The 70,108-nt window shown below is 38.1% G+C and overlaps 6 protein-coding genes and 2 long non-coding RNA genes across 9 annotated transcripts in view; 4 read left to right on the top strand and 4 right to left on the bottom strand.

Annotated features, from left to right (window-relative positions):
* Positions 1 to 3,270, top strand: part of LOC131302361 (pentatricopeptide repeat-containing protein At4g02750-like) — a 4,121-nt gene extending 851 nt beyond the window's left edge. Inside the window, exons 1-2 of the mRNA XM_058328929.1 lie at positions 1 to 234; positions 1,633 to 3,270. The exon at positions 1 to 234 is cut by the window's left edge and continues 851 nt beyond it. Coding sequence (XP_058184912.1) covers positions 1 to 234; positions 1,633 to 2,585 — 1,187 coding nt within the window. The 3' untranslated portion in view covers positions 2,586 to 3,270. The remainder of the gene's footprint in view (positions 235 to 1,632) is intronic.
* Positions 3,271 to 7,378: 4,108 nt separating this feature from the next.
* On the top strand, positions 7,379 to 11,220 carry LOC131302360 (putative WEB family protein At1g65010, chloroplastic). The gene is made up of 3 exons (XM_058328928.1): positions 7,379 to 7,626; positions 7,840 to 8,002; positions 9,210 to 11,220. The coding sequence occupies exons 1-3, from the start codon at positions 7,607 to 7,609 to the stop codon at positions 11,025 to 11,027; spliced, it is 2,001 nt and encodes a 666-aa protein (XP_058184911.1). The 5' UTR covers positions 7,379 to 7,606; the 3' UTR covers positions 11,028 to 11,220.
* A 7,284-nt stretch (positions 11,221 to 18,504) lies between these two features.
* On the top strand, positions 18,505 to 23,977 carry LOC131302359 (serine/threonine-protein kinase SAPK1-like). Of its 2 annotated transcripts, XM_058328926.1 has the most exons (9): positions 18,505 to 19,062; positions 19,413 to 19,487; positions 22,033 to 22,134; positions 22,459 to 22,512; positions 22,644 to 22,736; positions 22,834 to 22,926; positions 23,023 to 23,127; positions 23,233 to 23,331; positions 23,473 to 23,977. In XM_058328926.1, the coding sequence occupies exons 1-9, from the start codon at positions 18,943 to 18,945 to the stop codon at positions 23,770 to 23,772; spliced, it is 1,041 nt and encodes a 346-aa protein (XP_058184909.1). In that variant the 5' UTR covers positions 18,505 to 18,942; the 3' UTR covers positions 23,773 to 23,977. The 2 variants fall into 2 exon arrangements, with proteins under 2 accessions (XP_058184909.1, XP_058184910.1); XM_058328927.1 differs by lacking the exon at positions 19,413 to 19,487 and having other exon boundaries at positions 18,590 to 19,062.
* Positions 23,978 to 25,122: 1,145 nt separating this feature from the next.
* Positions 25,123 to 30,394, bottom strand: LOC131302358 (peroxidase 17). The gene is made up of 3 exons (XM_058328925.1): positions 29,829 to 30,394; positions 29,554 to 29,745; positions 25,123 to 25,819 (listed from the first exon to the last, which is right to left on the bottom strand). Exons 1-3 carry the CDS (start codon positions 30,027 to 30,029, stop codon positions 25,226 to 25,228), a joined length of 987 nt encoding a protein of 328 aa, XP_058184908.1. The 5' UTR covers positions 30,030 to 30,394; the 3' UTR covers positions 25,123 to 25,225.
* A 9,484-nt stretch (positions 30,395 to 39,878) lies between these two features.
* On the top strand, positions 39,879 to 52,906 carry LOC131302354 (uncharacterized). The gene is made up of 15 exons (XM_058328923.1): positions 39,879 to 40,177; positions 40,285 to 40,373; positions 41,289 to 41,355; positions 41,474 to 41,589; positions 44,341 to 44,407; positions 44,557 to 44,605; positions 44,864 to 44,949; positions 45,236 to 45,501; positions 45,574 to 45,629; positions 46,280 to 46,365; positions 46,967 to 47,059; positions 49,836 to 50,169; positions 51,132 to 51,685; positions 51,884 to 52,118; positions 52,413 to 52,906. The coding sequence occupies exons 1-15, from the start codon at positions 40,004 to 40,006 to the stop codon at positions 52,676 to 52,678; spliced, it is 2,538 nt and encodes an 845-aa protein (XP_058184906.1). The 5' UTR covers positions 39,879 to 40,003; the 3' UTR covers positions 52,679 to 52,906.
* LOC131302356 (uncharacterized) lies at positions 42,343 to 44,048 on the bottom strand. The gene is made up of 2 exons (XR_009191713.1): positions 43,962 to 44,048; positions 42,343 to 43,499 (listed from the first exon to the last, which is right to left on the bottom strand). It is a non-coding gene; the product is annotated as an uncharacterized LOC131302356 (long non-coding RNA).
* On the bottom strand, positions 48,692 to 49,829 carry LOC131302357 (uncharacterized). Its single transcript, XR_009191714.1, has 2 exons — positions 49,104 to 49,829; positions 48,692 to 48,964 (listed from the first exon to the last, which is right to left on the bottom strand). It is a non-coding gene; the product is annotated as an uncharacterized LOC131302357 (long non-coding RNA).
* Positions 52,907 to 54,633: 1,727 nt separating the features above from the next.
* LOC131302355 (ras-related protein Rab11D) lies at positions 54,634 to 59,066 on the bottom strand. The gene is made up of 2 exons (XM_058328924.1): positions 58,453 to 59,066; positions 54,634 to 55,310 (listed from the first exon to the last, which is right to left on the bottom strand). The coding sequence occupies exons 1-2, from the start codon at positions 58,680 to 58,682 to the stop codon at positions 54,863 to 54,865; spliced, it is 678 nt and encodes a 225-aa protein (XP_058184907.1). The 5' UTR covers positions 58,683 to 59,066; the 3' UTR covers positions 54,634 to 54,862.
* Positions 59,067 to 70,108: the final 11,042 nt, after the last annotated feature.

Below are 70,108 nucleotides of genomic sequence, written 5' to 3'. Positions count from 1 at the left end.
TGCCGATTAGAAACGATGTTACTTGGACCGTGATGATTAGTGGGTACGTAATGAATGGGAGGTTTGAAGAGGCTAGGGAGTTGTTTGACCGGATGCCTGATAAGGATGTAAATGTAATTGCCACGACAGTTATGATCACGGGTTACTGTAAGGAGAGGCAAATAGAAAATGCGAGGAGTTTGTTTGAAGCAATTCAGCTCAAGGATTGTGCCTCTTTCAATGCAATGATAACAGGTATATCAAGTCACCTCTGGCAATTTTAAAAACATCAGTAGTTGACTTAGTAAGCACTTGTCAATGGGCAAATATTAATGTGTTTTCAGTGGATTGCCTCATCAACAAGCTCTGACTTGGTGCCTGTTCATTGGTGAAACGATTATCAGAGTTTTTAAATTAGAACAGCTTCTTTGAGTGTGAGAAACTGTTTAGGCTGATTTCCGTTTTCAAAGAAACGTCTACTTGCTGAAGTGATAGTAACGGCAAAAATACCCTTCATTGATAGGTGGTATGAGAAACAAAGTGATTAGTAGGGTCTGAAAAAGGTTGTCAAGAAAACTAAACAAGCATGTGGAATTGTAGTAGGCATATACGGATCTACCATGTTTACGCAGGAAAGCTTTGCCTCTGCTTAGAACCACTTTATGTGAAGTGCCAAATGTAGTGCATTATGGACAGTTTACCTGAAGTTAGGCATACCAAAACCTAATCATGTTAAGTTTGTGCACTTTGTGTTGGCTATAAATTGTGTGTTATCTTTGTCTTCCCCTAGATTACTATTTAGTTTCTAGTATCTAATGGTCGTCTTGCCATTTTATGTCATGTTTGAGTATTTTTTATCCACCTTTTCCCATTGTACTGTCGACTGGGCTTGTTGCACTGTGGCTTAGGTTTCCAAACTATTTAGTAGATGCACCTTTGCAGGTTTAAATATTTTAAAATGATTTGAGATTCTATGTGAAATAATATTTGTCCAAAATTGCAGTACTTGTGTGCAAAAGTGATGTAATGGCACCATTTTCCAGTCCATCTGAGAGAATTAATACATTTCATTTGTTTAGTTAATAAATTGTGAGGGTAGGGATCTACCTATTTTGGTATACTCCAAGAGCCTTTTTGCCTAGCTTGGAGATTTATGCAACTGGTAGGGGCTTGTTTTCTAACCTAGAACACAGATCGTTTTGGTACGGGGGACGGGAACAACAATGTGGTATGTCACATGCCCTTAGTTGTTGTATGATAGGGGTAAACTTCTATGTTATATATTGGTGAAATGCACTTCTTTTCAAACATATGCATGCAGTAAAATATAGTTACAGATTCTTTTTCAAAATATTCATGTAAAACACCATGTAGGGTAATTTGACCAATTCTTTTACATTTTGTCCTGCAAAGGTCCGCTCTTTCTAGATTTTTTTTGCAAAGAGGGAAAAACTTTGGGATCGCTTAATCACTGCGTTGGAACGTAGGTGTACCATGTTTCAGAACATGCGTTCCAATACTTGCCATGTTTCTGATAACATGGGTTCAATAAGACTGGTTGTACCGCATTGTTTACAACATTTCCAAGTTGTCAATTTTTCCGAGCATGGATGTAGGTTTCAAATGAGGATAAAACATGAGGCATATTTACAGGTTATGCACAAAATGGAAATGGTGAGGAAGCACTGAAGCTACACACACAAATGCTCAGGGGGCTTATGAAACCAGACCACTCCACCCTTGTTTCAGTTCTCACTGCGTGTTCTACTTTACCATCACTAAAAGAAGGAAGACGAACACACGTAATCATTCTCAAAAGAGGGTTTGACTCGCATCTCTCAATATGCAATGCTTTAATCACCATGTACAGCAAATGTGGTGGCATTCTTGACTCTGAGTCCGCTTTTTCACATCTCAACAATCCAGACCTCGTTTCATGGAACACCATCATCGCCGCTTTTGCACAGCACGGCCTCTATGAAAAAGCTGTTTCCTTTTTCAGTAAGATGATAATGAGCGGATGCGAACCGGATGGTGTAACTTTCCTTGGTTTATTTTCCGCTTGTGGTCATTCCGGGATGGTGAATGAGAGTTGGCACTGGTTTGATTCAATGGTAAAAAACTACAAATTAATTCCTCGGCGTGAGCACTATTGTTGTTTAGTTGATATACTTGGGCGAGCTGGTCAATTGGAGAAGGCTTATGACATGATCAAAGAAATGCCATTTGAACCAGACACGGGTATTTGGGGTGCCCTTCTTTCGGGATGTTGCGCTTACTCAAATGCGGAACTAGGGCAACTAGCCGCGGAAAAGTACTTTGAACTGGATCCTCAGAATTCTGGGGCTTACATTGTGTTGTCCAATATATACGCTGCTGCTGGGATGTGGAAAGAAGTTAAAAGAGTGAGGGGGTTGATGAAAGAACAAGGAGTTAAAAAGAAACCTGCTTATAGTTGGACGGAGATTGGTGATAAGGTGCATTTTTTTGTGGGAGGAGACGTGTCTCATCCAAATATTGAAGAAATTCGTTCACAGCTGAAGAAGATGGGTTTACAAATGACACGGATGGAGGATGTTGAGGAGATTTGTTTGGCTGAAAGATAAATAGGCACTGGGGAAGGAAGCAAAGGCTAACTATGCAGGGTTTCATTTTGAAGGTTTTGTGGAGCAGAGTCTGTTTCCTTCAACAACAACAGGGGAGAGAGAGAGAGAGAGAGAGAGAGAGAGAGAGAGAGAGAGAGAGAGAGAGAGAGAGAGCAATGGCCGCAATGATTTTTGAGGTGAAGTAACATATAGACAACATTCCTTATGATTGATGTCGATGAAGGAAGATGTTCAAATGCTCCACCATGCACTGCTAAATTCAGGAGGACAGGAAGCGAGGTTTTTTCCCCAGATAACTCATGGTATCCGAGCCAGCTTATGCGCATCTCGATTAATTTATGAGAACAATTCCACCGTGTGCTTGCAGGGGTCCATTTAAAACCGGGGAAAAGAATTGTACTGATGACTCGAATGAGATCTAAGCTTCATCATGCTGATTCATGCATGGTGATTCTTCCCGTGAGTGTAAATCCAGGTAATGAATAGATACAATAAACTCTTCGGTGTCGTAAACCATCATTCCGTAAGTAAATTTTCTTTCAGGTTTTAGTACGAGAGTGACATTTTTTTTTTCTTTTTCCAATCACTTTAGACTCCAATAATCAATTTGCAATCGCTAATTTGAATTTCAGATGACTTTCAGGTAACTTTTTGTGGCGTAAATCAGAATCTATGTACTTTGAAAACAACCGTGTTCCTTCCCCCTTTGTTCTTTTCTCCATGTCTTTTCTCATTCTGTTTCACTCGTATGTCTGCTTGTTCAGGTAGAGAGTTTTTACACTTTGAAAAAGTGTTCACTTTACTTGGAAACAGTTACTTGTACAAACTTATAAGTTGTGACATATACCCAGGTGGGAATGCGAGATGCTGCCGAGATCTCCCCGTAGAGTGGTGCAGAGCGATCGATCTGGCCGTTCATTTTGGTAATCAACGGCTTGAATCTTACCAAACAATAGACAGTTCAGATTTGTATGAGCTTAGATTCAATCCGAGTCGTTCGTGCCGAGATGAACGGCTGGATCGATCGCTCTGCACCAGCTCTACAGGGAACTGCTCGGCAGCATCCTCGATCTAGGGTTTGGTATATTCTACCAAAGTTGGAGAAAGGTTTTTTTTTTTTTGACGATGGTGTTCGAAAGTGTAAAACATATCCATAACCTGGCAATAAATTTGTCCCCACATCCAAGTTGCTTTGAAAACTGTTACTACAAAAACTAGCAACTTTGCAAACTTTGAAGTAATTGTAAATCAAATAAAGAAAGACACGGTATATATGGAAATATATAGTTACTTCTTTCTTTTTTAATACGGTATACATCAGAGAGAGTTAGCGGGGTATATATGGAAATATATAGTTACTTCTTCTTCTTTTTTAATACGGTATACATCAGAGAGGGTTAGAGGGGTGTTAGTATGTTAGTCCACGGGGATCTCAGAGGCTATCCATAGCTTTGAACCCCAAATCTGCTTCCCGTACGACTCGAATTCAGGTCATCACTAGGGAGATAAATGAGACAACCAATTTGACAAACTTGGTTTCCTTTTGATCTTTTTTTTAATCAATTGATTTCTCATTAAGTTCATTATTTGTCTCTTTCTTTTCGAGTCTGGAATGAAGCTTAACAAAAAGCGGAAAATACATAGGCATTTTTACCATATCATTCGCAAAAGTTAACAGGTTCTGGCATTTTACCAAGTTATTGTTCTGGCATTTTACCAAGTTATTTCCGGTAACTACTAACTTGTCAACAAAAACTTTTTTTGTTAACCCTATTCACAAATTCATATACAATTTATTCACTACCGGGAACAACTTGATATTTTTTAACAACTTATTTAGTACCGAAAATACCCCTGCTGCATTTGTATTTATAGGCAGAATGTCGATGCTAGTAATATGATACAAACCTTCTTGTAATAACACCTAAACAAAATAGAAAAGGGTTTGGATTGTTTCCGGTCTTTATTTTGGATCGGACCAGACAAGTAAAATCTCGGCTCCTATCGACAAGCGACTAGCAATAAAACCAAACCATTTGGGCTACTAGTTCTGATCCAAATCCAAGATCGGACATCAGAGACGATCTGATTCTCCGATCTGATTCCAATTAAAAGAACAGGAGTACAAAATTATTCTATTTGAGGGGAATCTAGCCTCGTGTTCTTCAATGCGAGAAGAGATTTCACAGCATTCAATACTCACATTTCCATTCATTAAAAATGGTACTATACAATATACATATAGCAATTCCAACTCAGTAAACTCTCATTCTATAAAGTAAGAAACCGCTAAAAAAACACCATTTTCTCCCCACCACTTCTAATTATTAATAGAGAAACTTATTCACGGCTCCAATAACCTATTCACGGTTCTGCGCAATCTCACCCATCTGTTTCGGCAATCAATGGTTGAGATGCGTTTTTAAACTATTACTGGTAATAAATAATTCTTACCGTTAATAGTTTGTCTTTAATCTGAATCATCCAAAACGCTTTTGGACGACTGATATTGGTCTCTGCAAACTTTATATACGGGAGGCTGCGTTAAAAGTTTTTCTCATAGGATTATACATTGCTTTCCTATCCCACTCAAAAGTCAACACCCAACTCAAAAATTCAACCCCTCAGTGGTCATTCCTATGAAAATGCTTTTAGTGACGACATAAAACTACTCTGGTTTTGGTCAAAAGACAAAATTAAATACGATAATGAATCTATAATGGCTTAACATTGACAATTTGGAAGTTCAAGGATAAATAAACACACAATGAAACGGAAAACAATTGTTTTCTAAAGTGTAAAATATATTGTGTACAAAAACCAATATCGAACCAAGCAATACTAGGAACACAACTCCGAACAGAATTGCATCTAAAGGGATTTTATGAATGTGGTCTCTCATACATCGGACGACTATGATGCATGCCAATATTCTAGAAATACTATATGAATTTTATTTTATAGTTTCTAAATTAGTGTTTTATTAGGAATCCTTTTGTTTTAGCATAAATTAACTAGAATATTAAAATTTTTTTATTTAGGTTGATTCTATTTCCTGTTTATTTTAGTTCATTTTTAAGTAGTTTTGTAGGGTAGAATGCTACTCCCTCCGTCCTTAAATAAATGTTATGCGCGCAAAACTAGACCTTAAAAAAGAAGCATTTGTTTCATTAAAAAAATCAAAATTTTTCAAGAATCAATAGATAGCAATGAGTTCTATTAGATTGTGAAAAAAAATTTAAAAATTTAATAAAAAATATGCATGCTTTGTAAAGCCTAGTTTTGCACGTCGGACACTTATTTAGGGACGGAGGGAGTATCATTATAGATAGGGATGTAAGCCTTAGGTCAACATGATTGTTTTTTTATTAATGAAAAAGTGAGATTAATTCTCAAATTCGTTTGTTCAAACAAGAAGTACTTTCGTCTCAAACATTGTTCTTGTTTCTAGTTGCAATTAGTTTCGCAAAAGGAGACTGTGCTGCGTCAGACTCCAGTACAGTTGTGTCCGGGAGTTGTGTTTGGGCCCAAGCCCATATTCCAACTGGCCCAAGACCCAGAAAACGAACCGTTGACTAGATTGAACGATTTGCAAGGTTTTTGTTTTCTTTCTTTATGTGGTGCATTTAAGGTTCATGTCTCCCTGCTGATAAAAAAAAAAGGTTCATGTCTCCCTGTTCAAAGTCAACACAAAATCTGGGGTGGCACTTTTGTTAATAGATTTAAGTTTGGACCCTTATTTGGTAAAATCACAATACTTCCATCCAAATTCCAAAGTACCACCAAAGCGGACAAACTTCGTTGTCCAACGGAACCACTTTGTTTTGAACTTAAGGGACGAAATGAAAAAAAAAAAAATTGAAAAATTATAGAAAAAACAAAGGTCGTGATTTCTGCACTCTTTTTCTTTTCTTTTCTTTTTTAATAAAATGCACTCCATTTTTCTTTTTTAGTGAAAACTTTTATGTGTAATTTTTATACTAAAAGACAAAAAATAACGTGTATTTATTAGAAAGGAGTGTGAAAATCATTACTATATATATATATATATATATATATTTACATTTATTACGTTTGACTAATTAATGAAAAAGAAAGAAAAGTGAAGAAAAGTATGTTAACCTTAAGTGCAATCATCTCTTTTGTGGTCATTCTGGATTTCGTTACGAATTTAGGCTATTGGTGAAATGATGGAATTGGTCTTCTAAATTTTTTGTTCATATGTTGGTTTAGGTACCTCGAAATATCAAATGAAAGTTCTAAAGAGAAAAAATAAATAGAGAAAATAACAATTAATTGAGAATACAAAAAAAGAACAAGAACAAAACAACTCTTATTTTTTGGAAGACGCTGTCTGAGTGTTTAGATGTTTGAAAATGTATAAAAATGTGCGTAAATATATTGAAAAGTGCAGAAAGTGCACTGGAGTGTGTGTTTTTGTCTTTTTATTTGCTTATTGACATTCCATTGCGTGTTTTTGTCTTTCCCATATTTGCCATTGTTTAATTATTCTTTTCCTTATTTTCTTTTAAAATGTATCCACGGTAATTCGATGCAGATAGATCCACGTGAATGTAGAGAAAATCTGCATACGTAACACTACTCATATTTTACTTTCCATTCTTTAATAGTTCTTTTCCTTATTTTCTTTGAAAATGTATCCGTAGTTGTTCGATGTAGATAGATCCACGTGAATTTACAGAAAATCTGTACACGTAACAATACTCATATTCTACTCTTTTTCTCTCCCATCTCTCCTCTCTCTCCCCCCATTTTTGCCGTTACGACAGAGGTTGCCGTTTAGCGCATGTTCATTCCTAGTGGAAAACCCGCCAACCCCGGACTTGTTCATAGCCAGCAGTATTACGCAATCTCTCTCTCTCTCTCTCTCTCTCTCTCTCTCTTCTGAAAACTTCGCACACTCTGCTAATATAACAGTAACACACCATTCATTTCCTGATTTTCCAAAATATAGGGAAGGGAACATACACAACCAGAGGATTTTCCCCAACTCCATCACCATGTTTCACTCTAAATCAAGGTACCAAATTTCTCTCCCTTTCTCAACCATTGACTCTCTGGTCTCTCTAATCCATTGCTATTTTTAGATTCCTTCGTCTTATTAGATTCATTCATTTACTTAACGTAGACTTTTTTTTCCCTGGGTATCTAATAGCAACCATCATCAAATTCAATCAACTTTGTTTTCTTGAGTTTTCTGAATTGATTTTGCGTGATTTAACGTTGTTTGTAGATCTGGGTCTTCGGATTTTGTGAAAAAGAATCGATATTCGGTTATCTCCAGGACCTTCTCTGCTACGAAGTTATGCAGGGGTGACCCTCTGGTATCGCAGATTGATAAAAAAGCCCTCAAGCCAGTGGAAAGGCCCTCCTTCAGGTTCTCTGATTTGTCCGAGGTACGTATACGTATGTATAAACTAGATGCTCAGGCTTGTGCGAATCGTTTTACATAAAGAAGGAAAGTGAGAAATCGTCGATTGATCTCTGATGAAATTTTAGACACGAAAGTAGGAAAGAGAGGAGAAAGAAAATTTGGGTGGTAGTTTTTCTTCTTCTCCTTCTTGGCAGTTTCTTTAAATTTAGAAAACTGAAATGTGAGCCAGCCTCAAAACTGACGTTCACACTGAAAAGAGTGATCCTTTATAATAGTTATAGGTAGATAGTATAGTAGACTATCTATAGATATAGATATCTATTTAAGTTATAGTTTGTGTTTGTGGTGTATAAATTTTTGGATTGAATTGAATTTATGAGTTGGAATTGATGCTAGCTTTTGCGCAATTTGATGTTGTAGAAACAAGTTTTTGAACTTTTGGGCTAGGATAGATGATGGGTTTTGTGCAATTTGATATTGAATCATAATTTTTTGACTTTACCATTGTGGCTCATTTTATGAATTTATGTGGTTCGTGTTATGAGATTTTGTGGTCAAATTCTTATGAACTTTTGTGGTGCTTTTACGGCTTTTGCGCTCCAATGTATGAATTTTTGTGGTCTAATCTATTAATTTTGTGGTTCAAAAAGTCCGCAAGGTAAAAAAATAATGGCACAAAACTCATGAGTTTTTTTTTGAATTTTTATGGTGTTTTTTACAAATTCTTGTAGTCCAATATTCAAATATTTTGGTGTTCAAAAGCGTGATTTTGTAGTGGGATACAAATTTTCGTAACTCAAAATACAAAAGTACATACCGTACACCCTATTTTACTGGTGTGTATACCCTAACATTGTTCATTTTTTGAACATATGGCTTGGTTTTATTGATGGGATCGATGTTGCAAATTTGCAACTTGATGTAGGAACAAAATTTTGAACTAATCCGTTGGAATTGATTATGGGGTTTTTCAACTTATGGGTTGGTATTGCCGATGCGATATTGCAATCGATGCAGAAACAAAATTTTGAACTTCTGGGTTGGGATTGATGATGTGTTTTCTACAATGAGATATGCAAACACTTGTTGAACTTGTTTTTTTCGAAATCAACATTTTTTTTGAACTTATGGGTTGGTTTTGATGTTGGGATATCGCAATCAGATGCAGAAACAAAGTTTTGAACTTATGGGTTGAGACTGATGATTGGTTTTGTGCAAATTTGATGTAGAGAATTGGAATTGGTAGAAACTCGACGATGCAGCGACAAATGGGTGAGCAGCTTGAGGGGGAGCTGAAGTTGACGACGAATAAATTGGTGGTGGCGGAGGAAGAAAGAGAGAAAGCATTGAGAGAGCTAAGCGATATGAAACTTCTGGCTAGCGAGTCTAACAAGACGCTGAGTGAGGAGCTATCCAATTCGAGAAAGGAATTGAAAATGAGGGACAGGAACATAGACTTGTTGAAAGTAGAACTCGAAAAGGCCAAAGAATTTGAGGTGAAATTGACGGAGAGAGATGCGTCCTTTGGTAGGTTGAAGGAGGAATTGAGCAAAGCGAAAGCCTCTGAGGCCCAAGCGATGAGATTGTTGTCCGATAGCAAGAGGAGGATTGAGGAACTCGAGGATGATTTCGAGAGAGGGAAAGTATCGGAAACTAAGATGTACGCTAGATTGGTTTCGCAAACGAAAAAACTCGAGAAGACCAAGACTCAACTGGAGGAATCCAAGCTCGAAGTTGCTCCTCTTCGTGAGAGGATAGAGAAGATGGAAGCTGGAGCTTGCAATCAAGAAGAAGTAGATTCGTTGAGAGAATCGGTTGAAAGTCTAAGGTCCGAGCTTGAGTTAGCGAAAGAAAATTTGGCGCGAGCCCAAGGGGGGGAGAAAGCTGCCTTGTTAAAGGCTAAGAATTTGGTTGCAGAAATGAACGTGCTAAAAAATGAAACGAATTTTGCTTTGGCGGCGGAAGAGAAGAGCAGAAAAGCCATGGATGATCTAGCATTAGCTTTGACAGAAGTTGCGACGGAAGCCAACCAGGCGAAGGAGAAACTTAACCGAACCGAATTGGAGCTACAGCACGTAAAACAGGAGGCGGAAGAATTGAGGGGAGTTGAGAAGGGCATCGAGGATAGGTATAAGAAACTATTGGAGGAAGAGATTACAGAAAAAGAACGGTTCAAAAACACGGTTGAAAGGCTCAGATTAGAGGCGGAGGAATCGCTCTTGGCATGGAATGATAAGGAAATAGGGTTTGTTGAGTGCATCAAAAGAGCTGAAGAAGAGAGGGATCTTGCCCAGCAAGAGAATGCTAGATTGATTGAGTCCTTAAAATCGACTGGAAACACGACTAGGATTTCCCGGGAGGAAAATTGCAAGCTGAGAGACATTCTTAAGCAGGCCTTGAATGAAGCCAGCGTTGCGAAAGAAGCTGCAAGTATTGCCAGGGAGGAAAATTCCCAGCTCAAGGATTCCAATGCTGAAAAGGACGAGACTCTGGAATTTCTAACCCGGGAAAACGAACGACTTCGGATCAATGAAGCTGCGGCCAGCGAGAGCATCAAGGCACTGAAGCGGTTGCTTTCCGTAGCCTCGATAAAGGAGTTAAAATCCGACGGAAAGGGTCAGAACGGGAGAGTCAAGTCTGCAAAATCGAAGACCGAGGAAGGAGAAGATAGGAAAAAACACGGCAGAACCGGCAGAGCCTTCAGTTTCGACCTAAGTGAGCTGAATATCCCGAACGGGTACGAAGATGTGAATGAGGAGGTTTTAGATGAGGATCCGATAAAAGCCGAGGCACTCAAGGGATCGATATTCGATACGGTGGATTCGCCAAAGTCGGAGCCTCAAACGCCTCTTCACAGAAGGGTGCCTTCTTCGTTGACAGACGATGGGAAGTCGATAAATTCGGAGGATACGGACTATCTAGAATGTTCGTCTTCCTGCGAAGACGAGAGGAATCCGCAGAGGAAAAGTAGGCAGTTGTTGCGGAGATTCGGCGATCTTGTGAAGAGGAAGAGTTCACTAAGAAAGGAACCATCCATTGAGCAATGAAAAATAAGTACCCTTTTTGTTCTGTTACTTGCAACTTCTTTATTCATGTAGTTTTGTGACTTATGGAACCTGGTGCATCTGAATGAAAGCACCTTTTACTTAGATCGATTGAGTAGACATGTCATTTTTTAAGAAATACAGAATTTACTGAAAACACTGATGAATTATATTGAAGGCAAACAAATTTGGAAGATCTTGTTTTATCTAGTGTTTTTCTCAAGTGAACTTTGTTACTGAAATAAAGAAGTTTGAGTGGCAACAGAGATGAGCTGTTGGGACCAGGCAGCAAGAGAGAAATCTCTTGTTTAGTTCTGGCGTGGATGGCCTGTCTTTGACCGAATCGGGGGAGGGAAATAGTCAATGTGCGAGTAAGCTGGCCCGGACATCCTTTACCGTCGAAAAGAAGAGTTGTTAGTGCAGTTTTCAAATGGCTGCTTACATGTTTTTGCTGCAAATTCTGAAAACTGGTAAATTTAATTTGGTCACGAAAAAACAGAGTTGAGAAGTGATGGAATCCTATTTTTCCTATGATTTTTATTTTCTTTGTAAGTTTAATATGGTTTTCTGTCATTAGTATTGAGAATCCCCTTGGCTTAATGCAATCTCATTGTCGATACCAAGCGTCAAAGTTCTCGTAGGGCACATTCATTCGACCTGACATGAGTATAGAACTGGACTATGTATATCTTAGATGGTCAAATATTCGGTGTATGGTTAACATTTATACGGGCGTAATCACCCGTGTAATTATTTGGCGCTTCCGAAGCATTTTGATCCAACTTCCTTGTGAAGCATTGAACAGACCATTGTTCGTTTAGTCACATGTACGAAGAAACTATACAATTCGGGATTTCTACTGAATTTTCGCTTCGTCCTGATGCGCGATGAGAATTTTCAGTTTCAGAAACACAGACATTTTCAAGGTAAACAATGTTTATCCGGTTAATTATAGAGATTCTTAGTGGATGAAATATTTATGTTTGGGTTAGCATGGGCTCGTTTTGTAGAGCTTTTACGATGACCAGGCCAAACCTAGAACAAACTTCTATCCTCGATCCTCCTTGTTACTTACCAAAAAAAATCCTTCGATCCTCGACCTCGTTTTTGAAATTTTATTGATTTTTTTTCACGCCAGCTCAGAATTTATTAAAAAGATTTCAACAGAAGAACAGAACATTCATACACTATATGTTAATAAGTACACGAAATCAAGAAAAAATAAAAACAGAAAAACTAATTCATTTGATAGCGTTTTCAGTTTCTCAGTTTTTGAGTTTAATAAACTGATAATAGAATCATGTTTACTTATTATATTATAGAATTAAAACAAAAAACATGTTCAAAATAAAACAAGGAATTCTACGAACGTACATTAACGTTTATGCTAAACCATGTATTTTGCCAAACACGCGTTCTCAAATTGCTTTTAAAAATTTCAAGTACATAAACTAAAAATTGAATGAGTGGATGCAAGCCTGACCTTTCTGCCAGTCACAAGGAAAAGGGCACGAAGGAAAGCATCGATGTATTCAACCGGAATTTTGGAAAAGATTCAGATTGACGAATAATAATTCATCGGGGCCCCTACAATACTCCACCTTGGTAGTTTCCACGGCTTGTCCAAGATTGAGTCCTGGGATTTGACACGAACCGACGCTTTAATGGAAACTAAAAGAATGTTATTGTTACCAAACGCACCCAAGCTAACCCAAGCTACGGCTAGTTCACAATGGAAAAAGTGTCGAAGTTGTGGCCAGAAGGCTGAAACGCTGTGGGTCCCATTTCTCCTTTGGAAAGAACATAATTAGGTGGAAACAACGATAGATTTCGGGGTGTTTGGACAAATAAGTTAAAGTGCTTTATTTTTTTGTTTTTATTCAAATTTTTTCCGTATTACTTGGCTTATTGTCAATTTTTTAGGGATTATTATATCCTCACGACAAGAGGAATCTAAAAATTAAAATTTTTTGACCGAAATCCAATTTTTTTTGAATAAAGACGAAAAATCAATAAGCCTAACTTGGAGGGAAACATTTTCCATGCCCACTCAAATTATGTACTATCTGCCTAAAATTTGGTGGAATTGGTTCCCAACCATACCCTTTAAGCCTTTAATGGTGTTTGTGAATCGAAAAGGTTAGACCTGGGGTTTGGCGGTTGTATAGCGTTTTTTAGGATAGTGGGGTTTAGGGTTTGACTCCTATAGATAAAAGGTTAGCCTTCGTAGTAATCTAACAAGTACTAACATGAACATCCTATTGTCTGGCAAAAAAAAAAATCGAAGGGGTTGGCTTGGTGGCGACGCCCGAAGCTTAGGGGTTTGCTTCCTCTTGAGATATCAGGTTCGAAATCTCACATGTGCTATCAACTCTTTTGGGGCTAGTCCATACGGAGCAATTTGCTTTGGTTTTAATTGGGCTTCCCGCAAACGGGCGGTGGAATTGGACCCTCAGAATTAGTCCAAATGCGCGTAAGCTGATCCGAACACAGGAGCTATATAAAAACAATGGTGTTTGTGTCACTGATTTCTGTGGGAGGGCACCGGAGTTGAAGCACATTTATATCAGTACAGATGTACCCAAAATTGGTGAGGTCGAGACAGACTTGGACCAGAGCAGGGGTGGTCCAGGCCACTTCCGAGATTTCTTCACCCCTCATGTTTTGGGGTGGAGACCACTTCGTGGACCCCTAACCTGGTTTTTGACTCCATGGACCCATGATCCAACTTATTTGTCCCCAAACGAAAAGGGATCTCCATATACCACTTCCACACACTCTGTTAGATTTCTGCACCCGGGGATCAGTGGCGGAGCGAAAATTTTGGCCAGAGGGGGGCAACATAAAAAGAAGTGTATTTCCATGCAAAAATGTACTAATATATGGTGTAGCTTTGTGATGCATTAATATACCGGATATAATATCTTTTGCATTATTTTTTTTTGATCGGCATATCTTTTGTATTATTGTTGACAATTGCAACGCACATAGGTGATTATTTTCAACTATGAAAAAATTTGTACCTGACAATGTAAAATAACTTTAATTTTTGGCTAGATCAAATCAAAATTATTCATAATTTTAGAGATTGCTATACTAATTATATAAATAATAACCACATTACATGTAATATTAGTTAAATATTTAAAATGTCGGGAGGGGCTGGGATCGCCCCAGACCCCTATAAACCTCTGCCAGTGCAGGGGACGACACATGGCGGTTGGGACCACAGATGACCTATATTGATGTGAGGCTGAGCTCACGTATAAAAGGGTAACGAAGATTGCAGTGTAGGTAACTTATTTTAATTTCTTCCTTTGAGAAAATCCTAATTTCTTTTCGATTGGTACCGACTTAATCGTCGGAGGGTTTTTAAAGGCACCAACCTTGCATGGGCCTTGAACTTGGATTTGTTGGACCAAATTTAAACATTATCATGTAGTATATACAGTGTCCAGACTCCAGAGGATGTTTGGTAGTAGTATTCATCGATTACCATAAATTCGACTGAACTATGTATACTTGGTTAAATTATATATTCCTTCACTATTTAGTTCGTGAAACAAACGAACTCCAAGGGTAGATTCTATCAATAATTGTATGGGTTATAATGGGTGTGAACGTAAAATGTACCGATCCTTGTATGAGCTCTCACACAATGATTCGAGATGTTATTTGTGTAGAATTTGAAGTGAGCTGATTTCTCTCATAGAAGTTTAAACATTATTCTTTACGAAATGAACACCTCAAATAATTTATGTAGAACTTGAAGTGATCTCTACACACCCAATTGGTACAAAAAGTATCCCAAGTCCGTACCTAATGGGATTGATATTCTCTTCCTTTTTTACTAGGAGTATTTATGATAATTTTGCAAAAAATAAAAATATGGTCAATCCACCATATTCCAAAAGGTTTCATGATAATACGTGGTATAAATGAAAAAATAAATATGATTTTCGAATGAAAATCGGTGAAATTTGGTTATTACTAATCTTTTTAAGCTTTGAAATCATCTTTCATAATTATCTCCCGTAATTATTGAGATTGAATCCCACTAAATTAGGAAATGGATGAATCCTACTAAATTAAAAAATGGTTGAATCCCACTAAATTAGGATGTCAATTTAATAAAACATATATGAATATATTATTAAAAGGGTAAGATAGGTAATTCACCATATGAAAGGATGGAAATATAACTGTTCAAAATGACCGGGATGAATTCTTACGTGGGATGAAGTCTGAGGATGAATATTTAAGTCTCCCTTTTTACTACGTATTAAATTTGCATAGATAAAACAGAAATTAATGCAGAGTCCTGGGTCGCTTAACACCACGTACATTGTCTAAGAGAAACTGTTCAATATAGTTAGGAATAGACTGAAAATACAACAAGGCTATTATCATCTCATTACTACTAAGATTAACTTTAGCAACTACATCTGCAATTCAATTGGCCTCCCGAAACAAGTGAAAAACTTCTGCTTTAAGCCGGTCCAGCAACAACATACAATCAGTTAGAATATTACTTAACTCATGGGTACCCAACTCTTTCTCTTTGAGAAGGTGCACCAAAGTTATAGAATTCGTTTTCACAAAAAATGCCCTGCAAATTACGCTCCAAAGCAAGTTGCAATCCATCTTGGAGTGCCCAACATTCCACTGTAGTACTAGAAGAAGCTACAACGATTTTCCTTTGAAAATCCATGATCCAATCATCGTGACTGTCTCGTATGAGACCACCTGCTACACCAGATCTCAAACTCGCATTGAAGGATCCATCAGAATTGAGTTTAAAAGATCCAGCTAGGGGAGGATTCCATCCCACTAAAACGGTCCATTTGCCCCGGTTTCTAGAATCACAGTCTCAAGCAAGAGCCCATTCAAGGGCTAAATTAATAGCATTTCTGGTCGTAACCGAGATGTCGGGATTTGAGTTGTCCAATTTCTGGAAAGCCAAACAGAACGAAGGGCCATGGGAAAATTAACATGCCAAGGGACACCACAAGGATGCAAAATTTTTGAAACACAATTCACTTGGACCCAACACTCAAAAGGAGGAACCACTGCCTAGTGCAGTTGGTTGCCTACTCCTCTCTTCCTTTAGAAGGCGGATGTGACATCTCGCTTTTCGGTGGCCAGCGGTACTGCATGATGTCCGGACAGGAGGGAGCAAATCATGGTTTATAAGAAAAGATCCCTTCTACTTGTACAAAGCCTTTTAAAGCCGTGAGGGCGGGTCAAAGCGCATAGGAATTTCATGGTTAAGCGTGCTCATCTTGGGATAGTCTAGGGATGGGTGACCTACTAGGAAGTCTATGGGCTTTGGGCGTCCAAAGCGGACAATATTGTACAAAGATGGAGCTGGTCGTTATAGCGGAGGTTCGAGCCCCTCCGTGAACGGTTTGGGGTCAGGGCTATGGATAGTCTCCACACCCTCCTGTGCTAATCTAATACACCCCGTTAACTCCCACTAACTATACCATGTGGGGAGAAGGAAGGAACCCCTAACAGAGTAAGGGACCCCAATATCACACCACAATTGTTGCACAGAGTCACAATCACGCATGCAACACATGAGCAATCCATTCCTGAGCCGGACAGCTAGCTTGACAAAGATCGTTATTAGAAATACTATGGGAAAGATTTCTGTTGCTACTAGTCTATTTTGGATTTCGGGTTGGTGATGTGCAGTAAGGTGTACAGTATTGTGCTCCGTACCTCCGAGCCGTCAGATCTCAATTCCATCTTGAAGAGCAAGCCAGATAAAGAAAACGAAGCGCGGGTGGGCTTGAATCCTCCAAACCCAACTCCTTTCGGTAAGAGGAGTCGTACTGCAATGACTCTTAGGGCCCGTTTGATAGGGGTTGAGATTGGATTACCAATCCCAAGGGATTATTAATACTCTAAGGAATTATTAATACTGTGTTTGGTAATCCCAAATGGATTGGGATTATTAGTCCTTAGGACTAACAAGGTGGGTATTAGAGGGATTAAAAAGGGTCTCACCCACTTGGTATTAACAATATATCCAATCCCCTCTTTGCTAACACACAAATACGAAAATAGCCTTCACCAATCTCATCTCCCTACCAATCGTATCCTTTGTGGAGGGCAAAAACTGAAATGTATACTATTAGTCCAATCTTATTGCATGTGAAACAAACATGATATTAATAGGGAAATGATATTGGCACTCCAAAAATTGATGCAGGCACTCCAAAAACAAAAGAAAATGGCTTTGGAATTACACTGATTTTGGAGTGCCTGCATCAATTTTTGGAGTGCCAATATCATTTCCCTATTAATAATCTCATCATCTAATCTCGTCTCAAATAAACATACTCATCACCAATCCTATCTCTTTATTAATCCCTTTTCATTACCAATCCCAATTATAATTTCATTTTTTTACAAATCCCAACCATCTATCACTGTTTTCAAACGGGACCATAAGCAACGAGTAGGCTGACATGTTGGAGAAAAAACCCGAGTCTTACTGGACCAGGATTGATGTTCTCTATCTACACTCCGCTTGAAAAAAGAGGGCAAAATGACAGGATCGCATTAAATTCAGAAAGAGCCCACACCACCGCCACTCTGTCCTTGTTTTTTTTGACGTTAATAATCGTTTCGGTCACAACGAAACTTCGTACCTTCGTCGTTGTTCGATGCACAAGCGGGACACACCATCAGATAGCCCCGGCCCAGGATCCGCCCTCACCCTCAGCGGTCCACGCCAATTCCATGGATTTCCATCCTCATACCCTGAGTTTTGAATTTACGTGTACCGAAAATGTCTTTGTACTTTTGTTTTCGTACAATTATTACACTCGCGGAATTGCACAAAACTGTGCATGAAAACATAAATAAGACAAACGGGTACGGTGACCTGAGGCCTCATATAACGTGAAAAAGTCGCGGAATATATACTTTTGCACACAAAATTATGATTGTTTAGGAGCTAACATTATGTACAAAACACAATCTGTCAAAATGTATATTACACAATGAACTATGAGCAGAATTCAAAAATATCGTTCGAATGAACTTTGTCAATGCTAATTATACTGTTACATGCAAAATTCTTCAGCAAATTAAATCTATTTTGCACATAAACACTTTTACATACTCTGATTATAATCTAAAAACCTGTAGTCTACATTCTACAATCTAGAAATTTTAAAAATAATTAACTCTAAGGTTCCGTTTATTTCGAAGTAAAATATTTTCCTCAAAAATATTTTATCCACTTTGCGGTGTTTAGCTGGATAACACCAAGTAAAATATTTCTTGTTGTAAAATGTTTTACCCCATCTAGTGCAAAAGGTTTTACTCCCAAAATCCCAGTAAGTTGTCTTTGGGAAATTTGTCCACAGCTTCACGCTTTTGAAGTGCGGGAATTGTACAGCATGTCATTGTTACTCTCTCTCTCTCCCTCTCCAAATCCCTCCCTCCCTCCTGTACAAGTTGAAAATGAGATGTAAAGGAAATTATTGGAAAAAAAAAAAGCACTGCAAATGACTCTCTACCATGACTTTGCACCATTGCATCGACGTTGCTGGTCTGGCTACGAGGCTCTACTTTGGTGGCAACTTTGGTCGGCTATGCTTTTAGATCTTAGCCTCTAAAATCACACCACGTGTCCTCTCCTCTCCGTCTCCCCCATCTCTCTCAACTGCGAATATTAGCATTGTTTTTTTGGGCTTGCAACAGAGAGAATTGGAAAGCTCACACTTGGCCAAGTTGGCCTAATCAATCAGGAGCCTCTACTGGGTTACAGCTATTTGCAGGAAAGCAATAGAACTCTACTTAGAGAGAGAGAGAGAGAGAGAGAGAGAGAGAGAGAGAGGATTTGGTCTATAAATGTTGACTTCTTAATTTAGTTGGTTTGCAAATAGAAGGAGTTGGAAAAATGGAAAGGTACGAGATTGTAAGAGACATAGGGTCTGGGAATTTTGGAGTGGCCAAGCTTGTTAGAGACAAGTGGACTGGTGAGCTCTACGCTGTCAAGTTCATTGAGAGAGGCAACAAGGTCTACTTCTACTCTCTCTCTCTCTCTCTCTCTCTCTCTCTCTCTCTCTCTCTCTCTCTCTCTCTCTCCCCAGTTTTTTTGTGTGTGTGTGTGTGATGAAGAGTAACGAATAAACTGGAATAAGCTCTCCAAACCCTCCAACCGCCCTTTCCACACGTTTGCGTGAGGTGAGGCGACCCCAAGGACAAACCGCCGTTGATGGGAAGTGACCCTACGACCTTGGGATGATAAGCCCCGAGACAAGTCAATTAACCATTACGATACCCCTTGGGCTTCTCTCTCTGATCTTCAAAAATACAAATGCATGGCCTGCTATGGATTTTATTGTTGCTTTTTTTTGGAGTGGTCAGATTGATGAGCATGTGCAAAGGGAGATCATGAACCACAGATCCTTGAAGCACCCCAACATAATTAGATTCAAAGAGGTATTATTTATATAGCTAATTGTTGGAACATTTAGTTCTTACTTATATGCCTCCATGAATTTGAATGACTTCTACAGAGATGATTAACGAATGAAACAGCTCGAATTTGAACTTGTTTTTTTCTTTGAAAATTCGTTTGAGATAGCTTTTTTTTAAAAATATAAATAACTAAGCTTGACCATTTTTTTTAAAGTTTGTTAATTAAGCTTTCAAATGTTGGTGTCGTTCGACTTATGATGTTTAAAATATTCAAGTTACTAGAACTCGATTCTTGCCCAGCTTGATTAAAGCTTTGCTTAAAGTTAGTTCGCCCTGTAAGTTTGCAAGCTTGTAAAATGTTCTACTCGTTTGATTTGTTTATCAGCCCTTGATTTCTCCAACAGATTATGCAAAGTGTTCTCCTTCCCCAATTTGGAAAAACTTTCTAAAGTATGAGTCTAAGTAGTTGTTTGGTTAGGGGTAGAGTCAATTTTGATGTGGGGTCAAAAACTAGAACTGTATCAGTTCGGGACAAATAGAAAATATTGGGTGCAAAATATAACATTTCTTATTGAGAAATCAAATAAAGTGGGATCAAGTGATCCCGATTGTCTCTTAATCGCTCTGTTCTCTTTCCCCTCCCTTCTAAGTTGAAGCTAATATTGACATTTCTGATACCACATTCTTTAAATATTGTGCATTCCATATTTTGGGAGATTGTCGGATTGTAAATGGAATTTCCAATGCAACATCCCCTAACTTCTGGCCGGTAGTATCTTTTTGGGTCTGTCATCCAAGTGTGTAGATTATTTCTCTATTGAAAAATGGAATGAAAGCTGAGACAAGCTCTACTCCTATTTGTGCATTGCTTCCGGTTGATGGTTATTATCCCTTTCTTCCTGCTCTTTTGACATCTTTGAAAAAGAATCCCCCATATCGACTTTCGCAAATCTCATGCTTTGGCCCTGCTCTCATACGATATAGAAACTTTAGGGTGAGTTTCCCAAACGGGCTAAAAAGCCCCTTTAGCCCCGAAAAACACGGATAAGAAGAGCGGAAGGTAGAGCCGTTTACTAGCCAGACTACTTTTGGTAGAGTAATCAAGAAGGGGATAAGATAAAGCCCTTTTTTTTCCTTTCCTTTTTCTTTTAAAAAATATCCTCATGGGGCTGTGATGTAGGTTGAGAATTAGCAGCAGTAGGAGGGTACTGTGCAATCTCCGAGATTCTCTTAATTCTTTTGTTTTCTAGTTGTACCAATTTCTTTTTTTCTTGATTTTTTCCCTTGTGATGAATGAAAATTTTCTTCGCCAATCGAATAAAAGGAAGATTAGTTAAGAAGGGGAATTATTTTATACTCGGTCTGGTTAGTAGTTTGTATGAGTGGATAAAAATTGGTATGATGAAAAAAATTGATAAATTATTTGCTTGCCCTTGAAAGTTCCTTTCAATGCCGATGGATAATTGAGTAATTGGGAAGGGGACTAATTATGGATAGGGTGTCTAGAAAAAGTTCAGCTGATGAGACGATTGCGTCTCCAGGATTAGCTAATCGTGGTGTGTACCTAATCGAGACCATATTCGCTAGTCTCAGTATTAACTAGTCCGCACAATTAGCCTACCCGGCCAAATAGTCCGGCTAACCAACATGCCCTTAATCGAAAACAAAAGCTTAAGCTGTTAGGTGGAAAGGTTTCTATATTTCTTTCTCATTTCTGGTCCGACCAATGAAACAACTCCAAACGTACTTTGAGATCCTCTTTAATGGTGGTGGTATATGTTAAAGAAGCTGTGGGGTTGGATTCTATATGGATAAGATACCCTTCTGCAATTTGGAGAGAAATTGTTTTGTTCATACTTTTTGAGCTTTCTCTCTTTTTCTTACTTTATAAAAAGAAGTTTTATCCAGATTTCATTATATTTGGGTTATTTATCCTTTTTTTTCCACTGATAATTTCTAAAGGAAGAACTTTTTTATAATGATACTCCAAAATTTGTCTCTTAGCTAGTGTGTCTTGCTATGCATAATTTTTACACTAAAAAGACAAGTTTTGGAGTGCCATCATAAAAAAAATGGAGTGCTAAAATCATTTTCCTTCTCGAAAATCCTTAATGTTGTGATTCCAGAAGATGCTGCCTTTTGCTGCTTCTTTTTCTTTTGTTTTTTTCTCCACTGTGGTCCTCTGCTCATTTGGAGAACCGGGCACCTTGATGCATTTGTTCGTCCTTGTTCGAGCAAGTCCATTGTACACCCGTTGCTATGTTGCCAACAACTTTGGCTTTGTCAAATCTGTCACATCACTCAAGCCAATTGATTTGGATCGAGAAATGAGAAAGGAAATTGATTTGGATCGAGAAATGAGATGCGTAAAATCCAATAGTCTGGATTTGGGATTTTGCCAAAATGACATCAAAACTGGTGCTACAACTTTGCTTCTATCTAGATTCTTGATATCGTAGCACGCCAAAAAATGACTTGAACAAAGTCATTTTAATACCAACGGGTGGACTTCTCTTATGATCCATGCATAAAAATGATTACAAGGTAATCTTTTGCATTGGTGCAGGTCCTGCTAACACCTACTCATCTAGCCATAGTCATGGAATATGCAGCAGGAGGAGAACTTTTCGAAAGAATATGCGCTGCCGGTAGATTCAGTGAGGATGAGGTAAATAGAATTTAAAAGGACAGATTATGGTGCAAATCTTACACTATTCTGGTGCTGTTATTGATCATCAGATAGATGATAAAACCTCTGGTAAATGCTGATGCCAAACACATTTGCACGAAAATCCTAACCGGAAGAACACACTGCCTTTGGGGCTAGTTTGCGTCCCTTGGAAGGATGTTCTACAACCCCAATATGCTTTTGGAACAGCATTGCCATTTTGATTGTGAATTATGATCGAGCTTTAGAAGTATATGTTATTCCCATTTTCTGAGTTGTCACTGTTGTTACATGGTTCCTTAATCGCGTGATCGTTTGGTTCAGGCAAGATTCTTCTTTCAGCAACTGATATCGGGGGTCAGTTACTGTCACTCAATGGTAAACAATCGTAGCCGCACATTTTTTTTTTCTCCATTTCTTGCTAAATAACTTTACGGTAGGCCTTGCACATAAAGGGTAATTTGAGATATCATTTTTCATTATCAACTTGAGATATCATTTTGGTGCAGCAAATTTGCCACAGGGATCTTAAGCTGGAAAATACACTCTTAGATGGAAGCTCAGCGCCGCGTCTCAAAATTTGTGATTTCGGCTACTCCAAGGCATGAACTCAACAAAACATTAGTAATTATCAAAATACAATCCTATGTGCATTTCATTTGGCGATTCTTCTCTCTTTTACTCTACCCCTTTCCACAGTCGTCCGTGTTGCATTCCCAACCCAAATCGACGGTAGGAACACCGGCCTACATTGCTCCAGAGGTCTTATCGAGAAAAGAGTACGATGGGAAGGTAAACTTATCTTCTTCTCTCTTTTTTGTACCCTTTGGGGCTTATTTTGTCACATAATTTTTACAACAACAAATTTGCTATATTCGAATTGAACAGATTGCAGATGTTTGGTCTTGTGGTGTAACATTATATGTGATGCTTGTTGGCGCCTATCCCTTTGAAGATCCGGATGATCCGAGAAATTTCAAGAAGACAATTAACGTGAGCATACGATCAATTCTAAAACGTCTGATAGTTAAACTTTCCGCTCCTATTTTTCCTTTGTCGTTTTTGTTTTTGATATGAATCATAACTTGTCCATGACAGCGGATATTTAGCGTACAGTACTCGATTCCATCCTATGTTCGCGTCTCTTTGGACTGTCGACATCTTCTGTCTCGGATATTTGTTGCCAACCCGGAAAAGGTTTGATGATCCTATACCTTAGTAACATAGTTGTTCAGAGAGAAATGTCAACCTCACTTCACAGAACTAACATAGACAAATCAAGATGTTTCTTTTGCTTGATAGCTAGTATTTATTTTTCAAAATGGGTTGTCAATGCAGAGAATCACCATTCCGGAAATCAAAAAGCACCCGTGGTTCCTGAAGAACCTGCCAGTAGAATTCTCGGAACAAGAGGAAGCCAGCACGCAAAGGAACGACCAAGATCAAAAACCGTCTCATCCGAGCATGGAAGAAGTCTTGGCAATAATACAAGAAGCTCGGAAAGTCACAGAGGCGGCTGCGAGAGGGGGAGGGCATTTCGTCGCAGGCAGCATGGATCTCGATGATGCAGATCTTGATGATGCCGATATAGACGATGGCGAAATAGATTCGAGCGGAGAATTCGTCTGCACATTGTGAGCGTTGATTTTTGTAATGGAAACTTAACACTGTAGAAAATGCAATTCATGATCAACGGCATCTTTGCATTTTCTATGTGAATCCAATCACTAGTGTGTTCATGTGGGTTTTTTTTTACTTGGTGTGATATGACAATGTATTTTAAAGGCCAATCATGCCGATTTATCTCCTACTTCCTAGAATTTGAAGAATTTTCGATTAGCGATGGAGCTTTCTTGCGTACTTGTAAGGAAAAAATGAAGTTAGCTCGATGAAACTTTATTCTACGCTTGGCGTGCCTGAAATTTGAATAAAAAAATGAAAGATTGAATCGAGTACTTACACATATTAGATTGAGCTGATTTCTTACGAGCCCACTTGGTTTTTTTTTTTAAAAAAAAAAATTACAAAATGATTTGGATCATCCGTACAGGATCCGGAATGGATCCGCATTCCGGCTGGTACCCGTCGGTATACAAGCCGTCGGTAAGTTTTTGTTAAAAAATGCACTCCACATGTTTCTTGTCTTTTCTTTTTGTCTTTTGGTTGAGAGAGAGAGAGAGAGAGAGAGAGAGAGAGAGGGTTTACCGTCACTTTCTTGTCCAGAGCTGCAACTGCCTTTTCACTTTCAAGAACAATAACTCATGAGTAATGACCACTACTCTGTAAACAACTCAAGAGACTGCTGTGCCAAAATTGACCACTCATTTGATTCTTCTCAGAATCAGAATCTAAACAAAACTGTTTACGTCCAAGACAAAAGAGTACCAAAATCTCACTAATCTGTTTAAGATGTTAATTTTCGTTTTATATAGCAGTATATGTTTTGGGGGTCAGGTAAATAGGAGGCAGTGTTCCTACTTTTATGGGGGGTTAGCTGTTTTAGGTCCTAAAGATTGGTAATAGGGGAGGTATTGTTGCTGGTTGTTATCCATCAGGTAGGACTGTAAATGAACCAAACAACTTGAGAGCTTAACACTCGATTCGGCTTTTTTTTAGTAAATGAGCCGAGCTCGAGTTTTCTAAACGAGCTAAGTGGAGCTCGACTCGTTCGATAAAAGCTCGGCTCACTAAGGGAGGCTCGACTCGATTAAAAAAGCTCGTTTACTAAATGACTAAGTTAGGCTTGTTAAGGCTCGAGCTTGACCTCAACAAAGCTCGGGTCAGCTTGGCTTGGCTCATTTACAAAGCTGCCATCAGGATTGATGGGTATAAGTTCGAAGTGTCCCTCAAGAATTAAGCAAGAAGTTGAATACAGTATTAATCAAAATATTCTATTGTGAAGTATAGAGGTCCGATTCTCAATCAGAGGTCTTTCCCCCTCCAAGGGGGACTCTGATCATATCTCCCTTCCTTCTATACTATGTTTCATAATGAGAAAGTTCGTATCATAGCCACTAATATATATAAGTTCGCATATATTCTAGTTTCATATAACAACAAACAAGTCAACAACGTTAATTTTCCCTGTCCCTCAATCCTCCAACAATATGTCAATGGGCCGGCCGTTGACCACCCTACAGTTCCTCCTGATCTCCCCGGGCCGGCCCGACTGCAAATCCCCCATCTTAATCATCCCCTCAACAAATGCCTTGAAAAATTTAGTCTGGTTCAGACTGAACTCTCTCACATACGTTCTAGTTTCCTCATTGGCAAACAGGGTTTCATCAGAATTCAGAAAACCTCTCCCCAAAACCAAGTCCTTAAAATACTGATTATCGAATATCTCCGGAGTTGCATCCAAATCTCCGGTCACATCTTCGTCCCCGCCGGGCGGACAAAGATGGTCCAGCTTTTCTCTGTATTTGGGCTCAATGGTTGGGTCGGGTAGGCCGGTGCCGGACTGGTTATAGAGCCGGAAGACGATGGAGAAGCACCGGCCTTGGCCTATGGAGTGGGACCCAGAAAGGGCAACAAGGTCTTTTATGGAGAGGTTGAATTTGTTGAAGAGGGATATAAGGGTGGTGGCATTGGCTCTTGGGCTTGGCATGATGTCGTCCGAGTCTTCTTGGCTTGCTGTTAGGCTGTCTTCCCTCCCTAACTTCACTTCCCAATAGGGCCCTCCACTCTGAAATTGAGACAAACAATTGGAGAAAAGATAAGGAATACGACGAACGCATAAAGATAAGGAAGAAACCGATCGAGAACAATCACACGAGAATACAAAGATTTACCCCCTCACAAATACGATTATAGCCATGGTTAGAGCATCCACATTAGGATCTCTACTTGCACCATTTAGTTAAACAAGAGAGGAAATTTTCATATATAGGCTTTCATCAGCCTCGCCTCTGCTCGACTTTAAATTGCCATTGCAACAGTGCCTCGTGATTTCCCACGAGGTACTATTCACACACTACTGATTTTTTAATTAGTTTATATGAAACAAGCCATCTTCACTTCATTCTTTTAATGGTTCTAATTAGTTTATATGAAACAAGCCATCTTCACTTCATTCTTTTAATGGTTCTCCTTGAATCAAGTTCCAGGATAAGTTGCTTTTATTTCGCAAAAAAGAAAAAAAAAATAAACGCACAAACACCAAAATACTGGTTACGAAATATAGTCATTATGGTGTTCCCATGTAATGCCTCCGAATAATTAATGATTATGCCATTGAGTGGCTATGTTACGCCATTTAGGAAGGACATCATAATAATGACATAACATTTTTTCAAACTTTTCATATTTGGTTTTAGGGCTCTCTTAGAGAGCTCGTTGAAAGCCTTAGAGCCAAAAATTCATTATGACTATTTAGGATAAAAGGATCAAAAAAATAAGATTTTTGCATCGGTTCAAACAGATTAAAAATTGGAGCATTTAATTTTTTTAACCATATTTTTTAATATATAAACAATGTAAAAAATTAAGTTCTCAAATTTTCAATTTGTTTGAATCATCGGTACGAAGATCTTAATTTTTTTATCATTTTATCCTAAATACGAATATTTAATTAAAAAGAGAGTATGAGTAAAGAGTCTGATGCAATGAACATTTTAAAAGTGGATAGCTAAAGTAATAAAGTGGTTTTTTGCTCTCTAATTTGGTCCAAAATTTAAAAATACTAGTGCAGACGCTCTTACAAGTCTAAATACATCACAAATACGATTAAGGCGAAGATACATAAACATTCTCTCAAGTATCACTTTTTTCCACGGAGACCTCCTCACATTTAAAATTGTCCATGCAGACCCTCTAAACTAATCTCCATTACCCAAGTGACACCCTTCCGTCTCAAAACCGTTTGTGATGAACCCCCTCATCCATAAAACGGATAATGTTGCATTACATATATACATCCCATCTAACCCTTCTCTTTCTCCCTTCTACAAACAGCCTCCAATCAAAACCAAAAACCAGCATAGGTAATCTCTCTCCCCCTCTCAACCACAGGTATCTCTCCCTCTCTATCTAAGCTATTCTCTCTCTATACCCTCACCGACTAACCATTGGTTTCGTCCCACTCTGACGATCTTTTCTCTCTCCTCTAATACATACTCCCTCCCTCTCTCTCTAAAGAACCCAAACAAGTTACAAAAAAGGAGATGGGAGAAGCAACGCAGCAGCCGCCGCTGGTTTCCACCACCATTCTCCTCCACTTCTCTTCTCCCACACCTCTCTCCTTTCCCTCCTCTTCTTCCTTTCTCATTTCTTCTCAGCAAAAGAACTATCGCGGCACCTGCTGCCAGGGCCGGTTCTGAGATTTTGGGGGCTTAAGACGGACATAGACAATGAGGCCCTTAATAAAATTTACGACAATAAAATAACAAGTAGTTAAATGATTTTTTCAAAGCCAAATGCATGTATTCAACTAGGAAAAAACCCATACAAATACTAATTTCTGATCCTGTTTTCTCTTCTTTGATCTCTAATTCATCTTCTTCCATTTTATTGTGTGTTTAGGAGATTAGAGCTGTTAATGGTAGAATATGCATAAAACTTATATAGGAACCCACCACATGGAATCATTTTCTAAAGGGCTCTATATGAAGATAACTGCCCGTGATCCGCATTTTCTTTTTCCTTTTTTGTTTCCTTTGATTGAGCAAGTTAGGTTGGGCCCAACTATTGGGTCTGTGTCTCTTAAGTGTAAAATAGGTAGTTTGGGTATTAAAATGGGCCTCTAATGTTGTTATACCCAAAAAGATTGGACAAATATAATGGGTACCTAAAATAATAGGAGGCCCTAATTTTTACACATTCTTGAGGGGCTTAAGGCGCCGGCCTCTTAGGCCTTAGCCCAGAGCCGGCACTGCCTGCTGCCCCGACGCCATGATTTTCACGCTATTTTTGGTGGAATCCAATCTTTTACGGATGAAATAAGTGAAGATACAATCTTAGGGTTATATATAGAAAGTTCTCTTTAAAATGATTGATGTAAGGAAAAAAGAAATTGTATAAAACGAAAAAAACGATTAGAACAACGATTGATAGAATAAGAGTATAATATAAATGTTAGGGGTCTCCGTGGAACAAAGTGATAGTTGAGCGGGTGTTTATACACTTTTGCCTTATAAAAAAAGTGTATCATAGTCATTTCCTCCATTCCGTTAACGGAGTTAGCATTTTTTTCGTTTTCAGTAGTTGATGGGATCTGTATGAGCGATTTTAAATGTGAAAGGATTTCTATGAAAAAAATGATAGTTGAGGGGGTGTTTATATACTTTCACCTGCGATTAATCTGACACATGATGAAGTGTGCAGTATCATAGGGCTCCACACTACCAAACAAGAGAGATAGAGAGAGAGAGAGAGAGAGAGAGCATGTAGTTGATAATGCAAGGACTTTGAGGACAAGTACTAGAGTGCGAGGATCAAAAAAAAAAGTACTAGAGTGCAACAATAAGTTTGAGCAATATTTTCAGGCAAATTAAGGACTCAGAACCAAGAAAATTTCGTGATAGCTCAAAATTGCTAGAATCATTCTAAGCAAAACAAAGAAGGAAATTGAAGAGCTAGAATTTGAGACAGAGTGAGAGAAAGACCATGAAGTTGATTTTGCTACTCTTTTGTGGAGGAATACTATTAATTGTTGAAAACTTGAAATCACTTAGAAAAATATTAGAGGCCAATCAACACAGAACCAGAAAATTTGGTGATCACAGTCAGTAGCAAATTCCTGTCCTGGTCATTGGAGATTTTGCCAACCTTATTTCTAGCCCGTTAATGGACTTGAAATAAATTCTAGAATTAGTCTTGGCCGGATACCGAGTCATCAAAAACCAAATGTGTTAATACTTAAGCTCCATTCTCTTCGGCTTTTTTTTTTAATCTATTTCGTTTTGTGTGTTTTGTTTGTTTGATTCGCATCATATTTTTTGGATTAATTATCCATCACAACGAGAAAAATCTAAAAAGTATAAAATTATGATAAAAAAAAAAAAATCACTAAAGACGAAAAAGTTACCAAACAGCTGTATTTTTTTTTGTTTAAAGTGTTGTCTTATATTAACTTTTTTTAACATCGGCTCACATTTTTATACTTATCCGATTGCTATAACTCTAAAAATTACGATGGAAAGGTCAACAAAAAGTTACGAAAACTAAAAAAAAATATCAAAAAAAGTTTAAAGATAAAAAAATTTAGGTGAATGGAGCCTTAATAGTGATTATCAACTGGAAAGAAATTCTCTACTGCTAGATCCACTGTTAGCAATAACACACTACAAAATCAAGGCCCAGAACCAGAAAAACCTTTGTAATCACCACTCCACCCCAGCAACCTCAATTCCCAAATGGCAAATTTTATTTGTAAATTTGCTTTGCCCCATATGAAACAAAGATCAAATAGATTATACTTACCAACACAACGGCATCTCTAGCGGCCATCACTATAATATCTGCACACGAAACAATTCCAGGACAGACTTGCTCCAATGCATCTTTTACTTCATCAATCACTTCATATGATCTAAGCGAATTTATATTCGACAGAGACAGTTTCTCTCCAAGCATGTTCGGCGTATCGTCCAGCAACAACGAAGCATCACAACCCTGTATTTTCAGTCAGTCCAATCATCAAACACCTTGTCTTCGATTATAAATGAGAAGAGAAAAAAAATGACTAGATAACTTACATTAACGAAGCAATCATGGAATTGCAATCGCATGACCGAGGCCCCGCTCCGGGCCTCTCTAGCCATGGCCTTCTGAATCATGCTCCAGACCGTGGTCTCTGCGGCCGGGCATGCTTTCGAGTAAAAACCCGGTTGGAGCGGCAGCTGTGCGGCGGCGGAGACGGCGGAGATGGTGAGGAAGAGGAGGAGAGGGAGAGACATTTCCTGTGGGCAAGTGGGTTTTTGTTGGTGTTATGCAAATGATCCAATGGGCTAGTGGTTACGTTTGGAATTTGGATGTCTGTATTGGTGGGGATAGGGGTACAGAAAGAGATTCTCTTTTCAGTTGAGTCAGAGTTTTCCAAAAGGGTCTTGTTTTGTTATGATATTGGGAAGCAAGAGAGAGCAATAATTCTCCCAATGTGAGAGGTTGATGACTCAGACTCAGACTTATGGAATTGAGTACCCATCCCCCTCCCTTTTATTAAGCATTGGGTCGGGCCGAGACGAAGTGTATGTATCTTAGTGCAGTATTGGGGTATGCACAATCAGAGCCGTCGAATATATGATTCAACAAGTGTGTTGTGCCCCCGAGTAGCTCGCTGCAGTATATAATGGAAAAATAAATTTGGGACACCATGTGGCGTGGTTGATGAGCACCACATATTGTAGAGTTTGGTGCATCTAGTCCTCTTTTATGTTGTTTTATCTAGCGTTTATTCAGTAGTCAGAGTGATTTTGCATGTAAGTGTAGACACCCCAATCTGGGTCTCCTAATTGATTTACTTTCTTTTTGGTTTTTGATTCCCCGATGATGAAATGGATCAAGAACACCCAGGAAATGATAAGTGATTGAGCTTTGAGTGTTTGAAAAATCCTTAAACCTTCCCAGAACCCTACAGGCGCGCATTGGTTCTAGCGCGCGTTGGTCAAAGTGCCAGGTGTTGGTCAACAGCAAAAAATTGACCATTGACCAGCGCGTGATCATTTGGAGCCGCGCATACGTCCACGACCTGCACGTTGGTTAAAGTTGCAGTCGACCTTAATTTTACTTTCCATTTTTGGAAGATTTCCATTAATGGAGGATTTCCATTTTCTTCCAAGGGTTAAAAAAAAAAAGTTTACAAGTATACAACCCTCCAACACACAACTATCTTTCAATCCCATCCACTCAAAACTCAATCACTCTTTCAAACCTAAAACCAAAGGTATAACACCTTTATATTACTCTGTTCTGATTCCTGAGAGAGGTTGACAGGGTCAAGGCTGATAATCAATACCAGTTCTGGCTCTAAGGCTAGCAATGTTCAAAAACCGTGTGTACAAGGGACCTGCGCACGTTGGTCCTTGGCTCGCACGCGCCACTTTGTGGCTATGCGCATAGATTTGCGTGGGGATAGGGATCTCGTTCTTTTATGTTGTTTTCTTTTTAGATCATCACTGTAAACATGTAAAACCAATTTACTGCTTTCCTATGTTTAAACTGCTAGCTTGTATTTCAATACATATTTTTGTTCTGTTGGAACATCAACTGGGATATATCTGGACATGTCGCAGAGCTCCAGTCATGTGAGAACAAGTACTAGAAAATAGCTTGGATGGGCACGCGCAAGTTATTAACCCGCGTGCGCCGGTGTGCTTGTTTCAGTGGCTTTCCATTGTGTTGCTCCTGTATGGGTGACTTGGCATTGGGCTACTGTTTTGCCCCCACACTGTTTATGGGGTATTTTGTTTATTTTTTAGGCTTTTCAACCTTTAAATTGTGTAGTGTAAATACTATAAACTGCTTAGTTTGGTCCTGAGCACACTGGCCCTTCTAAAGCCCAAAGGAGGATAAAAACAAAGGCTGTGAGAAAAGCAAAACCGTGCGCGCGTGTTTGATATTGGTGCGCATAGGTTGGAACTACGTGCAGTGGCTTTGGTCAGTGCAGGCAAGTTCCTTCTTCCGCATGTCAAAATTTGGAATAGTGCACTGGGTTTACTCTTCTGAACAAAACCTGGTTTTACCCTATTTACTGCTTTCGCATCCATGCAATCCATTTCACATTTCGCAAATGTGTTACAGTCTTAATCCCAATTAAACTGTTCCCCGCCCCTAAATGGCTAAAGAATTGATTAATCAAACAGAATCGCAAATGTTTTTCGCAAGTGCTCAAATAAAGATTGATCTTCGGATTGGGCAAGAGGGGTGCCTTAAAACCCTTCCCCTCTCGTAACCTGGCTCCCGAACCCAGATATGGTTATAATGAACTGGTACTTTCACCTTTTCAAATTAAACAGTGTAGAAAGTGTTTCAAGTTCGGTTTCTTGGGTGTCGGACCTTCAAACCCAAGTGGCGACTTTGAATTGAGTGCTCGTCTGCCAGCGCTCCTCAATCCGCCTTTTTCTCAAAAGGGCATGTTGCCCACAGTAAGGTACGTTTCAAGTGTTTCAGGTGAATCGTGCGGAATAAGGTGCTTTTTGATGCCATGGATAGCCCTCGAGGGTGTCCACGTGCTTGAGGTCACGTGGCATTGTGCCACCGAGTCCTAAGAACCGAGAAGTGAAGCATCGGAGGGTGTCTGGGATGTGCGAAGGCCATGGAAGGCAAGATCAAAACAAAACTTGTCCAAAGATATAGGTATCGATACCAAGCTGCTCCAAACTGAATAGGCGCATGGGTATCGATACCCCACTTTCTGGTGGTATCAATACTGTGAACTTACGGGGGATTTTTGCTCTTGGTATTGATACCAAGTTTTCAGAGGCATCAATACCTAGAGTTTACTAGATGTTGTTCTCACATTTTTCAACTTTCCACTTATGGAATACTTACTATTTTTAGTATGTTTTTAAGATATTTGTTGAGAGAGAAGTTGATATGTATAAAAGCCCTTCTCTCTCACTTTAGTTGATGTCTAGTCTTTATGCTTTAAGTCTTTCACTTTCCAAGAAACTCCATTGCTATTCTCTCAAGCTTTTTCAAGTGTAAGTTCCTAAGAACTCCTTTAAGGTATTAGTTGTTTGTTAATTTCTCGTTTATTAACGTTGGTTGTACGGACTAGATAATATCAAGTATATTTCAGTTTTTATCGGTTAAATCTCATGGCTACTTTCATACCATGCTTAGTTCTTCTATTACGTGTGAGTAGTCACTTAGGCTTGATCATGGGGTGATCTCTATCTCATAACTAAGTTGTTTTAATGGTTTAATTATAAATTGATCATGGTTTAGTGAGGAAAGACTTAATCTCTTATTTTCGGCCAAACCTTAAAGCTGTTACCCTTTTTGATCGTGTGTTGGCCGGAGTTTTAACCTACTTGTCGCACACGGTGCTTGGAGCTTTAACGCTCCCGGTGTTTGAATTAAATGTTTACTAAATGAGATTAAGCTATTTCTGAACTAAATCCATGATTATGCTTCGCTTTTCATGTTGAGTGCTTCGGTTTCAAGATTGTCTACGTCTTGACGTTGAGTTGTTAGAAAGAAACGATTAAACGGCTAAGTCACAGGTGGTTTAATCCCCTCGACCTTGCTGCCTTTTTATCTAAGTTTAAACCTCATTTCTAGTCTTTTTATAAGAGTAATTCACTTTTCAAAGTAAATCTGACAGTTGGCCGTCTAAACGCCGCAAATCTCACATAAAGCCTACAATCCAAACTAGCTCTATTTGAGCTCCCTATAGTACGATCTCGGTCTTACCAAGTTATTTTGCAAACGACTAGAAAGCCCTACGCTTCGGGCTAGACATCCAGGACTGGAGGATCTCCCACCTCCTCCATGGTGGAGGGGATTCCACAGGGAACTACTTTTCATAGGTTGATCTGAATTATGCTTAGGCTTTTAGGTCTTCTACGCGGGGGCATCGCCAAGAACAATCTGGTCACAGTACATGCAGAGTAGCACTCTACTTTCGAGTCAGCTTATGTGAGATCTTCCTTCTTCCTAAAGAGTGAACAACATTTCACGAAGGTAGTTTCATCAGTAGTTAACTGGTTGTGCCTTGTTTCCCGGGTTAGGTCCGGTGGAAGAAACGGGAGTCTCGCGATGAACTCTAATCGACCTACGTCGGCGAGTACTATCTTTCTGTCGTAAGCAGTGGTGGTGGTGCCCATGAGCACTGAATAATTACTCTGAGTCAAGAAAGATTACTTTGAAGCTCAATCCTCTTTGTTGTTGCTTCTAATGAATACTAAATGGTCCACTTTAAGGCTTTGTTTAGTTGTCAGGAAAGTTAGGTAGGAAATTTAGTCGTAGGAAAAGTGAATTGAAGTGAAGTAAAGGAAATGAAAACTTACTTTTTTGTGAGTGTTCATTTAACAAAGGAATTCTATCGGAAAACCATATTTTTTTGTTGATTTACTAAGAAAAGGGAAATAGTGGGAAAGTTCTTTTTGCAATGGCTAACTTTGGACAAAATAACTTTATGAGCTAAATAATCACCATGCTTTTGAAAATAATATTCGTAATGAAACTTATTCTTTTTTAAAGAAAAGTTGTGGTAGAAAAAAATTGACTTATAAACATTACATAAACGAGTATATATGTCATTAATTTCTACGCAAGTTTTTATCATCCAAATCATCATGCAACTCTGCCACTAAAAAGACACCATATTGATCAATCGCCATATTCACTATAAAAACAAGAAAAATCAAAAGGATTATTAAAATAAATCTAAGATTCCAACTTAGAATGATTAATTATTTAGTCCATACAAATAAATTGGAAAATAAAATTAAGATAAATAAATACATTCAATATATATATATATATATATATATATATCGGGGTAGTTCTGGGGACCCCTAAAAAAACCTCTAAAAAAATCCCCCAAATCTTAATCTCATAGTTTCCGTTCAAATTTTGATGATCCGAGTCGCTCAATATGTTTAGAACGTGATTTTCAGGGTGTTTGCGAGAAATTGGCAAAAAAAAATAACCGGAAAGGGCTTGATTTAAGCAGTTTTTATTGAATTGTTCAATAAAGTTCAATAAAAAACTATTCGGATGAAGCCCTTTCCGGTCATTTTTTTTCCTGATTTCTCCCGGGTACCCTTAAAATCATGTTTTAATTACATTGAGCGGCTCGGATCATCAAAATTTGATTTGGAACTTTGGTTTGGTGGGGGGGGGGGGATTGGTTTGGAGGTTTTTTTTTGGGTCTCCGGAACCGCCCCGTGTGTGTGTGTCTTGCTCTTTCTCGGAAAAAAAATACTTTGAAAAACAAACTATCTAGGAAAAGATAATTTGAATGTCAACTCAACTGAGATAAGGAGAGAATTCGGAAAAATGATATTTGCGGGAGGACGGAAGTGCTTTTGGGCAAGAGAAACTTTCCTAGAAAAATAAATTCCTACATTTTTGGAAGATGCATTTTGAGAGAAAGTGAGTCATGGTGGGAAAAGTATTTTTATGATTCCCATTACTTTCTTGGTAAGTGAACATGCCAAAATTTATGGGAAAGTTGGTTTTTCCATCATTTCCCATATTTTTCTATCATCTGAACGGGGCCTTAAGCTCTTATCGGATTTTTGCTGGACTCACCTTGATGATTAAGATTGACAAGGTTCCTACCATGGCTTGAGGACTCGTCCCAAGTTCAAGAATTTAATCCTAGTCGCTCATAACGTAAAACTCAATGAGTAGAACATCTCTCGAAGAAATCATGTCGATTGGACATTCATGACTAGAGAACATTATTCTTGGTAAAATGAAAGGCAAGTACAAATTTCAAACTGTACTTCATGATAAGTTTCATGTAACCATGAGAGGGTGTGACCAGTCTAATATGTGTCCAATGTGATGCCTAGAATTGATCGAACATCTTTTATTTGAGTGCTCTTGGGCAAGAGCAGTGTGGTTTGGCTCCCATGTGAAGTTTGATCTTGGGCGGGGGCCGCCCTCATCTGCATTGAGATAGACATGATCAGATGCCATAGATTTGGGGAAGTCTCTCAAGGAAAGCAAAGATCTGATAAGTTAAGTTGCTAATATTGCTTGGCACATTTGGAAGTCGCGGAATGCTTTCATTTTCAAGGGGTTCCTTCAAGCCTTTGGATACCACGGGCCGAGCTTGGGCAACCCGTATGGAATTTCTTTACTACTCGGTGAATCCTTTAGTCCTTATGGATAACCTTAATTGAGAGCCTGAAAACTCTTCATGGAAGGCTCGGGACTTTAATTCTCTCAAAATCAACCATGATGTAGCTGTGGACAAAGAAGGAACTGAAGGGGTGATTGCTGCGGTGGTGAGGAATCGGAATGGTAAGTTGGCGGATGGCATAACCAAGCCAGTGAAGATGTACTTCAAGTTTTCAAGGGGAAGTTTTGGCAATCAGGCAAGCCTATGGGTATCCAGCAAGCTATGGTTGAATCGGACCATAAACATGCGATTGTGCTTAGTGTCTCTGAGTTAGTTCCACCTTGGGAGGCGGCAACTATATATTATTCTAGATATAAAGACTTGGATCAAGATCAAGGTATTTTTTTCAATTGGGGTTAGAAAATCGGCTAATCAGGTTGTGTTGTGGAAATAAGGACCAAACCAAGAATACAAACACAGAATATACATGGTTCCTCAAAATTGGGTACATCCACGGACAACGAAACAAATTCATATTCTAATATGGAGACAAGCTTACAAGGGAGTTCTCTACACTCACTACACTCTCTCAATATGCTACACTCTCTCTATTCATATTCAAACCTCACTGATTCATATTCATATTCTCACGATGGGGGAGAACCCCAAAGGGGTTCCCACGTTTTTCCCTCCTCTCTTTTCTTTCTTTTTCCACTCTGGTCTCTCACTCAAGAGAGATGATTCTTACAGAAAACTAGTGCCTTCATTTAGGGCCCGTTCCAGAATGGAAAAAAAAACTTTTATTTTTTAAGAAGGCAATTTCAAGCTCAAAAATTATGGATTTATTGAAATCTAAAAATATGCAATATGGATCTTGTTTGAAAGATCTCATCGAGATTTTTTATATGATGCAAAAAAAATTTAAAAATTATTTTTTATTATATTATTTTTGAATTTGAAAATATGAAATAAGTTGCTTATTTTTTAAAAAGGTTTCTGAAACGGGCTCTAAGGCACAATTCAGTGCACTGTTCACAAGCATGGGAGAATCAGTTGCAATTAATGCAAACACATGCCTGAGATTTTCCATGCCAGACAAAGCCATTACTCCATGGCTGTAGAGGAAGGACTATAAATGACCACTTGTAGGCCACTGCCTTCAATCATCAACGGAGTTGTGCTGGTGAATAGGGAAGTGCAGGCTTTGCACTCAAGGTCTCTTCTGGTGTGCTAGCAACAGGAGGGTGGAGCCACCCAAAGTCAACAGGTTGCGCATGAGGTGGCCTCTGTGGCGAAGATGGCAAAGCACTATTTAGAGCATGAACACAGGAATAGCCAAATGGGCATTTGTAGCTATTTTACCTAGTTAACATCCCAAAAACAGGGTACAACAGCTTAGGTAAACAAAAAGGTATTCTATCTTAACGAAAAAACCTCTCTACTTTTTCCGAGCTACTATTCACAAGATATCCAATAAAGTATTGCTTTTTTCTCTCTCCTCCCTCATCAGGGTTTGATTTCTCTCTCTCACCAAGTATATTTTATGAATAGTTGATGGATAGAGAGTCTTGGTGCATGTCGAAGGAGAAAAGGAATCGGGAAAACACAGAAAGTACCTTTTTGGGTAGGTAGTTTTGCTATGCTTGATGTACATGCTCTTAATGTTTCTGCGTTGTAGCCTTTAAGGCATGTTTGGTGGATTAAAAAAAAATAGCCATGGAATTAATTACCATTGTCCGAATTTCTCCTTTCTGAAACATAACAAATAAATTACAAAAATCATATGATTCATTCAGTCCAGTCCTTGATTTTTCTTTGCAATTATAGATTGGCAGATTCACATCTCTATGATATGTAATATGCATAGTCGTCGATTGCATTTTCTTGGTCTAATTCTGTCTAATTCTGCAACCAACATGACCCACACGAATGAATGAAAAGTACCTCACCATTAGCTCATTTGGTTGTACTTCTTGTCTTCTAAGATGGAGACCGGGGCTTGTTTATGGAAAGATGTCAAACCCCCTTTGATTGTATACAATATTGTTGCTAAAAAAAATGTTCGGGTGTACATTGTTTGAGGATTGCGTGGCATTCTACAACATTTCAAAGACTTACTATTTGATAGGATTTACTCAAAGGAATTTCCATTAACCAACTAACCGGGGCTAGCTAAGTTCGCTAGGACTATTGCATCTCATTAGGAGGCCAAGAGTTCAAATATTTTCACTTGCTTTTGGGGGTTCTTCCCTTAGATGGGCTTTTCTTTCTTTCTTTGTTGGACTTTTGTTGTCTTTTAAACTCTCATAATTGATATAGTGTCCCGAATTTGTACTTTTGTACTTCACATATGATGTAAATGATCTCTTCTATCGATTAAGAAAAAAAAACCAACATGAGAGAATGGAAGTGGGGTGGCATTAAATTTATGTAGAAGTTTTTAAATGATATAGGCAATGGTGATGACCTAGGAGATAAATGAGCATGCACTTGAGCCCTTCCGTGAGTTTTTTCTGGGCTCATTTTCATAATGAAAAGTGTTTTATTTTTTAGAGTCGTTGAGAGTGTCATTCATGTAAAAAATCACGTCCATCAGATGTTGATCAATATACTTTGAACACCGAATTAGAACTCAATTTTTTTAAACATAAATGTGTGTGAGAAACATTTTGAATCAACATTTAAGGAATATTATTTTTAACGTGGCTTTTTTTTTTGCCAAGTAAAAAGGGTGGAGGAGGGGACGACTGGACTTAGCAACCTTCTTGTAGGCATGACTATAAGAGCATCAGCAGTGGAATAAACAAATATGAATAATCAAAACATGCCACATCAGATTTTGATTATCCATTTAGAGGTTGCTAAAGTTAGCAATGTCAAATCCCACATTGGTTATTTTTTGCCCATAATCAAAACCAATGGGCCCTCCAAATTTTTTCCCTTCATTTCACGCATGTTTTTTGAAAAAATAATTTTTGAAGGAAAAAAAAAAACAGTTTATGTTAGAAACAGTTAAGAAAAAAATAGTTTTTCGAAACACACACTTTGTTCACTTAAAAACTGTAAATACAATTTTGAAAATTTTTGAAAGAATTATATTTACACAAATAGTTTTGAAATTTTAAAAACTATAAATACAGCTTTTTAAAAACAGATTTTGTGTAAAAAAACAGTTTTCTATAAAAGAGTTTTGAAATTTCAAAAACACACTTTTGAAAAACACACTTTATTTACTTATAGTTTTTAAAAATATTGAAAAATTTGTTTTTGTAAAAAAAAAAATCGGAAAAAAACAGAAAAAAAATCTGAAAGTTACAGTTTTTTAAATTATTTTTTGAAAATATTGTTGAGAGAAAGAGTGGAAGAAAGAAGGTTTTTATGTAATGTTGATGCACTTGATTGAGAGATAAAATTTGGTTATTGACAAAATATTGCTAGCTTTGATTATTGAAGAGCTAAAATTTGATAAGTTGTTAAGAAGTTGTTAGGTTTGGTTATTCCAATGTGATCACTTTTTTATCCAACATTACTAACTTTAACAATTTTTTGTTTTGCTTATTCGGTTATTCCACTGGATGCTCTAAGATTTTTTTTTGTTTTCCAATATAACGTACATCAACTGAGGTTAGCGGGTTAACGAAATGTTAGTAGATTAAATCACATGAGGTTTCAGAGTTTATCCATGGCTTTGAATCCAAAATACTCCCCACGGGACTCAAACCATAATCTTCCCCATGGAAAGGACCGGGAAATTCAAATGTCAACTGGGCTAGCCCATTGGCGACCATAGGACTTGAAAAGGTCCGAGTCTTAACATTCTTATTTAGGGAAAATGACGGCCCAGGACGTGTTTTGATAATTAATACCCGTCAAGGACATGCTAAAAACATTTAAAAATATTTGTTAATGCTGAAATGTCCTTGGAGGGTATTAATTATCAAACACGTCCTTGGCCGTCATTTTCCCTTCTATTTAAAGTAAAATGGCCCATACTTCGAATTCGGTTGGACCCCCAAACGTTAGGGCCGGCTCTGTCTAAACCCCAACCATCTCTCTCTCTCTCCCTTTCTCCCTCTCTCTCCAGTGGGTGGTAGCAGCAGCAGCAGCCATCATCAAGCAACGAACAAGGAAATGGGAGGCAGAGGAAGGTCTCGTACTCAACGGAAACACTTCCGTCACAACAGAGAAAACGTTTGGAAGCGCAGCAAACCTGATTCTACTCAGCAGGACGACGGAACCACCACCAGAGATCCTGGTTGGGAGCCCTTCGCCACTCAAAACCCCGCCTTCGACGACTACTATAAGGTGCACAAAAACCCTAACTTCGATCAAGATTTTCTTGTAAAATCTTTTGTGTATGCTTTTGTATATGCGTGTGTGGTTTGAGAAATTGTGTGTATTGAATGTTGTAGGAGCAAGGAATAGTGTCCGCTGAAGAGTGGGACGTGTTCGTTGAAGCTATTCGGAAACCGTTGCCCGCCGCTTTCAGGATCAATTCCAGGTAGTTTTTAGGATTGGAGCCCTAATTTGCAAGCCCGTGTAATTGGACAATTTCATTTGCACGGGGTATAGAATGTTCACCTTGAGCAATGGCGGAGCTACTGCGATGTTTGTTTTTTTGTGCCGTGAAAGTTAGCATTGTTAGTTGTAGTTAGTGATCTGAATGCAAATTGCATGGGAGTGCACAACAGTACAACACCTACCAGTTTACTTGTGCTAATGTGATGTTCATATGTTGAAGGTTAAGGGGGAGCTATTGTGGGGCCTAGAAATGCTTTGCATATGGTTTATGCAGTTTTGTTATATATTCGTAAAAACGGGTAATTCAAAGGTGTGAAAAATGTTTCCTTATGCACACTAAATTATAATGGATGATGTCATGACTAGAGGGATGGAAAATACTATGTGGTTGTGGATATTGGAGTTGTGGTTATGATAAGGTGGTTTTTAACTGATTACTATTTTGCCCATAACAGTTTTAGTACATGCCCTTCCATTAAGATCGTGGAACCTTCTGACCTCATTTACTGCCATTGCTACATGTAGTTGCTCTCTCTCCATCTATTTAGCCAGTGTGCGAATTCTACAAACAAATTATTTGCTCTTTCTTGATTTAGGTTACTAGTTGAACTCTAAAGCCCCACAACCCCCATCCTGCCCAAAAGGAAAAGAAGAGAAAGAAGTTCTGGTCAATCAAAGTAAAAGAAAATCTTAGTCATAGTTTCACTTTGTGAGTTTCGGTGTGAAGGAGATAGAATTCCATTGAGAAAAATATGAAACTAACTGTTGATTTGTTGTTTCACATTCTGTTTTCCTAATGATTCAGTTGCCATATGGTAGCGTTAGACTCGAAACTTGGTCTCATTTCAAGCTTCCAACTGACATGTTCATATCTTTCTTTTGATAAATATTGCAGTAGCCAGTTTTCTTGTGACATTAGATCACAGTTAGAGAATGACTTCGTGAAAAGCCTCCAAGCTGAGGTAGACAAGTTCTATTCCTCCCTTGTGCTCCTATGGATATTGGAATGCCACTGCTAGTTTTTTTTTTTTCCTTCTGCTTTTTCCCACTCTGAAACAAATGTTCTCCTTTCACTTATAGGCTGCAGATGGAAGTGAAGTGGAGGGAATTAGACCATTACCCTGGTACCCTGAGAATCTTGCTTGGCAATCAAATTTTTCTCGCATGCAGCTGAGGAAGAATCAAGCCCTTGAGAGGTAGATATTTTTCTGGCTTAATATCTTCGTCGTGAAAGTTATACAGGGCTAGGTGAAAAGAACTCTTCCTATTTTGTGTTTGGTGCTATTGATAGGCACTTACTTTTGCGAGATAGGGGCCATTGCCTTGATTTACTTGTATCTAGTGATTCTACTGTCATTTGCTTTCATGTAGTGTTGATTGTTTATCTTTCTGATGGTTTATTTTGAATGCATTTTAACCACAAATATCGTAATATGTTAAACTTTACTTGTTTGGGTGGATAATGTTCTTCATGTGACAAATGTAACTGGAAACGGAAAATATTGGGGCATTTTTCTTATGCTGTTTGTTAGCTGTGCGGCTGTGCCATACTTGTATGCCCCAGTATTGAAACTCTTCTCAACCAGCTATATTGAATCCATGAAACGTGGGGCCAGATTCTGGTTGATACTTCTCAGAAATGTTCTAAAAGTCGCTAGGTGCTAGTCGGGCGGTCAGCCACCTTCGAGCTTTGAGGCCTAGTAATCGGTGATTAATCAGCCCATATCAATTAGTAATTGGCGCATAGCAATTAGCAATTAGTCGGATCTAGTCAGATAGGCCCCTCTAGTGATTAACTACCTATTAATTCTGAGTGTTAAAACTCTGCTTCTAAGTTTCCAGGAATCTTTATTGTAGGGGTTCTGCTGCAGTACCATCTCCGTTCTATCTTCAAGTCTCAATGTTGCACCATCCAGTTTTGATATTTGATTCCAGGAATAGAGGCTCTCATCTCATTATAAAAAAAATTCTGTGTAGTGTTACTAAATTTTGGATGGTTAAATGTTGTCCAAATGAGAAGCTTTTTCTGAATGTAGATTTGTAACCATGTACTCAATTTTGATATTAATGTTTTGAGAGTTCTCACCAATATACATGTAACGATAAGTTTGTACACACACACACACACAGTACATACATGTATATAGATAGATAGATAGATAGGCTTATGTGGGGATTTTTTATATGATGTGCATTGATAGGTGAAGGTAAAGTGAGAGCCACACTAAGAAGCATGCATGTGGCGAGTAAACCACTCTATTTTAGAACTTTTAAGTTTTCAAAACAAGATTGAATAATCCACTGCCTGATTCATTTGGCTTGTTTAGCAACGGTACATGTGTGTAGTCTCTAACACGTATATTGCGAGCAAAATGAAGTGTCTTCATAGGTGCCGCATGCTCTTGGTATTTGTATGATAGTTTACTGTGGAAGACCGAAGACTACACTAAATTCACTCTTTAGGGGTTTGGCATTATTATAAATTTTATGTAACTTAACGGCAGGATAAGCTCCTTATGATAGTTGCATAGCTCATGTTTTACATACGCGTACTTCTACGTTTCTACTTCTTCCTTTCTCTTTTTGACTTGAAAGTCCGTATACATATGTATGCACATATGGTTTTTCTGGAATTAGCTGTGTATCAAGGGATGATCTGGTCGATGTGGATTTGTTAAATCTGAAAAATTGTTTTGTAAGTTTGTATAATTCATGTTACAATATGACTTTTTACGGATGGTAAATTCGTTTTTATTTCATAATGATCTGTAGTTTTATAGAAGTGGTAGTTTAGAAAAGGCTGGCTTGAATTCAGGAATGTTTAGGGTATCACAATGGTCCATAATCAAAAAATTCATTTTTAGTAGAGAGAGTTGGGAATAAATGTAAGTGGGTGGGTCCATTGAAGTGATTGGAGGAGAGAGAGAGGTCCCCAGTAAATTTGCTTATACAAAGAGAAAAGGTTGCTACTTTTGGTTATCCAAATGCCAAAATTTGGTTATTGGTTAAGGGTTTGCTAAAGTTTGGTTATACCATTGTGAGCTCTATTTTGGACAAACATTGCTAACTTTAGCAATCTTTTAGTTTTGTTTATGGCATTGGGGACCTATGTTACATGGATCCTTCATTTTGGCTCAAGTACCTGTATCGATGTGTCCAACACCTATATCCTTTTGGACACTCAGATCCTCTAATTGTTAAGATACTTGCAGAAAAAGAATATCAAATTAGCTAGAAAAGCGGTATTTCGAGTATTTGACATAGACAAGAAATATGGAAATAGCCAAAAGATAATTTTCTTAACCCTTTATTGTTTAAATACATTTGTAAACACAGTTTACGGTACATAATTTGAGAAAATTATGCAATATATAATACAAACAAGAGTTCAGGACGTGTCCCCGTACCCGTACCCAAGTTGGGGACACATATTTACGTATCCTAAGATTTAAGTTTAGAAAGGTCCGACGCTTGGACTTGCAACTGACCCGATACTCACACCCGAGTCCATGTAACATAGTTGGGGACCCGATACTCGCACCTGAGTCCATGTAACATAGTTGGGGACATCTTACATGGTAACTTTTTCAGATTATAATTGTTCAAACGTGCAACCAATTCACCACATGCATGTTTTGTAGCACAACTTGTTCAACCAATTCACCACATGCATGTTGCGTAGCACAACTTGTTCAACCAATGTTCTAAGAGTCGATAAGCGCTAGTCGGGTCTTCAGCCACCTTTGAGCTTCGAGGCCTAGTAATCGGCGATTAATCGGCGTATTGCAATTAGTAATCGGCGATTAATCAGCGCAAAGCAATTAGTCGGATCTAGTTGGATAGGCCCCGCCAACGATTAATCACCGATTAATTGAACACTGTGTTCAACGATAAACTGCTCCCATCTCTTTTTTAATTGAATTGCTATTTTCTGACCAAACTTTCAGGTTCCACGAATTCTTGAAGCAAGAAAATGAAATAGGAAACATCACAAGGCAGGAGGCTGTCAGCATGGTTGGTCAATTTTAACATATGGTCTATCGCTCCTTGGTTTATGTACACCACCTGTTCAGATATCCCTGAAAACCTTACTGTGTTCACTTGGTTAGTTAATATATCGGGCTAAATGTTTCACTTCTGTTCTATTATTTCTTTTGACTCAGGTACCTCCACTGTTCTTGGATGTATGTCCGGACCATTTTGTTCTCGATAGTAAGCTGCTTTTTAGGCTTTTACTGCTATTAAACTTTCTTTGTATTGGGGGCTCATAAGTTTATATCTAAGTTCAGTTGAATAATCAATGGTGCAATCTTCTTGTTTTTCTTGTTGAAGACTCATCTGTGAAGAAATAAGACGATGTTTGAAGTTTTAGTTGAAACTTTTGAACTTATCTTATGTAATGCTATTTCTCCTTGTTAGTGCATTACAGCTGCCAGCATACTTTTGACTGTAAGCCTTTGCTTTGTGCAGTGTGTGCAGCTCCTGGTTCGAAGACATTCCAATTGCTTGAGATGATATACCAGTCAACTGAGCCTGGATCATTACCTAGTGGAATGGTCTATTTTTCTCTCAACCTTCTAAGATCTAGTTACATGTTGAGTCAGTGTTTTTGCTTATGGTTCACTGTTGTTATGCACTGTTTGCGTATAAACAAAGCAAACAAATTATGTCTTTCCGAAGAGCCAAAAAAATAAAAGAAGCAAACAAATTACAAGATTACAACCCCATTCTCATCAATTACATGCGTGTTTTTATTTCCCTTTTTATTTCTTGGTATGATTACTAATTGCTGTATTCAAGTAATTGTTATTTGCGTTTTTCCTTACTATTTTCATGATTTAGGTGGTAGCAAATGATGTTGACGTCCAAAGATGTAATCTTCTTATCCACCAAACAAAAAGAATGTGCACTGCGAATTTGTTAGTCACAAATCATGAAGCACAACACTTCCCCAGCTGTCACTTAAACAAGAATTGTGCTAATGCTTTTGAGAATGGGGTTGCAATGGAGCCTAGTGTAAATCAGCTCCTATTTGATCGTGTCTTGTGTGATGTTCCATGCAGTGGAGATGGTACTCTTCGCAAGGCTCCTGATATTTGGAGAAAATGGTTTGTAGTCATTATCACTAGTCGAATTTTTTGATCTGCATTCTGGCCGGGTAATCATTGTACCTTATACAGGAGTGTAGGAATGGGCAATGGACTCCATGGCCTACAAGTTCAGATAGCAATGCGAGGTATCTTTTGCCACTTCTAGCTTTGATTTCTTTCTTCACTGGAGCTTAGGGCAGGACTAATTTGAAACAAACTTGATTCTCTTTAACCCTGAATGCTTAGGTGAGCTTGAACCTATTTGACCACCAACGCTTCAATGATAAGAATTGGTGATCATTCTTCCCTCGAGTGAAAGTAAATTGGAGAACTTGCTGCACTGTTTCTTTCTTCCTCCATGGTCAATTCTTCAGTAGTTATGTAGTTTAATGGTCACTGATACTAGAATTTGATCGCTTTCCAATGCAAGGGCTGAGGAGGAGCAGTATACACTGTTACCAAATCAAGATTCAAGTAGCTCTCTGGAGTCTTTGAGTCTAGTAAAGCTAATATGAGGTGTCTATATTATAAGAAACTAAAAGGGAAAAGTAATAATTTTCAGTCATACCTTTTGCCGTTGATATATTGATTCTTATGTCCATGGTGAGTTAGTGCACAGCTTGATGACCTACTTGTATTTGAACTTAAATATTAGTAACTGTAAATACTATCTTTTTCCAGATTAGCTGCCCACCCAATATTATCTTCTCTGTCTTGCAAGTTAAGTCTGAAGCTTTCATTCGGCACGGATTACCATGGCTTTTTGAACATCATATCATTTATTTAATCATTTCAGGGCTCTCTTTGCTTAAAGTTGGTGGAAGAATGGTTTACTCAACTTGCTCAATGAATCCAGTTGAAAATGAGGCTGTGGTTGCAGAGGTAATTTGTCCACTATTAGGATGGATCATTGAAGCCACAATTATTGCATTGATGAGTTGATTCTTCATGTTATTGCTTTTGATTTCAGTTAGAATAAGACTAAATTTTGTTACTTTTAAACTACTTCGAAGGCACGTGAACACAATACTGCATCGAAGGGTTTTCACGTCTAATGAAGAGAGAGTTGAGTAGTGTGGGATGATTTGGGCATGGTTACCTTTTGAGGACTATTGCTCGTTTTTATCCTTAACATCTAATATCGTTCATTGACTAACAAAGAAGTCTGGTACTAATACATCTGAAAATCACATATTGTTGGATTTCCCTGTGAACTCGTTGACCGTCCAAGTATTTTATGTATTTGCAATGAAATTTAACCTTTTCAAATGTAAATTTTTTCCATTGGTATTATTTGCGTTGATGTTATACTGTGATTTGGTACTCTGGATTTCTTGTGTTTAAGAGGCAACATAGTTTCTTCTTTCAGTTTATGCTTGGATGTTGTTCATGCTCGTGATATGCATAGCTCAGTTTTTTCCATATTACTTGCACTTGAATTTCTAATTCTTGCTCATGCGGGTCCATAATCCGCTTTCTTCAGATTCTGCGGAGATGTGGGGGGTCTGTTGAACTTCTTGATGTCTCCAGTGAGCTCCCTCAGCTTGTTCGCCGCCCAGGTCTTAAGAAGTGGAAGGTTTGATATTAATTAAATGAGAATATAATCAATACGAAAAATGGTTATTTAAATTTGGTTAAAACATGCTTGTCTGTGTTAGTTTTGCTATCCATTTAATGCTTGAATTTGTTACATATGGACCTTGATGCTGACTCTGAAATGGTTATTATTAGATAGAAACTTACTTGTTTTGCTCTAGGTAGTTGAGATGTAATTGGATTCTGATGCAACCGGAAGTTTCTGTTCAATATACTTGTTTGTGATATAGATAAAGAAAACAAAAAATATGTGGTGAAAATTTCTGTGATAGAGTTTCTTAGAACTCACCCAAAGAAAAGAGCTACATCAGCAATTGAAAATAGGCTAGGCCAAGCATTACTACGTACTTCTGTAATTTTTTCGTCTAATTATGTTGCGGTATCTTTTGTATTTTTTCCATGTCACATTGTCCAGTCTCAAAACTTCCACTTAGTTATGGAGATGAATGGCAGCGTTTGAGTTGGGTGGATAAAATGGCAACACTAGATGCCTTTGGACTCTATTTTTTCTGTAAGCCCTGGCATGTTTTGTTTTTCAGTAATGGTATTTCCCTTTTTCTTGTCCCGGTAATTTTGGTTGGTACTTAGGACATGCATGTCAAAAGGATATGTATAGTCTTTGCCAATGCAATTAATATTTCTTGTATATTAGCAATACTACGTTAGTGTTGGTGCATCTTCCATGATCCTTAAACGCAATTTCTGAGGAATATAATTCGATGTTCGCTATTATGGTCAGTTTTTGGTTAGGGATTCAACTTCAACTATATTGTTCCTAATTTGATTAGTTACTCTCACTCTTGAGTAATGGCCACTGGATCTGTGAAGCAGATTGAAAGTCTAACCTCATGGGTTATTCGGCAACATTAACTAGTTTGTTAAGACTTCTTATGCTTGTGATGACCACGTGGAAATAAGACTGTCTTGTCCGATAGTTGATCTAGTCCGTTTATGTATCTTCTAGACTGATTCAGAATCAGATACCGAAAATTCATTTTGAAGTTCTGATTCCCTGGTTCACCAGTGAGTGAGTTTTGTGATCTCACTATCAAAACGTGATACCCTATCCGCAAACCATCCCCAGATAATCAGGTTACTAGCGCATGCCCGTGCCTGAAGGTACAGGTCGAATAATGAGCAAAGAGAGGACATGTTGTAAGGGGCGAATAAACCCAATGTTGTATGGCTGAATATCCTAGTCCCTATAATCAAAACAAAGTGGAGTGCAAATTTGATTGCCGGCCACTTTTTTAATAGCAAGCTCATGTGGAATTGTTGTCTATCTAGCGAATAATTAAGGAGTATTGGGCTAATAAATTAATGAAGCAATTTTTATGTCATAAATACTCCTTAAAAAAGTAGCAGTATTAATAAAGCACTAATACTATTTTTTTCTCCAAATGAAAGATAGAAGATATGTGTTGACGTGTGATACCTTAGACACTGCCTACATACGTTGCCTTCCCTTTCCTAGCCATTGCCAATGTTCTTTGTATCTCTTGTTAAGAGATACATAAATTGTTTTACGGGTACTAATCAGGGTTTGCAAGAAAATCCGTATTTATATGGAGACTTACCTCGTGAACATGGACAACATGGTGGTCTCGCCCATTGCGGATTTCAGCTCTAATATTTCCATCTCAGAGAGGTTGAATCTTTACGTACAAAGTTATCAATTGAGAAAGAATTACAAAAAAGAAAAGAAAAGCATGGTTAGAAGATGTAGATAGTTGAACATGATTTTGATTAATAGGAGTCTTAAACTTGTATTTACTGGCGAGTGTTGTTCCGATTGCCAAGCAGTGCTTTGCGTCAAAATTCGTTCTCGTTGTCGTCGTGCACATTGCGCAAGTGTTCCTTTTGATATCTCTTTACCGGATTGTGCCTGAAGTATGTGTACGTGCAACAACTTTAAGGAATTATTATTGTGATCCCAATATTCTTTAAGAAAAATGTCGTTTAGCTAGTTGACTCCCAATTCTTCTTTTCAAAATAAAGATAAAAGATACGTCAAAGGGTGATACCCGTGAATCTTCTTCTCCATTGCCCACATGTGTTGGCTTTCCTTTGCTAATCATTGCCTAATGCAAGGGAAAGGACAAACAAAATTAAAAAAATATCACAAACCAAGATTGGAAAGAAAAAATTGGACGGAAGCCTATTTAAACTAATTGGATATAAGCAGTAAAAGGCTAATGAAAAATAATACCCAAAAAACCCGCATCATCATTTTTGAATTGTAGCTTCCCAATCAATGTGGGTTGGGTGCCTCTGAAAGACATGAAAGAGAGAGGGAGAGCGAGAGAGCATCTGATGAGATGGTGAGAGAGATCACTACCTCAATTAAGCCAACGGTCTAGATTTATGCAAAAAGAGGGGATAAATCTGAACCGTTGGTTATGTATTGGATTCAAAAGCAGTCCTCCCCTGTTATATAGATGGCATGTTTGGTAAATGCTCAAGGAAGTGGATTGGTGGTCAAATATAAAAGTTGTACTTAACTGTGATTATGACCTAGCAGATGCTGTCCTCTTAAAGACGGGCACATCATATTTCATTGGCAGCCATTATTATATAAGTTTGTTTAATTTAAATTGCAAAAACAGAGAAAAATATGGGTTATCATTTCAGTCCGGTAATGTTACTACTATTTAATTCTATGGTGTCTTACATGTAGCAGCTCTCTCCATTTTAGGGCCACGGGCTATCCATCTTGTCTATCCAATATCTTATATTTCTTTGTCTCCATCATGCAGGTTCGAGATAAGGGTACCTGGTTATCATCTTTCAAAGATGTCCCAAAGTACCGCACAGCAGGAATTACTCCCAGTATGTTTCCTTCTGGCAAAAGCTATGTAGACACCCCGAACAATGATCATGATCCAGTCTTGGAAGAAAGGCATGATAATGATTGTGATGGGGATTCTGCAAATGGGTCTGAGCCAAAGAAGGATCCTGAGTCTCTAACAGATGGTTTGGACGAGGAACTTTCAACACTGCCCTTAGAACGTTGCATGAGAATAGTGCCTCATGATCAGAATACTGGGGCATTTTTCATTGCTGTCTTTCAAAAACTTTCCCCTTTGCCAGGTAGCTTGAAACATCTGTTCAGCTGGATAATTCCCTAATGTTTAGGTACTCCACAATTTGTGACAACAAAAAGCTTGCATGCTTTTGATGTAGTATGCGACTTATGTCGCTGTGCGTAATTCTTTACATTCCACTTGTATCGCAAAAAGTCATCATGACGCGGCTGTCTCGTCGGCACGAATCCCTGGTGCATTGGGCGTGGATGGCCTAAGTGTCTCCAAGAAATCTTGGTCAACTGTTAAGTGTGAAGGGTGCCCTGGAGCACCCACAATATGACTCCCATGACAAGTTCACTCTCCGCTTCTTCCCCAGAGGTTCCCTGAGAACTTCTTACTTGAGCTCCAGGGACCTTACTGCCACTCTCTTATCGTTGGACTGTTTCTCTCTCTTCCCCGGCTCACATTCAAATCTATGGTGTTTAGGCAGTGACCATTTTCTGTGGTGTGTACCTCCTTGACCCAGGTTAAGACGTTCTACACTAGCAACCTACTAATCTAGATCTTGTGTTCCAATCAATTGGGGTCTGCTTCATGATTCTTTTTGTCATCCTGCTCTGTCAAGAAAAATATGCAAGTTAAATTGGACGAGTTTATATAACTTTTTAGTTTTTACTACGACATTTGTTATTTAGGTCTTCCCTCCCCTTAGTATTCGTATACGGTGAAAACACTTACTGCGCATCTACCATTCTTTGTTTTGCATGTCATCATTACCAGAACTTTTAAGGCTATTTGTCAAGAATCACCGTTACATTGTACGACTCAGCAGTTAATATCTATTTATGTGTATTCTAGTTTCAGTTTGTTTATGGACCATGTGAGACATATGCTGTTGACCTACCATTTCCCTAATTATCCTGCACATACTAGCACACCATGTGTTCATGTATTTCCATCTCTTGCTCCATGTTAGTGCCACAATAATGTATGCAGAAGATAATGGTCGTGTTTTTCTTCCCACAGCTATTCAGAAGAAACCTTCTAGTCTGCATCGACAGTTGAAGTCCAATACTAATTCTCATCCTGATGAAGTAGCTAATGTAGAGAACCAGGATACAAATGGAGTTGAAATTCATTCGGAAGACATTACAGATGAAAAATTACCAGATGCAGCTCCTGAAGCAGCTTTACTGGGTAATGAACTGGAGGAAGTTGCTTCGGATACTGATACTAACAAAATGTCTGAAGAAAATGAATTAGAGGACATCCAAGATCCTGTTGATAAAGAAGCTTGTTCTAAGGTAGGTGGGGGTAAAAGAAAGTTACAGATTCAAGGAAAGTGGAGAGGTGTTGACCCAGTTGTGTTTTTCACGAACGACGCAATTGTGGGCAGCATAAAGACATTCTATGGTATTGATGAATCCTTTCCATTCACTGGTCATCTTGTCACTAGAAACAGCGATACCAACCATGTGAAGAGAATCTATTATGTATCAAAGTCCATTAAGGATATTCTTGAACTGAATTTTAAGGGGGGGCAGCAGCTGAAAATAACTTCCGTTGGCCTGAAAATGTTTGTAAGTTCTCCGTGTTTGTCTGGTTTTTTCACATTTTTCTGCCTCACTGAATTCTTCAAAAGTTGTTTCATGCATGTTTGTGGCATTAAACATTTAATGATGGGTTTAAGAATTATATCCTCTGAGCAATTTAAATTACTTTGCATCAACTGTTAATTTTAAATCATGCTATCTCAACAGCTTGCTCTTGAATTTCAGGAACGACAATCTTCAAAAGAAGGTTCTTTGACTCAGTGTGCATTCAGGATATCATCAGAAGGATTGCCACTGCTGCTTCCGTTTATAACCAAGCAGATCGTAGAAGCATCCCCGATAGACTTCAAGCATCTCTTACAATATAAAACTATTAAATTTGCAGATTTTGTTGATGCAGAGTTTGGTGAAAAGGCTTCGCAGCTGATGTTGGGTTGTTGCATGGTGGTCTTGCGTAAAGGTTAGTTTAAGCACCATTTGGGGTGTCCCGTAGAGTTTGTATGCTTTGAAAAGTCAACGGGTACAGTTGATGTCATTCCCATTTTGTCTGTGTCTTTTGAGTTGAATAACAATGCCAAAGGATCCAACTAAATGTACTAGTGAAAGCGCTTTTTTGTATAGGGAAAATTTCGAAAGTGCAATTATTATGCCTCTAAATAGGACGAACAAACAAGGATGGAGGGATTAACTAATAATACTGGTCAGTGAGCATGGAGAGTTGGACACCTTATAATACCTTTGTTAACTTGTGCAGTTGACCGGAGTTTGTCAGATCCTCCTCAAGCGGATGGGTCGACAATAGCAATTGGATGCTGGAGAGGTAGGACAAATATATCTGTGATGGTGACCGCAATTGAGTGCCAGGAAATGCTTGAAAGGCTGTCCGTTCGTGTTGGGACGGGGAATGGCTCTATGTTGCTGGAAACCGAGCAATCTAGTGTTGAGCCCGGAGAACTGAAGGCAAATGTTGCTGAAACTATAGAAGATGCTGAAATCATCAAAGTGGCGACTGTTAGTTGAACCAGACACATTTTTATTGGAGTGGGTCTAATTATTGTTTGTCTTGTTTTTGTTTCTTAGTTTGCTGTCTCTAGTAAATCAGCATATATACATACGCGCAACAGTTTTGTTCCTCTTTTCATCTGTTGTGATTTAGACTCGGACCTGTTAGGAAAAAGGACGCTTTGATTGACACAAATTGGACTCCTATTCATGGATTTGTAATAGTCGTGTCTGATTCCTGAGAAATCATCTTCAATGGTTGCAACAAAGCTTGGTTTGTGTGCTATAATGAGCGTGCTTTTTGTTACGACAGAATGGTCTACTGATGAATGCACAAGGCTTTTGCTTTACACTAGGCCCGGCGGAAGCTGAAAATCAAGCGTTGCTTTGTTTGGATCAAAAGTTGTGAAATCGGATTTAGCAAAAATTCGTTGCTTATCTGATGTTTGGTTGTGTTTCTCCCACCGTTTTCGCCCAACAAATTCCTATCCAAATCTTTGATCCAAACCCAGCCTAGATGCGTTCGAATCTGTTGAGGGGAAAGGATATGTACAGGGGCCAACTATATTTCACTCCAAATTACCGTGGAACAAATTGTGAAGGGATTTGTGTAGGAAAAATATGGTAGAATTTATCAGATGTTTTGGGGGTGTTTCCAAATCCTTTCTTTTCGCTCAACAAGTTAGGGCCTATTTGGGAGCTTAATTATTTTTGCATTTTGCATTTTAGATTGTGAGTTATTGATTTTGGATTGTTGCTAGAATAAATTATGAATCTGGTAGAATGTTTGGGAGATATGCGTAGAATAAATTTTGCAATAGAGTAGTGTTTGTAAGGATAGTGCTCAAAATAGATTATGAATGAGTATTTTGAGAATAATGCTCAAATTGTGAATTTGAGAAGATAATCCAAAATGAAAATGAAAAAACTTCTCTAGGGCTGAATCTCAAATTGTGCCTCTAAGAGCATTTCAAACCAAGGAAGTTGAATGTGACATGATATGCCAAGTGGATGAATTGACAGTTGAGTTAACTTCAACCCATGTCAACTGACTCAACTGCGTAGGTGTAATTTGACATCTTCTCTTTCTTGTCAAATTTGGCATGATACTCCCCAAATCTTAAATTAAATTGAAAACATACCTAAATAAGCAATTTTGGTACATTAGTTGGAGTGGCTATTCTTAATATGTTAAATTGCCACATGAGCCTTCAAAAAGATTTGGGGCCCGTTTGGGAGTCTAATTATTTTTGCATTTTGGATTGTGAGTTATTGGTTTTGGATTGTGGCCAGAATAAATTATGAATCAGATAGAGTGTTTAATAAATATGTGCAGAATAGATTTTGCAATAAAGTATTGTTGAGAGATAATGCTCATAATAGATTATACATGGGTATTTTGAGGATGGAGAAGCTCCATCATGGCTGATTCTTAGATTGTGAGAATGGCTCCTGGCTCCCAAACAGAAAAAAGTAGAAAAATGCAAAATCAAAATGCACAATCTGGCTCCGAAACATGTCCTTGATATCTCACTTTTGACCTCCTTGGTTGGAGTGCTCTAAAGCGTAGTTTTCAAAATAGATCGTGAGAAAATGCATTATCACAATTGAGTTCCCAAACAGAAAAACTTGGAAAATAGATAATCAGAAGGACAATCCGGCTCCCAAACAGCCCCTTACTATCCAAATCCTTGATCCAAACCCAGCCTAGAAGTGTTAGAATCTGCATAGGGAAAAGGAAATGTATGGGCATTTATTATAGGAGATCCAAAAGCAGCCCTAAGGTTTTATTGAATATGTATTCTGCAATAAACAAAACATAAATTGTTGCTCGCCTGTTGCAGTTATATCCTCAACTAGTAGAAGAATTCTTCATTTTATGATCTTCACCTCACCTTCAAAATCAAGCAGAAAGTACGAGGCAATATCTGCTTGCAAGAAAATCTGATGCTGATAGTCAAACAAGAACGACATTCGATAAAGGAACTTTGGAATAGAACTAAAAGCTGAAGACCATTAAGATCAGTAATAGACAATCTGCAACAAGTTTCATCCTCGCCGTTTTTCCTTCAAAACATGTAATCACTCCCTCATGCACAGTAAGCTATAGTAAACGAAGATATACAAGAAATCATAATATACCCAGATATCGAAATTCACGTCGACAAACATCCAAATTCAAAAACCTACGAGTCAAAGAAATCACGCCGATGTACAACACATCTTGCTCTTATCAGGGATTACTTGCGCAGGGCCAGGAATCAGAATCTTCTTGCCAGCCAGCGAAGCAGGGTTGCCGTTGGTTTGTTCCTCACCAGCCACAAGATTCTTCCTGTTCACTATATTGAAGATTTCAGTCAACACAGTCACGAAAGCAGTCTCCACATTAGTTGCTTCCAGTGCTGAGGTCTCCATGAAGAACAACCCTTCCTTCTCGGCAAACTCCTTAGCATCCTCGGTGGGAACTGCCCGCAGGTTTTCCAGATCGGTTTTGTTTCCAATGAGGATGATGACGATGTTCTTGTCGGCATGGGCCCGTAACTCTTCCAGCCAGCGTGGAATGTGTTCAAAGGTTTGGCGTTTGGTTATGTCATACACTAACATAGCCCCGACAGCACCCCTGTAGTACGCACTAGTAACCGCTCTATATCTGCTCATTAAACAAAATGGAACATTCATATCAATTGCTTGTAGTAAAATATGCCAATCCTGTTCAGATAAGAAAATACCAGTTTGCTAGGTTTAACTTTATATACTGGGATTCTTAGACAATGTAACTAAACATCTCTTTTATTTACTGTTGTGTATGCCTATATACAATTTCCGTGCTTACAGTCATAACAGTCCTGCTATAGTAAATAAAGCCAAATATAGTAATTGATGACTCAACTTCACACGATATTCATTGAAGGTTTGCACCTTCATTTTGAGGCTACACACCCTGGTCAAAGGAGATTCCACGTAGGTGACAGGATAGAATGGGGAATCTCAGTAGTTGGAACTTGGCCTTCTAGAGTGGAGGGGTAGACCCAAATTGAGTAGTTTGAAATGATCTAGGGTGGTCGGAATGTCACGGAACAAAATGCCTCGACAGAGCTAAATGGAGCAAAAGGATTCACGTAGCCGGCCCCAATCAATTGGGACTTAAGGCTTGGTTTGGTTGGGTTTAGGCATGAGATCTTTGATAACTGAAACTGTAGGATTACTCATCTCCAAATTAGAAACTGCCATCCTTTTTTTTTTTTTTTGGCTTGAGAGATATCAAATTGCAAAGATTCTAGTTCAATAATAAATAAAAAAAAGAAGCAAAAAGGGCACGGTAGAAATATAGAGTACATATATCACAGGTTCTATATTGTATAAACTATGATCCAATGGATGGCTTCAATATCTTCATTATGTATTTATATATCTAGTAAATGTGCATAGAAGTTGAAGATTCCAGACAAGATTTCAAAATTCAACATCAGATTGAAACTTGATTCTTAAGGTGGGAAATACAACAAGAAGATTCATGGTTATGTCAATCATTTGCCAAAAACCACTCTATAGGAATTATTTCTTCTTTCTAAATGAAAATGCCAAATACGCTGAACATCTTAGCAAGAATCTGCAACTAAACCACCATTTCACCAATTGACAGTAGCAATTGAAAATATATTGATGTTGCAGATGAATGAACAAGACTCATGTAGTATGGTATGGATTAAAAAAAAAACTGTAATCACAAGTAATGTCCCATTCAGAGAGATCCCAGAAGATGATTCATACTCAAACTGTTTATCTCATGCTTGTTGATTTGCAAATAAATCATAACTGCAAAACAAAACAAATGTAGTGCGAAGAACTTCATAAACACAACCATACAAAACCAGACCTAGGTCAGATAATACAACATCTACACCTGTTTTCATACTACACATAAGTACTATATACTCATAGGTCGTAAAATATAAACATTTACATGTGCATAGTTACGGTGGTGATGTAAATTTACCACTATTTCCCCTATTGGAATCAAACAACTGGTATATAGCATAGTTATGCATGAGTAAAATTGATTTTGTGTAGTATGAACCCTACAAATACTGAGATCACCGATCATCACATAGAGACAATTTGGAGCAGATGATTCATATTCAACAATTTCTTCTATGCTTATGACTAGCAATCAAACTAAAACTTCAAATTGCATAAAAAAAATCAGATATCCTACATAATAGCAAAAGAACTTCATAACACTACCTATCAAATCTCACATAGGTCAGATAACACTAAATTACTAAGGTTCCGACCATCTAAACTCAATATAGACAAATCAATATCAACATTGGAACTCAAAGTTACTTAAACAACACAAAAGCTAAACAAATCAAGTAGAAGAACTTCATAAGCCCTTCCTATCAAATTATATCCAGATCGGATGATACTTTGATTATACCCGACCTATCCAGACTGTAGGCACACACAGTAAAGATATAGAAAGTAGCAATAATGAAACTTCAAAATGCAGATTGAACTCAAAAAGTTACTTAAACAACACAAAAGCAAAGGTAATTAAGTAGAAATAACTTCCTACGCAGTTTTATAACAAATCAAACCTAGATCAGATGATACTATGCTTACATATGCACAAAATAGATGCAGCCAGTAGTATATAACAAAATAATTTGGATGATACTTTAATTCCACATGTTCAGTCTCTGTCCTCACAAACACAACATATAGATACAGACTGTATATATATAAATACATGAAAAATAGCACTCAATATCAGACACACAACTATCAAATACAACTATGTCCACGGCCGTTCGATGCATGTGGCTTCATATACATCCAACAATAACTAGGGTCCGCATTGTGTTGAATCGTGTTCCTAGACATTTTGAATCAGAAGATGCAGATTGAAATAAAGAAGTTACTTAAATAACACAATATCAAAGTGAATTAAGTAGATATTTCTTCCCAGGCTGTTCCATACCAAATCAAACCTAGATCAGATGATACTAAGCTTACATATGCAGAAAATAAATACAGCAAAAACTACATTAGCCAAATAATTCGAATGGTACTTCAATTACACCAAAAAGTCTAGGAACACAACTCTAGAATACGATTCCATTCTCCAAACACAACTGTGTTCTGAGCCATTTGATTTAGATATGCGGGCCCACGTATAGATACAAACACATAGGATAGGATACAGAGTGTATAGCACATGAGAAGTAGCAATTAGAAACAGAAATGCAGATTGAACTCAAAAAGTTACTTAAACAACACAACCTCAAAGAAAATTAACTACAAATAACTTCCTAGCCAGGTCCAAATCAAATCTAGGGGTGATAAACAAACCAAACAAGCCAAGCTGGTTGATCAAGCTTGGTTTGAAAACTTAATGACCTTCAAATATATGTTTTGAGCTTTGCTTGCTTATGAGATGACCCAAGCTCAAACGACCTGTAATCAAGCCAAGCACAAGCCAATCTCGAGTAGCTTGAGTTTTTTTATACTTCATAAGCCGAACGAGCCAATTAGTAATTATTCAACCTTGGTTTGAAACCTTAACGAGCTTCAAAAAAATATTCAAGCTCGGTCTGTCAGTGAAACAACCCGATCTTGAACAAGCATTTAACAAACAAACACGACGAACTTGGGTAGCTTGGTTCAATTAGCAGCTCTAATCAAATCAAACCTAGATCAGACGACACTATCCTCAAAACAGATACAGCAAAAAAAGTACATTAAACGAACTCATATGTGAGTTATGCAGTTAGAGTGGTGAAGTGTACCGTTCTTGGCCGGCGGTGTCCCAGATCTGAGCCTTGACGGACTTGTGCTGGATAACTAGGGTTCGAGTCTGGAACTCCACGCCGATCGTGGCCTTGGAGTCCAGGCTGAACTCGTTGCGAGCGAACCGGGCCAGAATCTGGGACTTGCCGACGGCTGAGTCGCCGATGAGCACCACTTTGAACACGTAGTCGATCTTCTGGCTCGCATCGCCGTAGCCAGCGTTCGCCATTTCTCTCTCTCTCTCTCTCTCCTCTCTCTCTCTCTACTCTCCACTAGCTCTCTGTCTTTTAGTGTCCGTCTTCCCTTTTCTCTCTCTTCTAGCAGAGTTGATGCATTCCAGTTGTCTTCTGTAACTGCTGTTTGAAGTAGATTTGTCTTCGAGAGTTTAAGAGGTACAAGTAGAGTAATTAATTTGAAAATTTGAAATTAGATGAGTGATTAGTGATTTTTTATGAGATGATTACATTATAATGCATTTTGAGAAATGAATTTGGAGAAAATAGAATTGAAAAATTACTATATTGGAAGGAGCTTTTAGAAATTTCCATGCGAAATCACACATTTGACATTACCCTTCATTTCAATAAACTCTTATTTCGTGCATTCCTTTGTTGCAGAGGTTTTCAGAGATTCCAATTATATATTTGGCTCAAATGAATATTGAGGTTTGATAAATTTTATTCTCGCGTGATTGATTAAGTAGAACATATATCTATCTACTCTCTCCGTCCCAATTTACTTGTCACAGTTCTATTTTAACTCGATAAAAAAATTAGTTATATTTTTAAATTGGTGATAAATTTTATATCCAATATGGATCTTGTTTGATAGATCTCGATTTGTTCTATAATACAATGTTTTCAAAATCACCTAAAATATTATAAACTACAAGATATAATTAATTGAAAAGTGACACGAACTCTCGAAAGTGATAATTAAATTGGGACGGAGGTTATAAAATAGAAGATTTAAATTGTGAAGTAGAATTATTGTAATAAATTTTAATGCTATTTTTGAGATGCATGAAGAATTACGTGATGAGTCCTTACAGAGGATCCATTCTCTTTCTCTTGAATATAAAGGAGTAAAATACTAATTGAAGACCAATATTTGAAATGGGAAGAAGTGAAGACGTGCGTATGTCTCGGGTGGTAATGTTGGCCGACAATGCCGAGAATAAAGTCATGTTTTGTGACCTGAATTCTGAGATTTTTTTAGATAACCGGATATTTGGGTTAGTTTCTGCGAACCTCGACTAATTTTAGGACCCTAAAGGTAACGATCAGGTATAACCTCCAGCGACCCCAAGGTTTGGAATATTTGGCTTCAGTAGAATTGAATGACTTTATGGAGGAACACTTAGACCTTGTTCGTTTTGACATTTTTGAATCTGAATTTGTAGGTAATTAGTGTAGAAAAAAATAGAATAATGATTAAAAATAAAAATAAAAATAATGATTGAAAAGAGATAGAAAAAAATAGAAATAATAATTGAAAAAAATTAAGATAATAATTAAAATTCAAAATCTAAAATTCCAAAACGAACGGGCCTTATTGCTTTCTCACAGTTCCAACCACTCAGATTCTAAGAGCATATAGCCATGTTGTCAGGGCAAAAGCTATTACTACTCTTTATAATGAATTATTTTTCTGAGAGAATATAGTCAATTTTTAAATCCCAGATTAGAAGATCTAGATTCGTGATAATTAATTTAACCTCAATTAATTATAACTTCTTTTTCATTATGAAGTTATATTTGTTGAGTTGTTCGTGGGATTTGATGCAGTAATGTTGCAAACTCTCGTATGATTAATGCAATGTCTTCGCCTTCCAAACTCCCACCCTTTCCATATTCACATTCATCCTCCTCCTTGACCTCCCCATTCCAACTCTCAAAACATCAGAATGAAGAGAAAATTAGAATTGTTGTACCAACCCCCAACCCGGGGGGGGGGGGGGGCCAACCCTAAACCTACACTCATGAAATCGGAACCCTAAACCTATGAATCACTCATTCATTTGCAATTCAATTCCTTGAAGCTTTCAAACTCGTATCATCTACTCAACACTCGAATAATCGTTTGGATTTATGGTGCCGAACATTGAAAATTCGCTCAATCGGATTATAATTCCGAACAATGAATATTCACTCGGAATTACAAACTCTTAACAATCAACAATCGTGTTAGTTTATTATTCTGAACACCTAAGAATATTGTGAATAAAAAGTCTTTTGGAGATGTAATTTCGAACAATCATTGGTGATGGCCTTCGTGATATATGCTTGACGATTTCCTAATCCTAAATTAATGGGTTGCCCCAAGTATAGGGTGGAGACCGACGTAGCACAATATCCGGTAAAACCGGAGTCGAATCCACAAAGACGGTGATGTGTGCTGACTAAAAACTCGGGTTGTTACTGATTAAACTGACTCTTAGGTAGCCACCCGTTGACAATTGATTGTGATTAACTAAAACCTACAAAATTGATTGTTCTTTTCAAATAATTTAAAGGAGGTACGATCGTAGGGTTTATAGTACTCGCAACCAAGCCGAACTTATCTGCTTTATTCGGTGTTCTTAAAAACGTTCGACTTTAAAGAGAAGAAGATACCCCGAAAGATGCGAACCTTAATAGTCTCCGTTTATCCATGCGTAATGGGGAATGAGTTTTGGACCCTCATTCCCGGTTCACATGAGCTCTGATGATGCCCGGGTTCGTCTAACGAATGTTCTTTATTAACCTAAAATTGCTTGTTTGAAAATAGGAGCAGTGCCCGGACTGGCCACGGTGTGCTAATCACCAAGCGACCCTACCCATACGACTACTCACTCATTATTAAGAAAGAAATAAAAGAAATCCTAACTTGAAACATGCTTCTATTACGCGAGAAAAAAATAAACAAAAAATATCAACTAATCAAATATAAACGAATAAGTGAATAACTTTTATAAAGAACTGAAATTAAAATAAGTTATCGAAGTACGAATAATTGAACAAAACTTGAAATAACTTGAAAACAAAAAAAAAGCTCGAAAGAAAACTCTTGGAACAAGAGTCTCGGTAGCCCCCGTCCTGCGTGCCTAGTCAAATCTCCTGATGGCTGCCTCCCTTTATACGTAATAGTTTAAAGAGCGAGTCTACAAACCATGAAATCAACTCAGGATCTAACCCATGACCGTTGACGTGGCAGGATGGACCCACATCAATAGCTGAAAAAAAAAAAAAAAAAAAACCCAAATCTGGTTCTCTCTCCTCCCTCTTCACCAACTCCCATGGACGCCCCCCACCTTCCCTCAACCCTCTCCACTCGCCCATCCATAACCCACTGGTCCCACTCCCACCCGCCCCTGCCGCTGCCGCCGATTCCACCCAAACGATCTCCGGCAAAAGAAAAACAAATTTCATAAAAGTTGCAAAAAATTTGAGTTTGGAACACCCATCAAACAATTTCAGAAATATAAATTGCATGATCTGGGAAGGGGACTGGAATTGGGAGGCCGGAATTTGAGTTTGGGTGGAATCGGCGGCGGCGGCGGCTGGTGGGAGTGGAGGTGCGGCGGCAGCAGTAGAGGTAGGAGGAGAGGACGGGGTGGACCGACAGAGGTGATGGGCGGCGCGGACGTTGTGGTGGGCGGAGGCCCGGAGGGTTGGTCGCCGGAGGTGAATCCGGTGGTGGTGGTGGGAGTTGCCGGTGGCGATGGGTGTTGACTTCTCTTCCTCCCTCCCTCCATGAACCAGAGATGGGGGTTGGGAGAAATTGATTTTTCATTTTTTTTTAATTTTGGGTTTTTGATGGTAGACGCCGACAGTGGTGTGAGTCGCCGGTGGTGGTGGCCCTGGTGGGTCGACCTTCTTCTATCTCCGGTGCCAGGAAGTCTCTCTGCAAAACAGAACTAGATCAGGGGACAAAAAAAATTCAATAATTTTTTTTTTTTAAGTTTGGGCTGTTGCTGATGTGGCATGGAACCCACCCGCCACGCCAGCGTCATGGGTTGGGTCGTGGGTGGAATTCCTGGTCTCTAGACTTTTCGTAGTTTAAAACCCTTGCCATGTAAAACTTGGAAAAAGCCTTTTCTTCCTATTCTGGCCCACCAGAGCAAGGCCAATGCATAAATGTGCCTTTTTCCTATTGGAGTATTGGACCCACCAACACGTGTGTTTAACAGTATTTTGAAAACCAATTTCAATTCTAAGAGCACATGGACGGCAGCAGTAAATCCCAAGGCCCAATTCATGATGCAATCCTTCCGGCTCTGACCACGTTCATTAATTAATAGGCTTTCACAATCGAAGCTTTCAAACACCTACAAGACAAAAATCACATTATTAATCTCCAAATAACAATATAAATGAACTTAACAAATATAAATTATGGGGCGCTTATATGAACATTTACATACCTATCAATATGTAGTGGTGGCATTCATGATGGTGGTTTAGGGTGAAGTGGTGAACGATGGCTGGTGATTTCCGTAGTTGGAGGAAGCGGTAATGGTGGTGAGAGGCGGAGGTGATAATGGTTGGTCTTGTTTAGAGATGAAGTGGGGGTGGGAGGTAGGGCTGACATTGGGAAGTAGTAATTATGAAAGGCGGGAGAGGAAGAGGAGGAGGAGGAGGAAGTCATGGTGGTGGTTGGGCTAGGGAGTTGAAGGAGGTGGTGATGGAGGATGAGGAGGGAGGATAGGTGGGCATTCACAAATAAATAGAGGAAATGGTAAATTGATATATTTAAGATCCGTTTGGTTAGAAGTAAAATATTTTCCTCAAAATTATTTTGCCCATTTTTCAGTGTTTGGTTGGTTTAAAATTAAGTAAAGTGTTTTTTTAGCAGAAAACAAGTTTCATCAAACAAGTCATTTTTGCAACCACTTCAATCTAGCAGCATTGCCTTGCCGACTCGTGCCCAATGAATATCATGCGTTTCCCTCACTCCCTCCGCTAAACATCCACCTTTGCCCTTGATTTTGAGGGTATTTGGTGCTGATTATTGATTCTGAATTATTTTGCAATTTTGGATGCCTTCATGCATAAACCGTCAGTCCGGTATAGTTCAAGATCGTTGTACACCTTTTCCAAGTCTACAATAGCGATCGGTATAATATCTCATAGATTCATAAGCGAATATCTTCTATGTAACCAAAAAAAAACAGCTTGATTGGATAGTACAAGTTCCATGAACAAATTAAATTTGTACATGCTCTTCCACGAACGTGGATTTGTTCTCGTAGCTATTATATCCGATTAAACTGAATTTTTTTATGGATTACCTTCTCTTTTTTTTTTCGGCGAAATTAAATTTTATTAAAAAAGGGGGAAAAAGGGAAAGAGATCCAATAAAGAGTTGGAAGGTACGCCTCAAGAGCAAAAGCCCGGAATACCCTAAGGTCTAAAAGGGTCCAAAATAAATATGCAGTAAAGCTCGACCCTAAACCCAAAATAAACAAAGAAAGCCCAAAACACCCAAATCTGGCCCAACCCTTGGACCGGTCCACTCAAATCAACTCTTAAACCCTAACCACCTTCAACCTCCACCGTCGCACAAAACACCGGAGCTCAACCTCGCCGTTAAGCCAAGCCGGCCTCTCCCAAATGTAGAAACTGGCGGTGGAAACCGACCTACGGAAATGAACGCCGAAGATAGACAGGGCAAAGAGGAGCACACCACCACCAACAACGGGCCCTAGCAAAAACCCCCACAACACCCAATCTCAATCAACGACAGCAAAAACCCGGAGTGACAAAAATGTTGACCGTCCGCCGAGCTGAGAAACTCGAAGTGGCTGCCGATCAGACTTTGGCATACAAAGCGACCTGAGCAACCCAGCCATGAGAATCACATCCACCCCACCACCATTGGAAGAAAGCACCACCATTAGAAGAAAGCATCACCGATCGAAACCGCAACTTTACTGATCATTTTTGGAATAAATAGAAACTTGCAAAACAAAGTTAGAAAAAAAATAGCCTACAAACACCACCCAACACCACCGCCCACTGCCACAAACACACCACCTGCCAGATCTCTGCCAAAACCACATCCCCGCACCTCAAAACTCTCCGCTTCACTCAACACCGCTAGGCTCCCGGAGAGACTAAGGAACCTCCGACCGGAGGCAGAAGAAGCAGAAGCTCCACCGCCACACCCTCCCACACAGAGGAGGGCGGTGAAAATGAACAGCTGAAACAGAGGGATGAGGGAAAGCTTTGATTAGAAAAGGTAGACGGAAAGTGATAAAGGGAAGAGGGGGAGAAGAAGGAGGAAGAGAGTAGCCTGGGGGAGGAGTGAAGGAGGGGCGCCTTCAACCCCCCGGTGGCGGCGGCGGCGACGGCAAAGGAAAAGCCTTAGAGCAAGTTTATCAATAATTAGGTAAAAAAACTTGTGAACAGTGCACATTTTTTATTTTACCTACTCACATTTCTTTCAACACTACACCAACACTATCTATTTAACATATCTTCTATTAAAATATATCTTTTTCTTTCTCAAAAAGTACAACAAAGTACAATTTAAAAAAAAAAGAAAAAAGAAACAAGGAGAGAGAGGACGGAGAGAGGAGAGAGAAAATATTTTTTTTCCTTACCTGATGAATAGTTGCTAGGTAAAAGTGCCGAAGCACTGTTCACAAATTCATTTTAGCTCTTTGTTTACCTAATCTAGTGTAGGACTATTTTTTCTCTTTTGATGAGTTAAAATAGCTATAAAGCTATTTTAGCTTTGCTGGTAAAGTTGCTCTTAGATGGGAAATCGCCTAAAGAAAGAGACCGAGAGAGTTGAAAATGTTAGGTTACTTTTGGATTACCTTAATTGCGGGGGTAAAAGATCGATAAACAACTACCATTTTCGTTAAAATAAATATAATTTGTTTAGATGACCACAAATGTCTAATTAATCTGATGTTTTTCGTATGAATTATCCATCAAGACCTACTCCCTCTGTCATTCCTTTTTTATTTGTATGTTTTTTGCTAGTTAGGCATTAGGCTCGAAACTTGCAGGAGAAAAGTTAAAGTTTGCGAAAAGATCGTTAGTATTTGGATTTGGTTGTAAATCATTTTCTCTGTTTTTGGATGGAAATTGTAAGTTTCGGATTGCTTTTAATGAATGCTATATTTGCTTCTGCTCTAATAAAAAATAAAAAATAAAAAAGGGTGGGGAAGAATGGCTTGTAGCCGATGTATAGTTGATATAGGTTGGGCCTCTATTTTGAGAGTGCTGTTTTATTCCAGCACAAGGTTGGGTCTGCCGGCCCAAATATAAAATGTAAATCTCGATACTCTTTAACTAGATAAGTCCTCGAGTTCTATACTCTCTCATATGAAGACTCAAAAAGAATATGGAAAATCATTCCAAGAAGCTACTCTCTAATCTACTAAAAAAGCAAAATGATGGAAACAGGACTGTTCATCCAAACAAGCGTTGACGAATAGACACGACTCTATGCAAATAACTAATCCATAAAAAAATTAGTGAAAATGTGCGACAGAGGGAAACGAGAACACATTAGCATTGTGCCTACATAATGCATGAAAAGATATTTATATTGACTAGTATTGGTAATTTTTAATTTGTTCTTGTTTCCGTTTAAAATTTCTTTTATCACACACTCCGACTCACTTCTGCACTCCTCCGAATCCCTCCCACTCTCTCTCTCTCTCCACATCCCCAAGTGACTTCCGGGGTCTCTAAATTTCTCAATATTAAAACAAAATTAAATTTCAGGAATTTAGGCTCCGTTTCTACTAACAAAAAATATTAAAAACTTAACGCATTTTACCATATCGTTTTCACTAACAAAAAACTTTCAGCATTTTACCATATCGTTTCTACTAACAAAAAAATTGTCAGCAAAAACCATTATTGTTACAGTAACTCTATTAAAAAATGATCAACAACTTATTCACTGCCGAAAACACATAACAACTTCTCAACTGCAAATAAAAATTTACAAAATTTTTACTACCGAAAACACTCCTAAAGATTGAGGATTTGAAGGCGCGGGAAGCAATAAAACATTTGTATAGGGCAAAAATAGATGTACGGATGACATGACGTTGGTATACAAGTATTAGGCATATACAATGGTTTATGCCGTACGCAACTCTGTCGGCTATATGTACCAAACTACGCTGGACCACAATGCTTTGGTACAATGTGTACACACACATCAGTGTATACGTATAATTACGCACAAACAAGGGCGGAACTATGTTGGGGCTTGGAGGGTTCTGTAGCCCTGAGCCCCCAAGTTTTAAAATTTTTATTTTGTATATACTTGATTTTGAATATTATTGATAATTATTCGTGTATAGCTATTTATCATCTTAATAATTTTGGTTTAATTTGATAAAAGACCAGTTGTTTTACATTCTCATTTCTCAAATTTTTTATAAATAAAAAATAAGCACGTAATAGTTGAAGTAACTAGCCTAAAGAAAGAAAAACAAAATGATTGATATACTTTAACTGCATTAGGCTAGAATCATTTCATTGTAAAAATGTAATGTAATGTATTGGAAAATAAAACTTTTATGATATAATAAGTTTATATATATTCTGATAAAAGATATATATCTACTAAGCCGGCTCCCTCCAAATAAAAATTCTGGTTCTGCCACAGTGTACAAAGCTCACTCTCCTCTATTTTGATTAATAAACCCATCCATAAAATTCGAGACAAAAATTCTTTTGAACGGCAAAGAAATTTTTTATTGACAGATAGGAAAAGTACAATTGAAAGGGCTAGAAGAAAAACATCACAACGCAAAGGCAACAGCTCAACTATGTTGACACCTTACCTGGCCTACGACATTCAATTGCTACAAAGCCCGCCCACAAGTTGATAAGAGATCAACTAAAGATTACAAAATACAAAAAGAAGAAAATAACGCCCCAAAAGTTTTGAGACAAGCCCTGAACATGTAACCGGAAGGAAATTTGAAGCTTCCAACAATTGAGTTATCTCCACTATCCAGCTGATTAGTATTTGCCTGCAGAAAGGAATGGCAGCAGCCAAATACCCTTAGCAGCATCCAGTTACGCGGGCAGCATCAGTTTTGATGTCACAGAACAGCTAGCCCCAAACCCAAAAGATCCATAAATTCTTGGGAATAATGGCATAAGAAGCGCCAACAGCTGGCACCCCAAGATTATTGCCCATTTCAGTTGAGACCCAAATACCTTTTCATCCTGATTGAATTTCCAAATTCTGAACTAGCTAGTACCACAAGCCACATTGAGTTAAATGGCAGCAGCAATTGAATCCTATGTTGAGTTCACCAAAAGAATTCCAGTGGTAAATCCTTCAACAGAGAGGCATGAGAGCCACCCCACTAGACAGCAAATTAAGATTGGTCTTTATTACAGTGAGCTTTATTTTTTCGGAAAAGTAAAAAAGTGAGGCGTAAAACTAACAAATGAGAAAAAAATTTGAATAAGGGTGAAACAAAAAAAAGTAGAAAACATGAAAAAAGTTGTTAATGGAACGGGGTCTAGTTTCTTTGTAACAAGTAATCAGATACTATAAGAACGCAAGTGTTCAAGTTATTTAATGTAGGCGCCGATCAAAACAAGTTATTTAATGTAGGCCTAAGTTATTTAATGTGATCCAAGTTTTCCTTGCATCTAGAGTTTGGCCCCTCGATGTACCCTTTGTCGAGTTTCAATAAAATCTTGTTGCCGATAAAAAAAGAAGGTAGGAACAAAACATATTAGGGAAAATTAGACATAAGTATCATAAAATAGTTTTCATTTAGGGGAAGCACGTATGCCAGCAAAATAGTTTTCAGTGGAGGTCCTTCAATTTTTTGAGTTGTTGAGCCCTACGGTTTAGACACTTTCTTAGGGTTTTAGGGTGCACTTTTCTATCATAGGGTTTTAGTGATTTAGGCACTTTCATGGGGTACCCTAGAGTTTTAGGCACTTTCATAGGGTACCCTAGGGTTTTAAACATTTTCAAAAGGTATCCTAGGGATTTAGACACTTTTTCTAACTTTCAAGTTATTAGTAAACTTTCATTAGTTTTGCAGGAAGGGTATTTTAGTAATCATGTAGCACACTTGTCCTAATATTTGATTGCAAAAGGTGCATGTTCTTGAGCTCAAAAAATATAAATATGAGGAATGTTTTGCTAAGTTTCCCAACATATTAAGGCTAAGTTCCACTAATCTTTTTCTGGCTTATAGGCATACTCTTGTTCCCTTTTTTTAAAAATATGGGGATCAAGTGGTTTTCAACCTTGGCTGATCTCTTCATGCTATACTGTCAGTTCTATTATCCATAATGATTCTTGGAGATGACCTAGATGTAGGCATCCTATTATTAGAGAGATTAATTAATTATAACAAATACGGATCCTAATCTAGCTGTCTCCACATGTTAACAGTGAGGATTCAGTGGTCAATGCCTTGTTCTCTTTAGGATTCAAAAAGTATTTTTTTTAAAATTTCCCTTAGATTCTTTCTATTCCTAACATTTCTCTCTCTATCTCTCTCCACTTATTACCCGAGACCCTCTTCTCGCACCCCCCTGACACCACCCCCTTCCCCGGCCCCACTGCCTTTTCCCCCTTGCCCCTTCTTTTTTGGTTTTTTTTTTTTTTCACTTTGACTAGTTTTTTTGGATTTTACTTTTAAAAGTAAATAATTACTGTTTTATTTATTTTTTACTTTTACTAATTTTTTTATACTTTTAAAAGACTTTAATTACTGTTTTAATTTTTTTTAATTTTTCCTAATTTTTTTGTTTACTTATAAAAAACTTTAATTACTGTTTTTTTTTTTAAAACTTTTACGAACTTTTTTTTGTTTTACTTTTAGTTATTTTTTGTTTTACTTTTAAAAGACTTCTTACTATAAAGAAATTTCAATAACATAAAGAAATTTACTCACATATATAATATTAAATAATTTAAAAATACATATAAAGCGTAAAAAAATAATTGTTCCAATTTTTAATTCGTTTGAACCGGTGCGAATATCTTATTTTCTTATCATTTCATCCTAAATGGTCGTAATGAGTTTTTGGCTCAAAGGCCTTTCAATGAGCACCCTAAGAGAGACCTGAAACTAAATAATAAGTCTTAGGGTACTTGTTGAAAGGCTTTCGAGCCAAAAATTCATTATGATCATTGAAGACAAAATGATAAAAAAAACAAGATCTTTGCATCGATTCAACCGGATTGAAAATTGGAACACTTAAATAATATTAAATAAATAAAAATGAAAAAAGATATAAAAGTTACTCCCTCCGTCCCTTTTTAAATGTCCTGCTTCGTAACTCCAACTTATTAAAAAGACATCATCATTATACCTTTCACATCAACTTTTTCCTCTACTTTCCCAATTTATCCATCATCATTACACTTTTACTCACTTACTTTTAAAAAAGGAATCTACTTTTAGGGATAAAATAGACAATGCACCAACTTTTACCCACTAACTTTACAAAATGGACACTTATTAAGGGACAACCCAAAATGGAATACTGGACTCTAAAAAAGGGACGGAGGGAGTATTAAGTAAATAAATAAGAAATAAAAAAATGCCGTGGGTTGAATTATTGCCGGGTATAATATTAAATAATTTAAAAATACATATAAAGAGTAAAAAAATAAGTGTTCCGATTTTTAATTCGTTTGAACCGGTGCGAAGAT

The sequence above is a fragment of the Rhododendron vialii genome, chromosome 10a (genome assembly GCF_030253575.1).
Source record: "Rhododendron vialii isolate Sample 1 chromosome 10a, ASM3025357v1".
NCBI lineage: Eukaryota > Viridiplantae > Streptophyta > Magnoliopsida > Ericales > Ericaceae > Rhododendron > Rhododendron vialii.
Note: the sequence above shows the minus strand (reverse complement) of the source record. Positions and strands in the feature narration are given on the sequence as shown.

Excerpts from the sequence above, each read along its gene's own strand:
- LOC131302358 (XM_058328925.1), bottom strand. The coding sequence starts at position 30,029 with ATGTCTCTCCCTCTCCTCCTCTTCCTCACCATCTCCGCCGTCTCCGCC. Across the intron at positions 29,746-29,828 it reads TCCATGATTGCTTCGTTAAT|GGTTGTGATGCTTCGTTGTT; the intron begins GTAAGTTATCTA and ends CTGAAAATACAG. Across the intron at positions 25,820-29,553 it reads CTAGAGATGCCGTTGTGTTG|AGTGGAGGGCCCTATTGGGA; the intron begins GTAAGTATAATC and ends TCTCAATTTCAG.
- LOC131302355 (XM_058328924.1), bottom strand. The coding sequence starts at position 58,682 with ATGGCGAACGCTGGCTACGGCGATGCGAGCCAGAAGATCGACTACGTG. Across the intron at positions 55,311-58,452 it reads GACACCGCCGGCCAAGAACG|ATATAGAGCGGTTACTAGTG; the intron begins GTACACTTCACC and ends TTTAATGAGCAG.
- LOC131302360 (XM_058328928.1), top strand. The coding sequence starts at position 7,607 with ATGTTTCACTCTAAATCAAG. Across the intron at positions 7,627-7,839 it reads ATGTTTCACTCTAAATCAAG|ATCTGGGTCTTCGGATTTTG; the intron begins GTACCAAATTTC and ends CGTTGTTTGTAG. Across the intron at positions 8,003-9,209 it reads GGTTCTCTGATTTGTCCGAG|AGAATTGGAATTGGTAGAAA; the intron begins GTACGTATACGT and ends AATTTGATGTAG.
- LOC131302354 (XM_058328923.1), top strand. The coding sequence starts at position 40,004 with ATGGGAGGCAGAGGAAGGTCTCGTACTCAACGGAAACACTTCCGTCAC. Across the intron at positions 41,356-41,473 it reads TGAAAAGCCTCCAAGCTGAG|GCTGCAGATGGAAGTGAAGT; the intron begins GTAGACAAGTTC and ends TTTCACTTATAG. Across the intron at positions 46,366-46,966 it reads ATGAGGCTGTGGTTGCAGAG|ATTCTGCGGAGATGTGGGGG; the intron begins GTAATTTGTCCA and ends CGCTTTCTTCAG.
- LOC131302359 (XM_058328926.1), top strand. The coding sequence starts at position 18,943 with ATGGAAAGGTACGAGATTGTAAGAGACATAGGGTCTGGGAATTTTGGA. Across the intron at positions 19,063-19,412 it reads TCATTGAGAGAGGCAACAAG|ATTGATGAGCATGTGCAAAG; the intron begins GTCTACTTCTAC and ends TGGAGTGGTCAG. Across the intron at positions 22,737-22,833 it reads GTGATTTCGGCTACTCCAAG|TCGTCCGTGTTGCATTCCCA; the intron begins GCATGAACTCAA and ends CCCTTTCCACAG.